The sequence below is a fragment of the Xyrauchen texanus genome, chromosome 5 (assembly GCF_025860055.1).
Source record: "Xyrauchen texanus isolate HMW12.3.18 chromosome 5, RBS_HiC_50CHRs, whole genome shotgun sequence".
Taxonomy (NCBI): Eukaryota; Metazoa; Chordata; class Actinopteri; order Cypriniformes; family Catostomidae; genus Xyrauchen; species Xyrauchen texanus.
The window spans coordinates 25,919,053-25,991,141 of record NC_068280.1 but is presented as its reverse complement, the minus strand read 5'-3'; the positions used below and the strand labels follow the sequence as shown (position 1 = coordinate 25,991,141).

The following is a 72,089-nucleotide window of genomic DNA, read 5'->3' as shown; positions in this document are numbered from 1 at the left end:
CTCCCCTCGGGACTCCCTAGCAGAGGCTCCCCTCAGGACAGATGCGCTGGCACACAGCCGGCCCTGGGGGCTGCCAAATATGCATTTCCCCCAGTGAGCCTACTTGCACGGGAGCTGTGCAAGGTCAGGGAGGATGAGGAACAAGTCACTCTGGGAGCCCCCTAATGGCCCACAGGGTCTTGGTTCTCAGATCTCACACTCCTCGCGACAGTCCTTCCCTGGCTAATTCCCTGGAGAAAGGACCTTCTTTCTCAGGGATAGCACCCTCTGGCATCCATGCCCAGATCTCTGGAACCTCCACGTCTGGCCCCTGGACGGGATGCGGAAGAACTAAGTGACCTACCACCTGCTGTCATAGACACAATCAACCAAGACAGAGCTCCCTCTACCAGGCAACTTTACACCCTAAAGTGGTGCTTGTTTGCAAATTGGTGTTCTTCCCGATCTGAAGACCCGCAGAGATGCACAGTTGGGTCAGTTCTCTCATTTCTGCAGGAGAGGCTGAAAGGGAGGATGTCCCCCTCCACCTTGAAGGTTTATGTAGCCACCATATCGACTCAGCATGATGCAGTGGGTGGTAAGTCCCTAGGGAAGCAAAATCTGATTATCAGGTTCCTTAGAAGTGCCTGGAGGTTGAACCCTCCCAGGCCATGCCTGTTCCCCTCATGGAATCTCTCCATTGTCCATTCAGGCCTTCAGAGACCCCACTTCGAGCCGCTAGAATCTGTCGAGCTCAAAGCCCTCTCCTTGTGCTCACTTCCATCAAGCGGTTTGGGGACCTGGAAGCATCAGCAACACCTGCCTGGAGTTTGGACCTGCAGACACCAAAGTCGTCCTAAAACTGCGACCGGACAACGTGCCCAAGGTTCCTACGACCCCTTCAGGGACCAAGTAGTGAACCTGCAAGTGCTGCCCCGGGAGGAGGCAGACCCAGCCTTTTCGTTGCTGTGCCCGGTACATGCTTTGCGTACCTACGTGGACCACACACAGAGCTTTAGATGTTCTGAGCAGCTCTTTGTCTGCTTTGGTGGACAGCAGAAAGGGAACGGTGTCTCCAAACAGAGGCTAGCCCACTGGGTCGTTGATGCCATTGCATTGGTCTATCACTATCTACACTAACATTTGTGTGTGATTCTGACGTCACTGGACTTCCTGTTGCTGACGGCATGCTGCATGAGTGTTTGTTTGTAGCCTGCTTAGGCTGCTTAGCATTGCTTATTCTTATTCTCAAACGTTCATCGTTATATTCATCTTTCATCGTTATATCCTTTGTCATTTTACCACGTTTCAGGTTTTTCCTCTTTTCTACTGTTTCATCTGTGTGTATTTTACCTGTTGCTGCTGGCATCTAGCTAGAGTCTGTGTTTGTAGCCTTCTAGTTTTTTAGTATTGCTTATATATATCTGTTTTCATCCTTAACATCTGCCATTTTTAAGCGCGCATCGGGTTTTCCCTCGTATTATTCTCTTATCGCGATTCAACTGCGCGCATATTCCACCAGCATCTGCATTGCATTTTTTCAGCATGCACCTGTTTTTTCTCCTCTGCGGTACACAGATTATTGTGATGATCTCAAAGCACCGTTTATCAAGAACAACCAACAACAACAAACAATTGTGTGAGGGATTCACATCAATCTCAAAACCTCGTTGCTCAGGAACAACCAACAACAAACAATTTGCGGTAAGTCATGGCATCCGCTCATGCTATTTCTTCCTGCATTGCATGTCACATGTTTACAATAGCCTCCTCCGTCAGCAGTGAGGGATTCACATGTGATAAATGTAAGGAATTAGTCTGGCTGATGGAGAATGCTAGTGGAGGTCAATGAGAAAGAGAAGCCGGTAGATACTGTTTTGGATGCGAGTAGTACAGAGAGCAACATACACACTTTGGTTCTGGCTGTAGAGCCCCTGCAGCAGGGCATTTGGGTAACGTCTCAGTGGCATACTCGCTCAGCAAAGAGACACCACTATCTCACTCCTGTTAGGGTTTCCAATTGATTCTCCCCACTCAGTGATACACCCACTGAGAATCATGTTGAAAGTGACCTTGTTATTGGCGATTCTATTGTAAGGAATGTGGAAATAAAGACTCCAGCCACTAATGTTAATTGCATATCGGGGGCCAGAGCGTCTGACACCAAATCAAATGTACAAGTGCTGGCTAATGCTAAACATAGATTTTCTAAAATTTTTATCTATGTCGGCACTAACAATGTCCGGCTTCGCCAGTCGGAGATCACTAAAGAGGTGTTCGAATTTGCAAAAATTATGTCAGAAACAGTAATAAGCTCTGGTCCCCTCCCTACTCCACGTGGTGATGAGGTTTATAATATATTAGTGTCACTGAATGGTTGGATGTCTGAGTGGTATCTGAAGAATAAAATAGGAATTATAGACAATTGGAAGAGTTTTTGGGGTAGACCTGACCTGCCAAAGAGAGATGGACTCCAACCCTCCAGGGAAGGTGCTGCTCTCCTCTCTAGTAATTTGGCTTATAATCTTACTAATGATAGTATTTGATTAACTGGGGCCCAGGTCAGGAAGCAGACAAGCTGGTTAATCCGAACTTCTGCTAGCTGCCTTGAGATGTCACACAGGTCACATAAACTACAACACATAGAAACTGTATCACCTAGATATCTCATAGAGACTATGTCTGGTCCCCAAACTACCAAACACATTACCCTCACTAAATCATTTAGAATTTTTTTTATTAAGGTCAAACTTGAACAAAAAAAAAAACAAGTAAAAAATACACATCATATAAAAATAGGGCTACTAAACATTAGATCTCTTTCTACCAAAGCACTAATTGTTAATTAAATGATTACAGATCATAGATTGGATGCACTCTGTTTGACTGAAACCTGGCTTAAACCGGATGAATATATTAGTTTAAATGAATCTTCTCCCCCAGGTTATTGTTATAAACATGAGCCTCGTCTGAAGGGTCGAGGAGGATGTGTTGCTAAAATTTAAAGTGAAGATTTTGGTATTACTCAGAGGACAGGATATAAATGTGTCTTTTGAACTAATAATGCTTAATGTGACACCGTCAGATATAAATAAAAAATATCTGTCATCTTTTGTCCTTGCTACAATGTATAGATCACCCAGGCCTTATTCAGATTTCCTTGGTGAATTTGCAAATTTTGTATAAGATCTTGTAGTTACTGTAGATAGCACTTTAATTGATAATGAAAATGATACATTGAGATTGGCATTTATCGATATTCTCAACTCTCTTGGAGTCAGACAAATTGTAACAGGACCAAATCATCGCCATAATCATACGCTAGATTTAATTCTGTCATATGGATTTGATGTTGATAATATAGAACTTTCTGCAGCAGAGCGATGATAGCTTGGATCATTACCTCGTCTCTTGTATGCTGCAATCAGCTAATGTTACTCAATCTACACCACGCTATCGTTCAGGTAGAACTATTCTTTTGACCACTAAAGATAGCTTCACTAATAATCTTCCAGATCTATTTCATACACTCAATAAACCCCAAAGCCCAGAAGAACATGATGAAATAACAAAAAATATAAATGCAGTCTTCTCTGGCACTCTTGATATTGTCGCCCCACTTCGATTAAAGAAAATTAAAGAAATAAGCCCTGCACCATGGTACAATGATCACACTCATGCTCTCAAGAGAGCAGCTCAGAAAATGGAGTGAATGTGGAAAAATACAAAATTAGAAGTATTTCGTGGTGCATGGAAGGATAGTGTCTGTAGCTACAGACAGGCACTTAAAGCTGCCAGGTCAGCATATTTTAGTAAATTCATAGAAAATAACCACAACAATGCTAGGTGTTTATTCAGTACTATGGCTAAATTGGTTAGGAATAAAGCCTCAACAGAACCAGATATTACGTTGCAGCACAATAGTAATGACTTCATGAATTTCTTTACAGATAAAATTTAAATAATCAGAAATAAAATTGGAATTATGCAATCATCTGTCATAGCACCCCAGAAAACAGTGTCTCATAATTTTCCTCACGTGCAACTTCAGTCCTTCTCTGTCATAGGTCATGAAGAGCTAACAAAACTTATCGAAACATCAAAAGCCACAACATGTTTGTTAAATCCTATAACAACTAAGCTCTTAAAAGAGGTATCTCCTGTAATTTCAGAACCTCTTCATAATATTATTAACTCCTCGCTAGTATTATGATTGCCAGGCATATTATTTTAAGGAGTTGGAAGTCAGTTGTTAGGGTTAAATATTGATTCTGTATATATATCTATTTACATATATAAATATATATATAATGTTTTGTTGTTCCTTTCTAATAGATGAATAAATAAAAATGTTAATCGCAAAAAAAAAAAAGAAGTGGAGATTGACTGAGAAGGGAGGATAATTAATAGTAAATAGGGAATTAAATATTGCTCTGTTTCTCACCACATTTATCATATTATGATTTAAAATGGTGAACATTGTACTAAAAATGACATTTTAATTTCTAAATTTCTTTTATCATGTCTCTCTTTTATTTTTTGGAATCAGATTCATGTAGTGTTTATCATTGATAAGTGATGTATTTTAAAAGTTGGTATACGGTGTTCATTATAATGGGGCATAGGTTTTGCAACTCAGTACTCAATACTCACTACTCACGAGTACTTTTAAATGAGCAACTCATTTGTACGTTTTTAGGACAGCTACTTTTAATCTACTCACACTACATTTTTTGGGAAGTAACAGTACTTTAACATGAGTATGATTTTTCAGTACTCTTTCCACCTCTGGGTATTACACCTAATGTTAAACAGACCCGGGACCTGCAGCAATAGAATGGGACCCGACCCAGAAACGACTGACAGTATAAAACATGGATCCGAACCCGTACGGGTCCCCGTCAGGTGTCGGGTCCTTGGGTTAAGGTGGACCAGTGAAGACCTCTAGGTGGAAGCACGAAAAATGGGCAAGCGTAAGGATCTGTGCAACTTTGATAAGGGCCAAATTGTGTTGCTTAGATAACTTTGTCAGAGCATCTCCAAAACGGCAGGTCTTGTGGGGTGTTCCCGGTATGCAGTGGTTAGTACCTACCAAAAGTGGTCCAAGAAAGGACAACCAGTGATCCGGCGAGAGGGTCATGGGCAACCAAGGCTCGTTGATTCGCCTTGTGAGCGAAGGCTAGACCGTCTCTTACAATAGCACAAAAGAGCACAAATTGCTGAAAAACTTAATGCTGGCTATGATAGAAAGGTGTCAGAATACACAGTGCATCTTAGCTTGCTGCGTATATGGCTGTGTACCAGTCAGACTCCCAGTAAAGACTTTTCAGCCGGGCACCTTTCAATGGCCCAAACAGGGCATTAAGTATCTGGACATTTTATTCCCAGTTAATTTTGTTAATTTTGACCCCTTAATAAAATGGTTTTCGAGCTATGTGGACAGGTGGGCTTCATTACATTTATCTATGATCGGGAAAGTTAATAAAATGTAGTAAATACAATTAATTGTATTAAAAATTGTTATTACTTGCTGCAGTCTCTCCCTATAGATGTCCCCCTCTTTCATTTTAAGCAATTTTATAGCATAGCGAAGTCCTTCATTTGGAGTGGTGTGCATCCCAAATTACATTTCAATAAGTTACATAGGCCGATTGACAAAGGTGGGCTAGGCCTAACCAAGATTTTATTTTATTATTATGCATACGGTCTCAGACATTTCGGTCATTGGTCGCTTCCACCTAAGAGAGCCCCTCCCTGGCTCTGTATAGAACAGGATGTTCTTGCCCCTATTTCACCATTGCAGAGCCTCTCTATCAAAGTAATCGGAGAGGTTAATTTACATCCCATTATCTCGCATTTGAACTCAGTATGGACAAAAGATCCATACTGTTTAATTCTGAAATTTTTTTAAATGTTGCCTCAAGCATATGGCTGAACCCCAAATTATGCATCAACAAGTCCCCTTTTTGCTGGTCATAATGGATTGGGAGGTGGGTTACTACACTCGGTGACCTATATGAGAGTGGAGTGTTGAGATCCTTTCAAAATTTGGTTAAACTTTTTGGGATTCCCAGATCTCAGTTCTATAAGTATTTACAGTTGTGCCACCTGCTCTAAACTGATTTTGGGAGTGATTTACACCCCCCTAAAGTGGCATATACTTAAGGAGTGGTGATTACTGCTTTTGGAAAAGTACATAAGGCATCAATGTATAACTCCCTGCTAATTCAGAGTCTGGGGGATGGAACTTCAGCTTCTTTTAAGAGATTATGGGAGACAGATCTTAACTTGGTATTGGAGGAGGTCTAGGATTCTAAAAAATGTAAAATCTGCATCTATAGATGCAAGGGTTCGCCTTATGCAATTTAAGATTTTTCATAGTCTATTGGACCCCCTCTAGATTGCTTAGGCTTGATATCAAAGACACACCCACCTGCTGGCGATGTCAATCAGAAGATGGAAACACAACCCATGTCTTTTGGGGATGTGTTAAAATTCAAGAGGTCTGGTTGAGGATTCATGTGCGAGGTTTTGGCCTCTCAAATTTTATTCTGCCCAATACTCTGTATCTTAGGAGATGGGGCAGTCATTCATTTGGAGAATAAACATGTGAAAAACTGGGTCCTAACTAGTATTATGATTGCCAGGCATATTATTTTAAGGAGTTGGAAGTCAGTTGTTAGGGTTAAATATTGATTCTGTATATATATCTATTTACATATATAAATATATATATAATGTTTTGTTGTTCCTTTCTAATAGATGAATAAATAAAAATGTTAATCGCAAAAAAAAAAAGAAGTGGAGATTGACTGAGAAGGGAGGATTTCCCTAATATTAATAGTAAATAGGGAATTAAATATTGCTCTGTTTCTCACCACATTTATCATATTATGATTTAAAATGGTGAACATTGTACTAAAAATGACATTTTAATTTCTAAATTTCTTTTATCATGTCTCTCTTTTATTTTTTGGAATCAGATTCATGTAGTGTTTATCATTGATAAGTGATGTATTTTAAAAGTTGGTATACGGTGTTCATTATAATGGGGCATAGGTTTTGCAACTCAGTACTCAATACTCACTACTCACGAGTACTTTTAAATGAGCAACTCATTTGTACGTTTTTAGGACAGCTACTTTTAATCTACTCGCACTACATTTTTTGGGAAGTAACAGTACTTTAACATGAGTATGATTTTTCAGTACTCTTTCCACCCCTGGGTATTACACCTAATGTTAAACAGACCCGGGACCCGCAGCAATAGAATGGGACCCGACCCAGAAACGACTGACAGTATAAAACATGGATCCGAACCCGTACGGGTCCCCGTCAGGTGTCGGGTCCTTGGGTTAAGGTGGACCAGTGAAGACCTCTAGGTGGAAGCACGAAAAATGGGCAAGCGTAAGGATCTGTGCAACTTTGACAAGGGCCAAATTGTGTTGCTTAGATAACTTTGTCAGAGCATCTCCAAAACGGCAGGTCTTGTGAGGTGTTCCCGGTATGCAGTGGTTAGTACCTACCAAAAGTGGTCCAAGAAAGGACAACCAGTGATCCGGCGAGAGGGTCATGGGCAACCAAGGCTCATTGATTCGCCTTGTGAGCGAAGGCTAGACCGTCTCTTACAATAGCACAAAAGAGCACAAATTGCTGAAAAACTTAATGCTGGCTATGATAGAAAGGTGTCAGAATACACAGTGCATCTTAGCTTGCTGCGTATATGGCTGTGTACCAGTCAGACTGCCCATGCTGACCCTTGTCCACCACCAGAAGTGCCTACAATGGGCACGTGAGTATTAGAACTGGACCATGGAGCAATGGAAGAAGGTGGCCTGGTCTGATGAATCACATTTTCTTTTAGATCATGAGGATGGCCGGGTGTGTGTGCATCATTTACCTGGGGAAGAAATGGCAGCAGGATGCACTATGGGAAGAAGTCAGGCCAGCGGAGAATGTGTAATGCTCTGGGCAATGTTCTGCTGGGAAAAATTGGGTCCTGGCATTCATGTGGATGTTACTTTGACACATACCACCAACCTGTTAAAGGTATTCCCTGATGGTAGTGGCCTCTTTCAGCAGGATAATGTGCCCTGCCAAACTGCAAAAAGTGTTCAGGAATGGTTAAGGAACATGACAAAGAGTTCAAGGTGTTGACTTAGCCTCCAAATTCCCCACATCTTAATCCGATTGAGCATCTTCAAGACACCTTCAGAGGTCTTGTGGAGTCCATGCCTCAACAGTTCCGAGCTGTTTTGACAGCACATGGGGGACCTACATGATATTAGGCAGGTTATTTTAATGCTGTGGCTGATCGGTGTATACAGTGTGTGTGTGTGTGTGTGTGTGTGTGTGTGTGTGTGTGTGTGTAGTGCTCAATCGATGAAACATTTTAATCAAATTAATTACATGGTGTCCCGATTAATTAATCGCGATTAATAGCATATACATATATTTGCTGAGAAAGCCCCTCATATAACAATAATGCAATATATAATGATGAAATAATGATACATAGTTATCTTTAAATATTAAAAAATATATATATATATATATATATATATATATATATATATATAAATATTCAGATAATTAAAATGCATTACAGTCTTGTGGCAGAAGAGTTCATTATTAATAAGACAATACAAAAAGCGGCTTTAGAATGCAATGTATTGTTTACTACCGTATTATTGAACATAAGCCAATCATTGGCATACAGTTCACAGCAATCCATTTCACAAGTGAATTTGTCAATCAGTTCGAGATTTATTATGAGGGCTTGTTTAAAGGCCCGTCAATGAACAGCTGCTTCAGACATGCTTGTGTAGCATCTTGGATGCGTTGCATCATAAATATAACATTTTTAGGTCACTGTGTCAAGTTAAATATCGTTTAATACTTAGAACACATCTTGAGATCCCTGAGAAATGCAAGCTTGTAGTACCACCTGTTTACTCCAGAGGGCAGTAAGTGAAATTTCAGCTGTGTGAGCAACACACAGTTTATTACAGTGAACAAAACATTAACAACCCATCAGCGGACACACGACACAAACGTGCATTACATTCTTGCGTTCAAAACACTTGAAGGAGCGCAAATGCGAACTAAGGGATCTCAAGATGTGTTTAAAGATTGAGTATTAAACTATATTTAACTTGACACAGTGACCTAAACATTTTACTTTTATGACGCAACACACCCGAGTCGCGACACAAGCATGTCTGACGCAGGTCGTATGGTCTTTACCTCACAAATATTTAGTTACCAACAAGGTTAAGGAGGTGTCTTTTAAACTGTTACACCGTTTTTACCCAGTCAATCTTTATTTAAGAAACATGCTCCCTGAAATAGATCCACTTTTCTCCTTCTGTAAATCTGTAGATGAATCTGCCCCTCATCTTTTTTGGGAATGTGTCCACGCTGTAGTATTTTGGAGAAAATTTTGTTTGTTTGTACGTACATCTATTTTAACTAGTTTTTCTTTGCTTTATAAAGATGTTTTATTTGGTTTTCACAGTTTTGATAACTTAAGTTAATATTTTCTGATTAATCTGTTTATTTTTCTTGCCAAGTTTTTTTAAACATAAGTGTAAATTTATGTCTATAAAAGCCCCTATTTGCACATTTTTTAAAATACTTTATTTAAATACTCTTTGTACCTCCAACAACTCCAAAGCATTGAAAACCATTGCACTATGTAATGAATATAATATTTTGTCATTATTGTAAAATATATCTGTATTATTGTGTACTATGTATACCTTTGGCTTGTTTCTAAAAAAAAAAAAGTCTGACGCAGGTGTACATTGACGGGTCCTTAAACAAGCCCTCATAATAAATCTCCAACTGATTGACAAATTCACTTGTGAAATGATTGCTGTGAACTGTATGCCAATGATTGACTTATGATCAATAATATGGTAGTAATCAATACATTGTTTTCTAAAGCTGCTTTTTGTATGGTCTTATCAATGATTAACTCTTCTGCCACAGGAATGTATTGCATTTTAATTATCTGAATATTTTTTATTTTTATGTATTAATATTTAAAGATAACTACGTATAATTATTTCATCATTGTATATTGAATTATTGTTATATGAGGGGCTTTCTCAGAAAATATTTGTTTATGCTATTAATCACGATTAATTAATCGGGACACCATGTAGTTAATTTGATTAAAAATTGTAATCGATTGACAGCCCTAATATATGTATGTATATATATATAGATAGATAGATAGAATAATAGATATACCCCACAGCGCTTTGGGGTATGGTGTTCCTAATAATCCTTTAGGTGAGTGTATATATATACATAAATGATGAACTGATGGTGCATGTTTTTAGTTGTTTCCACTTATGACAACTGTAGTTCTAAATCGAACTAGCCGAAAAAGTGCTCGCGGACTCACAAGAAATAGTAGACTAATAGTATCCGGGCAGTTTTGAAACACAAATTTCAACATACTATGATTTGGGACACCCTAATTCTAATCTCGGATACTATTTAGGTCGGTTACTGCAGGTCGTGTAGTAGGCTATGCAAGTGGCTAAAGGGAACCCCATGTGATTGTATGGTTTGAAGATATTTCAGCAGTTATGAGCCTGTTCCTTTCTCTGGTATGTGGAGTAAATGAAGGAATTTTATGTAACCCATTAATAACCAGTAAATGTATTAACATGTTAAACACATATATAATTTGACATTTTTTATATTTAACCAATAACTCTACATTTACAAATATATAAATTATATTTATGAAATGATAACATACATGTATAATTTATCCCTTGTGACAACAAATTGCTGATCGAATATTGCAAGTCCATTACGTCTTAACACGATGATAAAACACATTTACCTTATTTATAACTGCGCCGAACATCCACTATAGACAGCTGTGCAAAAGCATCTCATATGATAGTGAACACAGCACCACCTGTCCCGTCATTTTAAGTGACCTGGCCTGGGAATCGGCCATGTGTGTGTGTGTGTGAAATCTTATTGCCTGGAATGAGGCCGTCTGTCGTTCCCCCGAACATTTCATAATAATAAACACAGCCTGAGTATAACTTTATACATATTACACAACATATGTATTTTCCCTCGTGTGTGTGATCAATAAAAATATAATTCCTCAAGTGACCAAAAAAAAAAATCGAAATTGTCATTTTTAAATCCAAATGAAACAGAAATGCTGCAGCAATCATGTTTACACAATGCCTAGAAATAAACACAAAGCCACAAAATTTACATTTTTGTCAGTAGCTGAGACACTTCCAACTTGTACGGATTACAATCTAATAAAGAGACAGGGGTAACATAGAAGCACAAACATTTCTTTTCTAGATATAATTGTTTGAGACATAGCTGTGAGCTGTGTTCTTTACCAATACCCTAAAGACAAAGGTAATTTGTGGTTTTGATGTTGTACTATTGCAGCAAATCCTTTTAACTTTCTTTGAACGGATATCCCAGTCTATGGGCAAGAACATAACCAATGAAAAATAACATATGTATGACATTCCCCTAGAAAACACCGATTAATAACCTGGCTTTAATAATCACAGCCATGTTAATTAGTTGGCCCATTCATGGCACAGACACAGATCATTTATAAAACTTTTATTAAGAAACAAAAACCTTCTAATTGTGCACATAAAAAAAGTAAAAGGAACACAAGAGGGAAAAACTTTTTTCATCCAGTTATAAGATGGCATCAGATGTTTCACAAAAATGCTATTCAATGGTTGATGATGCCAAACAATAAAACATAAAGGGATCAAAAATGTGTGTTGGCTTAAAATCTTCCAGAACGTTCCCGGTCTCTTGATCTCCTCTTCTCACGATCACGACCTCCACGGTTACGATCCTGTGAACGAGAGCGTCTCTCACGAGACCTTGAACGAGAACGATTTCTGAAGAATAGAAAAAAAAAAAAAAAAAAAAGCCAAAAATCCAATGAAAGATACAGGACTGGCTTGCATTTAGGTTCTTTATAGACATAGGTTTCAGCTGACAGTAAAAAAAGGATTTTAAAGATGACCAAAAAGATACATTTTAAAGCAATAGTTCACCCCAAAATTTAAATTCTCATAATTTACTCACTTTCATGTCATCCCAGATGTGTATAACCATCTTCTGCTGAACACAAAGATTTTTTGAATATTTTAGCTCCGTAGGTGCAAACAATACAAACGTATTGTGGCCAGAACTTTAAAGGTCCAAAAAGCACAAAGGCATAATAAAAGTAATCATATCACTACAGTGGTTAAAGCAATGTCTTCAGAAGTGATATTATAGGTGTGGGTGGGAAACAGATTAATATTGAAGTCCTTTTTACTATCAATTCTCCACCCAGACCAGTAGATGGCGATATGCACAAAGAATGTGAATTGCCAAAAACAAAAGCAGAATGTGAAAGCAAAAAAAAATAGATTTATTTCTCACCCACATTTATCGTAGTTTCTGAAGACATGGATTAAACCACTGGAATCGTACGGATTACCTTTATGCTACCTTTGTGCTTTATGCATTGTAAAGACATACAGAGCTGAAACATTCTTCTAATAATCTTTGTGTTCTGCAGAAGATAGATATACACATCTGGGATGACATGAAATTGAGTAAATGATGAGAGAATTTTTATTTTTGGGTGAACTATTCCTTTAAGGTAGGTTTAATACCTCTTCCTTCGACGGCCATACAGCTCTCTCCTTAATTCTCGAGAAATGGGCTTCAAGTGCATGAAATTACAGAAGCCGCCTCTAGTGCACTCCCTGTGGTGAGACAAGGTACAACACCGCAATTAATCTGTACCCAAGGTGTTGTATTGCATTATTATGTTAAAATGACCTTGTTTCTCAACAATAAATTAAAGAGGCAAGGGAATAAAAAGTGACAGAAAGCATGAGACACTGACCCCATTTCATACTGCCTGCAACAGGCTTCTCTGAAGTCTGTAACAGGGGAGAGCTCTGCATGTATTGCCTGGCCATTAAACCAGCGATTATTCAAATCCAATACAGCCTTCTCAGCATCCTCTTCCCGCCGAAACTTTTACAAATTACATAAATTAAAATATTCAACATTTACAAACTTGACTGATTAATTACAGCATAATCTGAATGCTAGCTGTTAGAGTTCAACTGTCTAAAACACTGGAAATATTTTTTTTCATTAAGTGGTTGTTTTTAAAGGAGTCACGAGTAAGTTTGTTTACATATCGCTGGCTCACCTCTTCGCTGAGGTATTGGACTTATACTGACACCTATTGGCATGCATGCATGAGGTTTATTAACTGCTGCAGAGTAAGCGGCCAGTGTGCCCTAAGCTCTTGTATTATTAGGGATGCACCAACTAAAGGCTGATAATGTTAAGTATATTTTGTCATTAGATCATGGTTTTACTTAGGAATTATGCTTTAAAAATGTACATGTACTTTTTTTACTGTTCTAACAATAAATAGTTTCCATTGAACATGGATTGGATCTGAAGAACATATGAAAGGCCAACATTTTAAAGAGAGCCACAATGAAAGATAAAAATATCTTTTTTTAAATAACTACATATGATAACATGATATCTGATGTCTCTGAAGTCAAAGTCTACTAGTTTCAAAGCTACAATAAAAATAAAGAAAAGCGCAGACGAAAGGCAAGAACAAGTACTGTGAGAACTGGACACATAGACAAACTGCTGTCAACTGTTGGCTTGTTCAATGATATGAGAATAAAACAAACAGTATATTGACTTCTTAAGCCACTTTTTGTCTAATCAATTGGTCACAATAATGAAATTCATTTCAAAATGAATTTCAATTTGTTTTATATATTTTATTTATAAATATTTGAATTATTATGCACTCTCTTTATTTGGGGGCCTTTAAGCAAATAATGATGTATGCCATTAATCTGCTAATTAATTAGCATGTCATGTAATTTATTTGATAAATTGTAATCAGTTGACAGCCCTAATTATTATACATCCTCAAACTCGTCTTCTACCCTTACCTTCACATAAACATTTCCAACTAGATGATCACCAAGGTTATCACACACATTCATCTCTTCGACCTCTCCATATTTCTCCTCCATTTCCGCAAAGACTTCCTGTTGATATCATAAACCGTATATATAAATTGAGTAACAACCACCTTATTTAACAAATTCTCTTTGCACAGTTTGTAAGGAAATATGAATAACCACAACAGTAAGCTGATATTTCTAAAGCAACATGAATAAAAACACCATATAAAACAACATGGCTTTTAGATGCTCTGTGCAAATATTGGCCTTGTCCTTATACGACACATTAAAGAAATGCTGTATGTGTTAATTTGTGCCATTTAGTGCACGAAAGCCATGTAGACATTGTACACACTATATTTGAAGACTTTTTTTTTAACCTTTGGACAGAACGATAGAGGCAAGATGGTCATTCAGCCATGATGAGAACTCACCTCAAAAAACTCGTCATAATGCTCTTGCATTTCCACGTCACTAACAGCACCTAGTAACAATTTGGAAGCACAATTATATCTCAGCAAGGTGTAGTAGAGTGCAGTAAACATATTTTTAAATGGCCACTATGATATGCAAATAAATAAAATAGGAAGGAAAAAAAAAATTCTAGATTAACTGGCTAACGATAAAGCTGTTGGATAATATTAAAACAAAAATAAAATGGGTAATCAAAAAATAAAATATCAACAATTTATAATCGTAAATATATTTACATTTTATAGTATAGAGTACAAACAACTCCACATCAGGACAATCTGGCAGACACACAGTAAACCATACATATACATTGCATCCGGATATTATTCACAGCGCTTCTTTTTCCACATTTTGTTATGTTACAGCCTTATTCCATAATACATTTCCTCAAAATTCAACAAACAATACCCCATAATGACAACTTGAAAGAAGTTTGTTTGAAAACTTTGCAAATTTATAAAAATAAAACTCACATGTGCATAAGTATTCACAGCCTTTGCCATGACACTCAAAATTGAGCTCAGGTGCATCCTGTTTCCACTGATCATCCTTGATGTTTCCACAACTTGATTGGTGTCCACCTGTGGTAAATTCAGTTGATTGGACATGATTTGGAAAGGCACACACCTGTCTATATAAAGGTCCCACAGTTAACAGTGCATGTCAGAGCACAAACCAAGCCATGAAGTCCAAGGAATTGTCTGATCTGGGGAAGGGTACAGGCAAATTCTGCAGCATTGAAGGTCCCAATGAGCACAGTGGCCTCCATCATACGTAAATGGAATATTGGAACCACCGGGACTCTTCCTAGAGCTGGCCACCCGGCCAAACTGAGCAATCAGTGGAGAAGGGCCTTAGTCAGGGAGGTGACCAAGAACCTGACAGAGCTCCAGCATTTCTCTGTGGAGAGAGGAGAACCTTCCAGAAGTACAACCATCTCTGCAGCACTCCACCAATCAGGCCTGTATGGTAGAGTGGCCAGACGGAAGCTACTCAGTAAAAGGCACATGACAGCCCACCTGGAGTATGCCAAAAGGCGCCTGAAGGACTCTGACCATGAGAAACAAAATTCTCTGGTCTGATGTAACAAAGATTGATCTCTTTGGCCTGAAAGGCAAGTGTCATGTCTGGAAGAAACCAGGCACCACTCATCACCTGGCCAATACCATCCCTAAAGTGAAGCATGGTGGTGGCACCATCATGCTGTGGGGATGTTTTTCAGCAGGTACTAGGAGACTAGTCAGGATCGAGGGAATGATGAATGCAGCAATGTACAGAGACCTCCTTGATGAAAACCTGCTCCAGAGCGCTCTGGACCTCAGACTGGGGTGAAGGTTCGTCTTCCAACAGGACAACGACCCCGAGCACACAGCCAAGATAACAAAGGAGTGGCTACGGGACAACTCTGTGAATGTCCTTGAGTGGCCCAGACAGAGCCCAGACTTGAACCCGATTGAACATCTCTGGAGAGATCTGAAAATGGCTGTGCACCGACGCTCCCCATCCAACCTGATGGAGCTTGAGAGGTCCTGCAAAGAAGAATGGGAGAAACTGCCACAAAAAAGGTGTGCCAAGCTTGTAGCATCATACAAAAAGACTTGAGGCTGTAATTGGTGCCAAAGGTGCTTCAACAAAGTATTGAGCAAAGGCTGTGAATACTTATGTACATGTGATTTTTTTTTTTTTTTTTTTCGTTTTTAATAACTTTGCAAAGATTTCCAACAAACTTCCTTCACGTTGTCATTATGGGGTATTGTTTGTAGAATTTTGAGTAAAAAAATTAATGTAATCCATTTTGGAATAAGGCTGTAACATAACAAAATATGGAAAAAGTGAAGCACTGTGAAAACTTTCCGGATGCACTAATAAATATATATATATATATTTAGAGCTGTCAATCTCTAAAACAATTTAAATCTAATTAATTACATGGTGTCCCGATTAATCGCCCCGATTAATCGATTAATTTGCTGATAAAGCCCCTCATATAACCATAATTCAATATATAATGATACATAGTTATCTTTAAAAATTTAAAATGTGTAAATATAAACGTGTAATATATATAGATATTTTACACACATAGTATCTCACAAAAGTGAGTACACCCCTCACATTTTTGTAAATATTTGATTATATCTTTGTGACAACACTGAAGAAATGACACTTTGCTACAATGTAAAGTAGTGAGTGTACAGCTTGTATAAATTTGCTGTCCCCTCAAAATAACTCAACACACAACCATTAATTTCTAAACCTCTAGCAACAAAAGTGAGTACACCCCTAAGTGAAAATGTCCAAATAATGTTTTATAAATTATATATACAGGTCCTTCTCAAAAAAGTCGCATATTGTGATAAAGTTCATTATTTTCCATAATGTAATGATACAAATTTAACTTTCATATATATTAGATTCATGGCACACCAACTGAAATATTTCAGGTCTTTTATTGTTTTAATACTGATGATTTTGGCATACAGCTCATGAAAACCCAAAATTCCTCTCTCAAAAAATTAGCATATTTCATCCGACCAATAAAAGAAGTGTTTTTAATACAAAAAAAAGTCAACCTTCAAATAATTATGTTCAGTTATGCACTCAATACTTGGTCGGGAATCCTGTTGCACAAATGACTGCTTCATTGCGGCGTGGCATGGAGGCAATCAGCCTGTGGCACTGCTGAGGTGTTATGGAGGCCCAGGATGCTTCGATAGCGGCCTTAAGCTCATCCAGAGTGTTGGGTCTTGCGTCTCTCAACTTTCTCTTCACAATATCCCACAGATTCTCTATGGGGTTCAGGTCAGGAGAGTTGGCAGGCCAAGTGAGCACAGTAATACCATGGTCAGTAAACCATTTACCAGTGGTTTTGGCACTGTGAGCAGGTGCCAGGTCGTGCTGAAAAATGAAATCTTCATCTCCATAAAGCTTTTCAGCAGATGGAAGCATGAAGTGCTCCAAAATCTCCTGATAGCTAGCTGCATTGACCCTGCCCTTGATGGCACCCCAGACCATCACTGACTGTGGGTACTTGACACTGGACTTCAGGCATTTTGGCATTTCCTTCTCCCCAGTCTTCCTCCAGACTCTGGCACCTTGATTTCCGAATGACATGCAAAATTTGCTTTCATCCGAAAAAAGTACTTTGGACCACTGAGCAACAGTCCAGTGCTGCTTCTCTGTAGCCCAGGTCAGGCGCTTCTGCCGCTGTTTCTGGTTCAAAAGTGGCTTGACCTGGGGAATGCGGCACCTGTAGCCCATTTCCTGCACACGCCTGTGCACGGTGGCTCTGGATGTTTCTACTCCAGACTCAGTCCACTGCTTCCGCAGGTCCCCCAAGGTCTGGAATCGGTCCTTCTCCACAATCTTCCTCAGGGTCCGGTCACCTCTTCTCGTTGTGCAGCCACACTTTTTCCTTCCCACAGACTTCCCACTGAGGTGCCTTGATACAGCACTCTGGGAACAGCCTATTTGTTCAGAAATTTCTTTCTGTGTCTTACCCTCTTGCTTGAGGGTGTCAATGATGGCCTTCTGGACAGCAGTCAGGTCGGCAGTCTTACCCATGATTGCGGTTTTGAGTAATGAAACAGGCTGGGAGTTTTTAAAAGCCTCAGGAATCTTTTGCAGGTGTTTAGAGTTAATTAGTTGATTCAGATGATTAGGTTAATAGCTCGTTTAGAGACCCTTTTCATGATATGCTAATTTTTTGAGATAGGAATTTTGGGTTTTCATGAGCTGTATGCCAAAATCATCAGTATTAAAACAATAAAAGACCTGAAATATTTCAGTTGGTGTGCAATGAATCTAAAATATATGAAAGTTTAATTTTTATCATTACATTATGGAAAATAATGAACTTTATCACAATATGCTAATTTTTTGAGAAGGACCTGTATACACACACACACACACACACACACACACACACACACACACACACACACACACACACAAAGGGCTGGGCGATATGGCCAAAATTGTTATCATGATAATCTTTTACATATTGTTTGTTATTTATCACGATATACATTTACACATTGCACTTTCTTTTTTTTATTTCACAGTTGATGGAAGAAAATAAATTCTAAACAGTCAAAATAGTCTCTACAAAACTGCACAGGGGGTCCAGAGACGGCCAAAGCAGAGGGGTCTGCGGGATCTTTTACCAATTTTACCGTCTTTTACAGTTTATCAATTGAAAATGAATGTTAAAAGATCATGTGTTTGTTCTGAAGCACAGTGACAGCAGTCCAGTATTTGTTGGAATATTTTTTACATTAAAATTAAATATTTTTTATATTTCTTTAGATTCAGATACCCAAGTATGGGGTATAGAAGCCCTTCTGACTGTGGAATGATGCTGAATGTGGGTTCAGGGATGTCCAGAGAGAAAATTTATAAAACGTTTTTTAAAAAAAAGTGAGAGACTAGTCTACCAACTAGTTTAGTCTTTCCTTATCCATTCCAGACATCGAATTAATTTTCACAAAATTAGAACAGAAATCGATTTGTTTATTATTAAAGGCTTGTAACATGCTGATAAATAAAGATACATTTAGAAGGGAAAAATATTATGGTCTAAAAGGTGCTTTGAAACCACGTTAACTCATGCAGCGCTTCACGTCTACACACATGCAGGGAAAAGAAGCAACACGTGAGGAGCGGGACAAGGCAGAAATTATGCATGTTTGTTGCTAGAGGACAATATTCAAGATTACAGCGCAGAAACATCAGAGCTGTTGTCCACATCACTGTTGTTCTGTCATGCTCTTCACTAGAGACGATGAGAGGGCACAACCGTTGCCATGAAGTCTTGCGGTGCAGATGGATTCAATCTGGTCTCCGACATAACCTAATTGTTAGCAAGGCAGCTAGCATTAGCAAGCTCATCCAGTCTGACACTACATTACCACTGGCGCATTGTGAGCGTTTTCAATTAATTCCTATGAAAGCCGAGCGTCATGCTCACAAGGTGGATCGTAGTATTGGCAGCGGTGCGGAGCAAGCTCTCTCCTAGCCCTGGGAGCAGATTTTGTCCACCCCAGTGGAAACGCAGCCTGAGAAAGCCGAACTGCTTGTGTTTTAGTGACACGCAGTAAATATCGAAAATTCCTCAAAAGCTTATCGTGGATTTTCTTTATCGTGATTATATATATATATATATATATCGATATCGTTTTATCACCCAGCCCTAATACATACAACAGTTAGTTACAGTACCCAATTCTGATTGGACGAGAGACTTTCCATGAGCACTGATGGTCTGACACCATCAGCACTCCGACACTTCACTGTGTGTGCGCATCACTCGACTTGTGTTTGTGCCGTTCTAAACTAAAATGAAAGAGCCGTGCAGATCTCTTAAAAGCTATGGTTTGTCTTTTTTTTTTTTTACATTACATATCAGGGCTCTACAGTGTGATTATTTCACTCGCATTTGCCCCTAAAAATAGATATGTGCGAACTGGAAAAATGATTTAGGAGCACAGTGTGCGATTAAAGATTACAAACGTAAACCCCCCTTTTAAGACATTTGTTTAAAAATGACAAAACCCACATTCCACAAGCGGAGTTTTCTGTGATGACGCAGTCCAGTCAGAGAGAGAAAGGTGAACAATGGAAAAAAGTAGCAGTATAGGCGACATCGCATTTTATTTTAAGCGAAAAAGAGATGAGGAGAAAGAGAAATTTGGTGAGGGGGATTCGCAAGATTCAAATAATGTATTCTCTTCACAAGGTTTACCGGAGACGGCTAACGTTAGGGATGCTGAGAGCAAAGCTACCGTGTCCACAGCTGTCAATTCAACGTCCACTGTAGCCGGTGGAGGGAGAACATATAGATTCAATGCAAAATGGCTCAAAATGTTCCCATGGCTAGAGTTCGAAAACAACGTTAAGTTCTGCAAATATTGTAGAGGGCAGAAACAGGTGGGCAACTCGTCCTTCGTGTCAGGAAACCCACATCTGAAATAGTGATGGTCATTTGCGATCGATTCGGCTCTTGTAGGTGAACGTTGGGAGCTGGCTCGCATATCAGAATCTATTTATACAAATATTTAAAAACAAATTAAGATACGAATAATCAAAATATTTAAAAATAACGAAAAAAAAACTAATGAAATAATATAGGCCTAAATGCTCAAGCGCACACATTAGTTCTGACTGTCCGCTCAGTCTAAAAGCCTCAGCTGTTGTTCCTGTCAATCAGACACGCAGTGTCAACCAATGAACCAAAGATGCGTGAGGGAGGGCGGAGCCAACTTATGTTGTTCAGATTGTATTTGAATTGTAACATTTATATGCACTTTGTTATGTACATTGAAAAGTTATACTTTAAATGCACACGTGAAATAACATCCTTCTTTTTTACATTTATTTCAATTTGTGGGATGCTGCAGTTTTGCAAATTATTTATTTTTCTTTGATATGGTGCATTATTCTATTATCAGTACCGCCGCTACCTACATGCATACTACGCAGTTTGCGTAGGGCATCAATTCCCTAGGGGGGCACCATCTTACCCTAGGATGGCACCAGAAAGTCCACCGGCTGCCCTTCTCGTTTGCTATACGTTATTCAAGGACCCAAAAGCAGTTGCGGAACACTGACGATCGCTTCATGCTCATATCACGCGTAGGGCATCAATTTGGCCAGCAGTGGCCCTGTCTATTATGCTGTTCAGACTGTATTCGTTTTGAATGGTTAGATTTATATGCACTTTGTTTATATACAATAAGTTATACTTTAAATGCAAATGTTTAATAGTATTATTTTTCTTAACAAATCAATGCATTTTTAAATAAATTGTGGTTAAGGTAGAGTATAATTTCATTTAATAACTTAATTAGAATTTATTTAAAACCAATTATGAAAAGAGCCGGAATGCCCATCGCTAATCTGAAAAGAGATAGTGTAGCAAAACATCTCACGGCGGAGAAACCATCAGGCTCGGTGTCAGCAGCCTTGAGGAGGCAAGTGCTGCAGTCTGAAGAGGAAGCAGCTGAAAATAAAGATAAACATTGCATACTTCATTGTGAAAAAGAAGAACTTTTCATCAAATTTGGGCCGCTTATCAGACTCCACCCCAAAAAATGAGTTTACATGAATCCCACATATGACAATGTGCGGAGATGATAGGTCAAATTGCTGACATAATGAGAGATCGCTGGCTGACCTCTAAGTATGCCAGACGGTCAACATACAAAAGCAGCTGGACAACTGATATCCTTTGATTTTAGTAGGCATGGGTTCAATGTCTGATTTGGGTGGTATGTGCTGTTCCACAGATGTGTGTCCCTTAGTACACGCACACACACTCATACACGCAGTATAAATATGTATGTAATAAATTGTTTGTTAATAAACTATTTAATTTTCACTGTGCTCCTAAATTTCTTTGTGCGCTCCTAAATTTTTTCATTTAGGAGCGCATACACTCCCTGGGAAAAAAGTTAGCGTAGAGCCCTGCATATGTCAGCCAGCAGTTGGTGGCAAAAGATAATTTTTGTGTGTAATATGAGTCAGTTAGGTGAAGTGAATCCGTGTCAGCCGTTTACATACAGCTCTTCGTGATAACTTACTACACTACTAAAGCTAGCAAATAGCTTTAAACAGCTTTAAACTAACAACTTCAGCATTACGGCTCATCACAGCCAAGAGACACAACAGACTGATTAATTACACAATGGGTGCGGTATAAAATGGCGGAGGGCATTGCGGTTTCCATAGTGATCGACTATTGCGCACCGGCTACATCATTTGATGGACGCATCATTTGGTTTGAACCAGAAATTGCAGATTCTGATCCATCACATAAGAATGTAGTTCCATGCACAAATGTGTTGATGACTGTATTCTGTAATTTTTTCTAATTTTTAAAAATGTACTTGTTCATTGAACTGTTATACATAAGCAATTTCCCACTCGCAAGCATGCTATACGGCCCTAAATCAGCACTTTTGCGACTGTGAAATTGCTTATATATATATATATATAAAAATATTAAAAGAGCATGTATTTTTAACAGAGTAACTTTTACATCTTAATATTCAAAATACAGCTTATGTTCATTAAATACACAATTTAATGGGCCAAAGTAAATATTTTTTTTTTACAAATTAAAATCCAAAGCAAATGTTTTTTTTATGACTGAAGCGTACTTGTAAACTTACATTGTCTGCTTATTCTAAAGAATCCTGGATTTAGTAGACCTGCACTATTAAAGCACTCTAAACATAATGCCACTGTATTATTACCACAGTATTCTAGAAGTACCATGACAAATGTGTTTTTGAAAAATGTCTGAAAAGGGATTAAATATTTAACACGTTATGGATCCTTTTCACTTGCCAGTCATAAAGAAATGTTCAATGCTGCAGACTCCTGCAAGCAAGTGGGGGGACAACTTACAGTGTAAACCATCAGCAGACTGGGCCGAGTTTTGAGGGTTACGGTATATGTTCATGAGGACAATGGTCTGAAATACAAAATGTGCATTTTTGTAAAAGAAACGCAAAGACTGTTTAGCATGCAGATCTGCAGACCACATGGGATATCAACATTATAATTCAAGCAATTCATTAAAACAGGTGAATTGGGGAGTGTGGGGTAAGGAAGAGAGGTGAGAGATCCATCCAAAAGGACAAGACAACCTGTATGTAAAAGTCTCAGGTCTCTGATTAAGCAGATGTTATGCATAAATGTGCAGCTTATTAAACACATTCCAAGGACTCCAAAGAAAAAAAAAAATGGTCTGCAAAGTTAATGCAGACAATTAAAGCCAAGAAACCACTTAACGTCCATAACATGTTTTCTTGTTTTTTGAAGCAAAACACCACGTCATCTGCTTTTGTCAATGTCCTGAAACCTTTATTGGAGGAAAACAAAAGGGACAATGAGTGACACTGGAGCCGGTGCTCATACTTACCTCGACCATAAACAATAAATTAGCTCTGCTCTGCACTAATCTACATAACACTTAGGACCGCTCACAAAGGGCATTTTTATTTTAACCTCGTTTGACCCCTGGTACACAGTATTTTGGCTTCGCTATATGCAAAGCATAATTTAAACCGACTGATCTCAGTTCAGAAGACTCTGTGCTGTCAGTAAAGGGTTAGACTTTCACCACACAGAGTCATGTGACAAAACAACATGGCAGCGATCACAGTGGAGTTTGTCTTTGGGAGACACGGCAACAAAACTACATTTGGTAAGAAACCTAATTTTTTTTAAAACATTAAAAACAAAAGTCAAAATATTAGAGTCTCCAATTTCATCCAATATGCCATTTTTTAAATTTGAGCATTTAATCTGATAAACACAATGTACACTAATGTGTACTGTGTACAATTTTTTTCACTGAGAAATCCTATATTTACTGTGCATTATCACATTGCGAATCAATAAGGTTTAGCCTATCCAAAAGCTGAACATTTTATTTATACTGAATTAGGATGAAAATAATTTCAAACTGTTCTGAGACCAGAGATCATTTTAACATGGTTGGCAGTGACTGGATGATACTGGCCATTATTTTGAATCAGAATTAATTGTGTAAATTTCTGATGTAATGCCTGTAACGTCTCAAAAACAAGAATAACCAACACTCCTGGAAACTAGGGATTCACCGAATTTTGTTCACCACAAATTTTCGTATATATCTATATATTAGTATACACATACATGCATGATCCATAAACAGATTGTAAATAAATCAATAGATATTCTAAAGACTGAGATATATAGATATATATATATATATATATATATATATATATATATATATATATCATACATACACTATACTATTTGCTTTAGAATTATTTTTTTTGGATGTTTATTAGGTGCTACTAATTACAAATCGAAAAGGGAAACGGAGAATGCACACAGCAGCCATGCTCGGGTCTCAGGAGGTTAAACTGCAACCTCGCAACACTTTTAAAGAGATAGCTAATGGCACACTGTTCAAAAAAGTTTTACTTTGTGTGACGAGCTCCCTGAAGAGCAGTAGTGATCCAGACTATCAGTGTTGAGGCTGCCTCTCCATCAACACTGTTACAGTTTGACCTCAATTAACTTGGATAAAAATTGGGATTTCTTGTTCACCCCACAAGCTAGCATTATCTCATGGAAAAGCGGGACTTACAGCGAGAGGCGTCGGCCGTCTGTGCACTGTTTTGGGGGTTACGGTAGATGTTTTGAATCAAGATGGTCTGCAAAGGGAAAAATTCAAATATGTATATCAAACCCAATTGGCCATTTTAAAAAAGAGCTGCAAATGCAAACGGTCGAGGCAAATAGATTGAAATTTTGAAGGACCACTCTTTATAAAAGAAAATATTCTACTGAAGACAACTTGTCTTTTGGAGAGTTGGGGTGACAGAAAAAGCAGACCACTGAAATTATAGTCATCTTATTAACACGATGCACCTCCTAAATTATGTCCAAGAACCTTCCCACACTCAAAATTCAAGACTTTGTTTAGTTAAGAGAAAGAATACATTTTGCAATAGGGATGAAAACTCATGAGGTGAAAAAGTTAAGTCATAGCAGGTGTTCCTTCCCATGTAGATTTTCTGTATTTAAAGATTTTTTTTTTACATGTTAGGCTTAAAAGTAACACTTTCGAGTCATATTAATAACGAAAATGTAGAAATTTTACAACAATTTGGGCACATTTTATTCAGAAAAGGGGAGTAGTTTGCATCCAACTGAATTTTCACATTTCGACGAGGCTTCCACATCAGAATTCGTATTTGTTCCACTGTTAACATAATAAACCTTATTTTGAACAGTGGCGGAGATACAAACTTACAAGTGTACAGCGGCGTAAACATACCTGGCTAAAAGTTGGTTTGTTGTGCAATCTCGAGCACCGGTCTCCATGACGGCATGCTCCAATTTTGAAATAAAAGGAGCAATTGACCCTAAAGCATAAACATAAAACACTACATGTCATGTACATTCAATTAGTGGTGTGTCGACATTAAAATGTGACACAAGATCAGATTTCCATTCATTGCACCGCTTAAAATATAATACGATAGTAGAGAGAAAGTTTAGACATTTCGATTCAAATCAGTTCACATTGTGTGTGTATAGAAGATATTTGTAATAAAACGCTTTTAATGAAATTGACGCGAGTGTCTGATGTCACAGCCTCAATCTGCAGCATGATAACTGCGAAAGCGTTAAGCCATCGGACACAAAAAGGAACGTATTGTGTTCGGCTCGGATGCTAATAACCAACAGACACTCCAGAAAGGCACTGCCAGCCCATCAAACTAATACGGCACCATTCCAACCAAATACAAACAATATAGCTTACTTGTCTTTCTCGGTCCCAAATATGGACGCAAGATACTCCGCCATCTTGAACGGCAGTGCTCCTCCGTGCTATGTGGTCGTGTCTAGAAGGTATCTCTCTTTCGTCAACTTCTCGCGCATGCGCCGTCTGTTATGTATAGTCTTCAGTAAGCGTAACTATGTTCACTAGTTAAATATGTTTATCAAAAGAACGACATATAAAGTCAAAGATCAGTTCAAAATGCTTGCAAAATAACAACGATATGATCATGAACTAATAATTTTATGAGCTCATAATTTTAAAAACAGCGTAAGTGTTAATTATACAGTATTGAGAAGATAGGAACATAATTGCTGTACTTGAGGAATCGAGAATGAGCGGCGAGCTGTCCTCGTTGCTGCGAGTTCCACAGCTCGCGCTCTTTTCAAGTCGAATCTCCTTCAAACAAATGTGTCTCCACCACTTATCTATATATATATATAACTGGATTGCTCATAGAATTCTAAACTGCCAGCAGTAGGGAGATATATCCAGCTGCAGACCCGCAGCACCACCAGTTTCAGAACCCCAGCGCCAGAACCTGAAGTGAGGGGCGGAGTTATTGACAATGAGACAAGCATGGCGGAGAGCGTGGTGATTTGTGTAACGTTGTCTAACGTTTTTGACATCATGTAGTGAAAAATTATCGCATATATTAAGTTCAGCGTTTATCTGCTAAATATTTAATTTGTGCATAACTTTATCATCTTATTGAAGCTTGAATATGTTGTCATACTTTATTGTATTAAAAAAAAAAATTCTACGGATGGTTCGATACATTTTTGCGTGTTGTAAATGGGCCTTGCGGTGACGTTTTGAAGACATCTTGTGAAGGTGTTAAAGTGTTTGTTCCACGTTCCTCTGTTATATGCATTGTTGTGAGTTAATATTACCGTTACCTGCTCAGAGGTGCAATGGAAGAGCCTCTTTTCATTCGAATGAATGAAGACGACAAGGAAAAGGCCCGCAACAATCTCCTGGAACAGTCAGAAGCTTCCAGAGAGCCCTTTCTATTTAATTTTGTGTTCAGGGATGACATGGAGTTATTTTTGCAAGAATGTAAGGACAAAATGGGCCTGAGAGTGAATTCCTCATTTGATACATTTTAAGTTTAATTTATACAGGATTGTCATGATAAAATGGGCCTAGGGGTGAATTGGTCATTTGTTGTATATATTTTTATTGTTTCTTTTAAAATGATGCTGAATTTTCTCTCTTTTTTAGTTTTTTGACATGTTTTATTTTACATAAAGAAAAATGCATGCTGCACATGTTCTTGTGAAATAAAGTATATTTTATATAATAAGAAGGTACTTGATTCCATTGGCCCAAGTATTCTGTCTATTATGAATACTAGTTTGTCATCTGGTGTTGTTCCGGTTAGTTTTAAGCATGCGGTTATTCAGCCCCTTCTAAAAAGAAACCGCCTTGACCCTTTTGACATGAGTAGTTTTCGGTCCGATTTCAAAATTGCCTTTTATTTCGAAGATACTGGAAAAAATTGTGCATGCACAGCTTAATGACTTTTTAATGAGGAATAACATCGCCGATAGATTCCAGTCAGGTTTTAGAGCTGGTCATAGTACAGAATCTGCTCTTTTGAGGGTCTCTAATGATATCCTACGAGGTGTTGATTCTGGAAACCGTGTTGTTCTGCTTTTGTTAGATCTTACAGCGGCATTTGATACAGTTGATCATAACATTCTCATTGGTCGTCTTAGGAATCAGGTTGGTATTCAGGGCTTAGCCCTGAAATGGTTCTCTTCCTATTTGAAGGATAGGACTTTTTCAGTCAGTTTAGGGGATTATTTTTCTTCTGTTGCCCCTCTTGTGTGTGGGGTTCCACAGGGCTCTATACTGGGACCAACTTTATTTTCCCTTTATGCTCCCTCTAGGCTCGATTTTTGAGAAATTTGGGATTCAGTATCACCTGTCTGCGGATGATTCTCAAATTTACTTACCACTGAAACATGGCCATAGATGTGCCATTCAGTCTCTTCGTGCATGTTTGGCCGAAGTTAAGTGTTGGCTTTCGAATAACTTTCTCCAATTAAATGAGGATAAGACCGAGATGATTTTATTTGGAAATAAGGGCTGTGTGGATGATGACTGCCTGGGGTTGTTTCCTGGGAACAAATTGGCTAGCGTGAGGAACCTTGGTGTCATTTTTGACTCTGAGCTTAAATTTGACCGGCAAATCAATGCTGTCGTTAAGAACAGTTTTTCCATCTTAGATCAGTTTCTAAATTGAAATCTATCCTTTCTTTTGACGATATGGAGAAGGTTGTTCATGCCTTTGTGTCATCCCATTTGGATTATTGTAATGTATTGTATCTGGGTGTGAGTCAGGCTTCTCTCTTTCAGCTTGCAGCTCGTTCAGAATTCAGCTGCCAGACTTTTAACGGGCACTAAGAAGAGAGAGCACATTACTCCGGTTTTAATTAAATTACATTGGTTACCCATACGATACAGAATCCAATACAAAGCTTTGTTGTATGTTTTTAAGTCTCTGCATGGCCTAGCACCTGAGTATGTTACTGATTTAATCAGCCGCTGTCAATCAAGTAGATCTCTGCGCTCTAACGATCAATTGCTTCATGGTTCCGCGATCATGTTTAAGATGTAAAGGTGATCGGGCATTCTCTGTTGCAGCTCCTAGGCTCTGGAATGACCTTCCTCTGTCTGTAAAAACTTGTCCTTCATTGGGTGCTTTTCAGAGTGCGCTTAAAACTTACTTGTTCACTTTAGCTTTTGACAATGCTTTGTAAGTTTTTTTGTCATATGTTTGCATTGTTTTTGTTTTTACTTTTATACCTTCTGTACAGCACTTTGGTTCCACTTGTGGTTTTGAAAGTGCTCTATAAATAAAGTTGAGTTGAGTTATATAAAATGCCCATAAGTTTTAAGCATTATTTTTCACCATCATGATCAGGAAGTAACTCTCATAATACAATGAAACGGATAACTATATACAATTATATTACACAAGATCAATGTTTTGAAATGCTTATTGTACTGTACCTTAATGTATCATTATAACATACGTATGAAGTATGATGTTTCGTTTGTAATAAAAGCAAACTACGCTGCAAAACTTTAGGTGGCGCTACTCGATTTAGAACATAAGCTCCGCCCCTCACTTCAGGTTCTGGCGCTGCGGATCTGCAGCTGGATAAAGCTACCGGAAGTGCTCTGGCGGCCATCTTACTATTCCCTACCGACAGAGGGCATCGCGGCATGTGCGGCGTTTAACCGCGAAACAACACCCACTTAAGGATGCGGCTTAAGTGCCCACAGGTTGTAATTTATGACTATGTACATATTAAGCACACATTAGTCGTTATCCCCATGTAGAGTGGGCATAACGATCATAATCTTTAATAATCAACAGTAAAAATACAACACCAAAGTGTATTAATACCCCTTTTTAAAGCAAAGTTATCCATCTGCAGATTGTTACAGGATGGAATGTTTCTCTGCCTTCATAGTTTAAATCTGTTGATGCTCATTGTTCATAATGTTGACAAATTATACAACTGCATAATTTCCCAACATTATTAACCATTTTTGACTATATTATATAAACGACTAGCTTTGTGTTGATATTGTATTCATATACAGTATGTGTGTACACGCACACACACTAATTTACCTTTACTTAATGGAATTATCCATTTGCATTCATTTCTGGAATATGTACATACCAGCTTGTGAGAATTTAATTATTTCAACAATCCCCTGATCTTTTAAATCATAATTAGAAATAAGTTTATTGACATATGCACACAAGGAAATCATACATATTTATTTGTTCAATAACAAAAGCTTCCAAGTACACACAAAAATGTACTTAAACTGAACAATACAATAAAAATTTGCAGATATGTGGGAACAAATCTGCTAATGGATTTAATAACAATCCCACATTATTCAGCTTTCAAAAGAATGGTAGCAAGACATGCCATCAGAGCTAGTGGCAACGGTTCTCCACCAGATAGCACAGTGACACTGGAGGCAACATCTTCTGATATGCTGGCATTTCAGGCAGTGACGTTCAGCCTGAAACAGAAGACACAGAGAAAAACATCACTGTATTTCTTCCCAGCTTGTCCATGTTCAAATAGGCTGTGGTAGGGCACATAGCAGGCTTTGCAGTTAAAACAACTATGAAGATGATTCTGTGCACTACCTGTTTATCAGCACTCAGTGTCGAGAGCTCTTCCCAAGATGAACACACTGATTGACATGAAGTCCTGAGGTGGATTTATAAGACCGTCAGACAGCGTCCTGAAAGTCTGCAAGACAGCTGAGAGATTTCTTCAACAGCACACACTCACAAGGCCCATCTCTGTCCCCACAAATGTTCTGGATCTCCATGGTGGTTCTGCATTCAAGGAACTTGAGGCAAACATGTTCAACCTAGAACCATACAACAATCACATCTTCATACTCTGTGCATTGCAGAAAGCTGCACAAACATCAGCCTCCACTTCATTGCCAAGGAAACATGCGCTGCATCACACTCCAAACGGCTTAAGAAAACTCTGGGCAAGCTTGTACTGCAAAATAGAACAAAAAAACAAAAGTTTGATATAAAGATCAGGAGCCGGTTGCACCAGCTATACAAATGTTTAAACTTAGCCTAGTTGTGGCGTAAATGGGTACGAAGTCACAATTTACGCACTACTAAATATTTGAGCATTGCACCATTAAACTTCTGTAGAATGTAACCCTAAGTATAAACTAAAATATGTCTCTCAAGAGAGCTGCTCGTGACGTCCGCAGTGACGGTTACGTAAGCAAACAAGGTTTGTACATCAACCGTAACAAAATCAAATTGAAGTTCATGGATTTTTAATACTTCTGTGTACAAATATGAACGCTGCTTAATAGATCAATGCCGGTAAACGTCACAGTATGCAACTACACATCACTTTATGGAGAGATTACGACTTACTAGTTAAGACTTTAAGAACAGGTGGAGCAACCAAATTAAGCACAGACTTAGTTGCAAAATAACTAGTAGTTACGAAGCCTTGAACTTTATACCCCAACTTAAGACCTTACGCACAGCTATTTACTCAACCTCATGTCATTCCAAACCTGTATGACTTTTTCTGTGAAACACAAAAGAGGACATTTAAAAAAAAAATTTGTCCATATAATGAATGCCATTGGTGACCAAAACAAGCTATTTTGCTCACCATTTACTTTCCTTATATGGAATACAAAATAAATTTTTGGGGGAAAGTCACATGGATTTGGAAGGACATGAGGTTGAGTATATGATGACAGAATTTACATATTTGGGTCAACTTTTCTATTAATATTAAATGTTATATATATGTTATACTATCTGAAACACAGTAATTTTATGAGACTTATAATGCATGTTGCAAAAGTATCTTCATTGCAAATAAAAACAGATAATATTTTTTACCCTGTTAAAACAGCTCTTCTGTGAAGCCAGGCTGACTCCTCATACAGCTTTTCCTCCTGTTGCAAACCAATTCCAGTTTTATCTAACATTCAGTGGGATGTTTATTGAAATCCAAACGGCAAACTTACCTTGTTTAACTTCAACAATATCCATGTGCTCCTTGTCAGGGCTGGACTGGGAAGAGAAATCGAAACGGGAATTGACATAACTGGCCCAAAATTTGTTGGGGGGGGTTTGGGGTTCCTTCCCCGCTAACGCGTCGGCTCGTTTTAGTTTATCGCGGCAGGAAAATCTCCCATCTCTGTGTGGAGGAGCTGAAAATGGTGTACAGACGTTGCAGCACCCCAAAGAAGCTCACAGACTCCACTGTTGACTTCGCAGCATCTACAATGACGAGGTTTAGACTGTGGCTGGCACATGGCATGAACAGTGCTTTTTTTGTTGATATCAAGCACCCTTTTCTGCACACCGCTATTTTTCCCCCCGCATGTTGCTACAGTTATCATACGCCTGTCCCCTGCATTTTTCGACATCCAGGCCTAACTTCTCCAAATGCTTCAAGAAGGCATCTGTTAGCCCTGCGCCTGATGTGTCAAGCACTGGTAGGAAACCGACAAAATGCTCTCCAACAGTAGCCCCGGCACCGATTTGGCACTTGACAAAGCGCAGTGACACAGAGAGCTGCTCTATGTGTGCAGCGTCCGGGGTGCAGTCCATTATCACAGAGTAGTAATGGGATTGTTTTACTCTTTGTATTATTGCTTCCACTGTCTTGACTCCAATAAGAGTGATCAACTCATTTTGTATCGTTTTCCCCAGATAATGGTCAGCAATCTCTTTTGTCTCCGCTCGTCTGACATGCTCGCTCATCACTGGGTCAAACTCTGCAAGCAGCTCCACCACACCTAGAAAGTTTCCATTGTTTGTTTCATGTAGGTTGGAATTGTGGCCACGGAAAGCAAGGTTTCTTTCTGCAAGGTGACAGACTATGGCAATTAACCTTTTCATGACGTCGTTCCATTGTCTTTTTTTCAACATTTGCATTTGTTGATCGGTATTGTCAATGGTACTGTGCGTTTTTGCTCGCGCCAGCTGTCCATATTGACACGATGTGTATTAGATTTTTCATGATCATGGAGTGTGAGAGTGAGTCGTTCCCACATCCTGAGAAACCTCTGTGAGTGAGACTACTCGTACGCTTACCAAATAAGGTACAGCAGAAACAGAAGACTGAATCGATGATTTTGAGTACACTAACCATGACCTGCGGATCTTTTCTCCATTATTCATCTTCATGAAATATCTGTCCTTGGTAAAATGGCGGTGTGATTGGCTTTGTGGGAAGTTAAAATCATCTGAACGGGACCGCTCTTAACAATATCAATTCGTTGGTCATCGGTAATTTGCTCTGGCCAGCACCCCGGGTCTGTCTCTGTGAACGGGGCTTTCTCCCTGACATCTCCCTCACCTGTCTCAGTGGTGTGAACTTCATCGTCATGTTCTTTTCCTACAAACAATGTTTGGTCATCATTATTGCCAGCAGTTTGAGTAGAAGACGGATAATCTGAATGTTGGCTAACATCCTGTGATGGGGGTTCGGCCGCTGCTGTCGCCGGTAGGGTTACAGATGCTGGACCAAAGAAAGAGGTCACTTTTGGTAGACTGAATAAATCTTTTCTTTTGTTGTCCGATATCTTACGTTTTTCAGCACCACTGGCATATGTACGTTTCATTTTTTTCCTGCTCAAAATAACATTTGAACTTAACGGTAAAAAGGCAAAAACAAATAAACTACCGGTATTATACCTCAGAATCACTAAGCCGTTCGCGGGGCCGGTAAACGTCACCATAGTAACTGCGAGTTCGACCAATCAGAGACGTCAGTGTTACGCTTAGGATTGTGGGTCTGGGTAGTGTATTTCTCCAGAAGATCACAAATAAAACACGTTTTTCTTAAAACAAGGTTGTTTTCATACTGACTTGTGATTTTTATAGGAGCAGAAACTTTCGTTTCACAACTGAAATGGGGGCCCCCTTGGAGGGCGGGGCCCGTTTCAATTGAAACGGGTGAAACATAGGTAAGGCCACTGCCTGTAGTATTCTTACATTCTGCTAAGAACCAAATCACATACATCGTATCCTGTGTTCTGATTGGCTATAGCACTTGTCAGTAGAATTATGCAAATTAGCTCTAGAAAGTGCTGTGTGTTTTTCTTAAAGAGTCAGTACTCAAGTTTGTGTGCTTGATCAGAGTCAATAAAAAAAACCTCATGGTTAATAGAATTCAATATGCATCCAGAGTCTTTGTGAATACTTCATAACAGCAAAAAGCATAACATGGTGTCAGAGTAAACGGATCATATGAACAAGGATGGATATCGCTGGAGTTTCAATGCCCACAATGAACTGGGAAGCAACTAACCTGCCTGAAGCATGGCGCAAGTTTCAACAGCACGCAGAGCTGATGTTCAGCGGACCACTGAAGACAAAGGGTGAGGATGAGAAATGTAGTTATCTTCTCCTGTGGGTCGGAGAGAAGGGCCGTGATATTTTTAATACATGGTCACTTTCTGCAGACGACGCAAAGATTTTAAAGTCATATTACGACCGCTTCACGGCATACGCTGAGCCCAAAGCGAACGTGATATTTGCACGTTATAAATTCCATGAAAAAATGCAGGGAGACCGTGAGCCCTTTGAGCAGTTTGTGACAGACCTGCGTCTGCTTGTCAAGGACTGTAATTATGCAAACAGTGACGAGATTATCCGCGATCGCATTGTGTTCGGGATACATTCACCGAAAGTGAGAGAGAAACTTTTGAATGTGGGTTCTGAGTTAACGCTCGAAAAAGCGATTGATGTCTCCAGATCTCATGAATTGGCGCAAGCACAGCTAAAAACTATTTCAAGCAGCATGAGTACTTCACGTGAACATGCAGTGCACGCAATCTTCCACCATACATCAAAAGGCGCAGTTTCAAAGCAGCGTAAGCCTAACGATAAATACACAAAGAAATACAGCGAGAGTTTGCAACCTAGAAATACTACCCCAGTGCACCAAAAAAGATGCGGCTACTGTGGAAACAAACTTCATGCTGATCGATCTCACTGTCCTGCAAAAGGAAAGGTGTGCAAAATGTGTGGCAAATTAAACCATTTAGCAAAAGTCTGTCGCTCCAGCTGTGAGAAAACTGTCCATGCAATAAGCAACGAAAACTCAGACCAAGTTGATGAGTATGAAGAGCTGTTTATTGACTCCGTGACACAGGGCAGACAGAGTTCAGACACAGAACAAGCTTTTGTGTAAAAATAGGTCCAAGACAACTTGAAGTCAAGTTCAAGCTAGACACTGGATCATCTGCCAATGTCATTCTCCTGTACGTGTATGACAATCTGAACACTCAGTGCACTCTGCAGCCGACATGTCGGTCTTTGTTTGGCTATGGTGGTGAACGCCTGGCGGTGAAAGGCAAATGTGACCTGAAATGCAAGCACAAAGACATTGAGATGGCTATGACGTTTTATGTGGTCGACACAAATGCACCCCCTGTCATAGGTCTAAAAGATGCATTGATTTTGGGCTCATCAAATTAGTACTATCAGTTACAGAAACACAGATGGAAGTGCCAATCTTGAAGGAGTTTGCAGAGGTTTTCAAAGGAATTGGATTATTTCCTGGTGAGTGTACCATACACTTGGATCCACATGCAACTCCAGTAGTCCCCCCCACCCAGGCGTGTTCCTCTCGCACTACGCAGCCGTCTTAAAGAGGAGCTTGAGAGCATGGAAAGACAGGATGTCATCGTTAAAGTCACTGAGCCTACCGAATGGGTTAACTCTATGGCTGTGGCTGAAAAACCACGCACAGGTCTGCTAAGGGTTTGTCTGGACCCAAGGGACCTTAACAAGGCCATCAAGTGACCTCATTACCCATTACCTACTCTCGAAGATATAACGTCTAGGTTAGTTGGTGCCCGATATTTTAGTGTCCTAGAATTCTAGATCAGGTTATTGGGCTATTAAGCTCACTGAGGAGTCTTCAAGGCTGACCACTTTCAACACCACTTTTGGGCGTTACCGTTTTCGACGCCGCCTCTTCGGACTGATTTCAGCCCAAGACGAGTTCCAGCGGAAAATTTATGAAACGTATGAAGGTTTGAATGGGGTCATGGCCATTGTTGACGACATTCTCATCTATGGGAATACCAAAGCTGAACACGATGAGCATCTGCATGGTATGCTGCAGCGTTCCAGAGAGAGAGGAGTCCGGCTCAATCCAGAAAAGAGTATCATCTGTGCTACAGAGGTGAGCTATTTTGGACATCTCCTCACTGCTGAGGGAGTAAAGCCTGACCCTGTTAAAGTTGCTGCCATGAGAGACATGGAGCCACCTAAAGACAAAGGAGAACTCGAGACAGTGCTAGGTATGATCAATTACCTCTCCAAATTTGCACCTGGCCTTTCTGATGTCAACGCACCGCTGCGACAGCTCCTAAAAGGAGTCAAGTGAATTTGTTTGGGATGCCCAGCATGACAAAGCCTTTGAGAAGATTAAAGGGCTCCTCACATGCGCACCAGGCCTAGTCTTGGCCTATTTCGATCCTCTCAAAGAGATCAGGTTACAGGTCGATGCTTCAAAGTATGGGATCGGGGCAGTGCTGCTGCAGGATGGAAGGCCTATCGCGTACGCATCAAAGTCACTCTCTGAATGCAAAATTAATTACGCGCAAATTGAGAAAGAACTTTTTTGCCATATTATTTGGCTGCAAGCGTTTCCATCAATATATCTATGTCAAATCATTGTTGAAAGTGACCACAAGCACCTTGAGTCAATAATGCAGAAACACCTGGTATCAGTTCCCCCCCAGGCTACAGAGGTTGCTCCTTCAGCTCCAAAAATACAATTTCACCATTGTGCATCGACCAGGCAAGGATATCCCTGTCGCAGACACACTGTCCAGAAAGTCGCTGTCTGACCAGGACACAAGCCTAAGTGAGGGTATTGATATTCAAGGGCACACAGTGTACAGCAGTCTTCCCGTCAGTGACTCAAAATTGGATGAAATTAGAGTTCAAACTGAAAAGGACCCACAGTTCCAGACACTGAAAGGAGTGATACTAAGAGGATGGCCTGAGGAAAAGAGAAAGTGTCCCGTGAGTGCGTCAGAATTCTGGAACCACCGTGATGAGCTTTCGTATCTGCACAGAATAATCTTCAAAGGTGAAAAGATTGTCATTCCCACAAGCCTTCGTTCAGACATGCTGTCACGTGTACATGCCAGTCAGAGGGCCCGTGACATCATGTTCTGGCCTGGGATGGGGAAGGAAATAGAGAACATCGTTAGGAAATGCTCAATCTGCCTCACGTATCGCCCCTCCAACACCAAAGAGCCTATGATCAGTCACATAGTCCCAGATAGGCCATGGCAAGTAGTGGCTACCGACTTGTTCACCTGGAGCAATGAGGATTATCTTGTGACAGTGGACTACTACAGCAGATATTTTGAGCTGGACAAGCTCGACAGCACAACCTCAACTGCTGTGATAGACAAACTAAAATCTGCTTTTGCACGACATGGCATTCCAGAAGCTATCATCTCAGACAACGGCCCCCAGTACAGCTCGGGTGAGTTTGCGACATTTGCAAGAACGTGGGAATTTAAGCATACCACCACTAGTCCATACTACCCGCAAAGTAATGGGCTAGCAGAAAAATCTGTGCAAACTGCAAAGATGTTGCTGGAAAAGGCTAAGGTTGGCAAAAGTGATCCAAACCTCAGTCTCCTGGAGTATCGCAACAGCACTGTTGATGGGTTCAAGTCCCCAGCCCAGCTGTTGATGAGTCGCCGTCTGCGGTCGACCCTACCAAATACCCATCAGCAGCTCCTGCCAAAAGTCGTCAGCAGGAATGTTGTCAGAGCAAAGAGGTTGCATAAACAACCGAATCAAAAAAGCTATTATGACAGATCGGCTAGACCCTTATCTCAGCTCAAGGAAGGACAGGCAGTTAGAGTACAGGAGCAAGGATACTGAAAACCAGCCGTTATCGTCAGAACAGCCGACACCGAGAGATCGTATCACGTGCGTACTCCTGATGGACGGGAATATCGACGAAACAGACGCCACCTCCTGGACACGAAGGAACCCCAGGACAGTTCTGACATATCTTTAGGGTATGATGGTACTGATCTATGTGAAACACCAATCAACAGTGTACCACACAATGATATTATACACACCTGACCCCACTGATGATCTGCCCAAATCCGTCACTTACAGAACCAGATATGGACGCCAGATAAAGCCCAGAGTCATTCTGGATCTGTGATTGCACAAGGGTGTAGGCGGATCGCTGCCCTTTTAAATGAAAATGTTGTTCACAATGTTCAGTGCAGTTGTGTTTTCTATAGGTGACAATCTATTAATATGTGAACACAGAGTATGCCAATACTTCAGTAGAATATTCTAGTTTGTGCATGTTACTGTTAAAAGCTGAATGTTCCTTTCATTTAATGTGATATGCAATATTTTTTCCTTATATTGTTTTATTTCAAAAGAAGGGGGATGTAGTATTCTTACATTCTGCTAAGAACCAATCACATACCATATACATTGTATCCTGTGTTCTGATTGGCTATAGCACTTGTCAGTAGAATTGTGCAAATTAGCTCTAGAAAGTGCTGTGTGTTTTTCTTAATAAGAGAGTCAATAAAAACCTCATGGTTAATAGAATTCAGTATGCATCCAGAGTCTTTGTGAATACTTCATCATAACAGCAAAAAGCATAACATAACCAATGGGGGGAGAATTGTATTCAGTCATGACAGCACTCATTCGGCAGGAGTCGCAATTTTGTTTAATAAAGCTCCTGGGAAAATAATTATTTCTCGAGTTGATCTGAACAGCCATTAGGTGGCACTGGTGTTAAATATTGAAGATGTCTTTTTTATTTTAGTTAACATATATGGTTAATAGTATGAAGCTTAACCAACACCTGTTTTCAGAACTTTCTTCGTTGATTTTAGAATTTATATCCGACCGAAAACGTTATTGTGGGAGGGGATTTCAATGTTGTTCAAGACGAAGCTAATGATCGATAGGCCTATCCATGTAAATTTACCTCTCAACGACCTAATGCACTGATCTCGCAATTTTGTGCGAAATTTAAATTATTAGACATTTAGACAGAGACATTTTAACAACTCTTGTAAACAGTATTCATGGAGGAAATCCAATGGATCCAGCAAATTTAGAATCGACTATTGGCTGGTTTCAGACCACCTGACTGCGTATGTTAGGGACTGTAGTATTTCGGCCTCTCCACTCACGGATCATTGTAGTGTAGCAGTTTCTTAAACTGCTTGTGGAGATGTTAAGAAATAAAAATTATTGGAAAATTGAATGCTGATTTATTGACTGTTTTTGTAACAAAATACAGGAATTAATTGAGAAAACGACAAATGATACAACGCTTGTCTCTCATATAAATAGATAATATCTTACATTTAAAAAAAGTCGGGAACTTTCTATCAGTTAGCAAATTACTAGCAAAGATAACTCAACTCAACTTTATTTATAGAGCACTTTCAAAACCACAAGTGGACCCAAAGTGCTGTACAGAAGGTATAAAAGTAAAAACAAAAACATAAAAACAATGCAAACATATGACAAAAAAAACTTACAAAGCATTGTCAAAAGCTAAAGTGAACAAGTAAGTTTTAAGCGCACTCTGAAAAGCACCCAATGAAGTTTTTACAGACAGAGGAAGGTCATTCCAGAGCCTAGGAGCTGCAACAGAGAATGCCCGATCACCTTTACATCTTAAACATGATCGCGGAACCATGAGAAGCAATTGATCGTTAGAGCGCAGAGATCTACTTGATTGACAGCGGCTGATTAAATCAGTAACATACTCAGGTGCTAGGCCATGCAGAGACTTAAAAACATACAACAAAGCTTTGTATTGGATTCTGTATCGTATGGGTAACCAATGTAATTTAATTAAAACCAGAGTAATGTGCTCTCTCTTCTTAGTGCCCGTTAAAAGTCTGGCAGCTGAATTCTGAACGAGCTGCAAGCGAAAGAGAGAAGCCTGACTCACACCCAGATACAATACATTACAATAATCCAAATGGGATGACACAAAGGCATGAACAACCTTCTCCATATCGTCAAAAGAAAGGATAGATTTCAATTTAGAAACTGATCTAAGATGGAAAAAACTATTCTTAACGACAGCATTGATTTGCCGGTCAAATTTAAGCTCAGAGTCAAAAATGACACCAAGGTTCCTCACGCTAGACAATTTTTTCCAAGGAAACAACCCCAGGCAGTCATCATCCACACAGCCCTTATTTCCAAATAAAATCATCTCGGTCATCTAATTGGAGAAAGTTATTCGCAAGCCAACACTTAACTTCGGCCAAACATGCACGAAGAGACTGAATGGAACATCTATGGCCATGTTTCAGTGGTAAGTACATTTGAGAATCATCCGCATACAGGTGATACCGAATCCCAAATTTCTCAAAAATCGAGCCTAGAGGGAGCATATAAAGGGAAAATAAAGTTGGTCCCAGTATACAGCCCTGTGGAACCCCACACACAAGAGGGGCAACAGAAGAAAAATAATCCCCTAAACTGACTGAAAAAGTCCTATCCTTCAAATAGGAAGAGAACCATTTCAGGGCTAAGCCCTGAATACCAACCTGATTCCTAAGACGACCAATGAGAATGTTATGATCAACTGTATCAAATGCCGCTGTAAGATCTAACAAAAGCAGAACAACACGGTTTCCAGAATCAACACCTCGTAGGATATCATTAGAGACCCTCAAAAGAGCAGATTCTGTACTATGACCAGCTCTAAAACCTGACTGGAATCTATCGGCGATGTTATTCCTCATTAAAAAGTCATTAAGCTGTGCATGCACAATTTTTTCCAGTATCTTCGAAATAAAAGGCAATTTTGAAATCGGACGAAAACTACTCATGTCAAAAGGGTCTAAGCCGTTTCTTTTAGAAGGGGCTGAATAACCGCATGCTTAAAACTAACCGAACAACACCAGATGACAAACTAGTATTCATAATAGACAGAATACTTGGGCCAATGGAATCAAGTACCTTCTTAAACAGAGAAGAAGGGAGCACATCACCAGGGGACCTGGTGGGCTTCATATGAGCAGTTATATCATTAAGCTGCTGCAAAGAAACAGGCATAAAACAGGTTAATTGATTCGTAGGGTCAACACGAGTAAAACAAACATTGACAACAGATGAAATCTGAGATCTAATTCCATCAACTTTACCAATAAAAAAAGTTTAAGAACTCCTCACACATCTTAGCAGAAGGAGTGAATGAAGGAGTAGTAGTCGGATGAAGAACAGCATTTATAGTCGAGAAAAGTACTCTAGAATTATTACAGTTTCTGGAGATGATATCAGAAAAATAATTTGATCTAGCCAATTTAACAGCTCTTTGAAATTCGTTCAAATGGTTCTTAAAAATCTCATAAGAGACTTGTAATTTATCTTTGAGCCATTTGCGTTCAGCCCTCCTACACTCCTGCCTAAGAGCGCAGGTAGAACTGTTCAACCAGGGCTGTGATTTGACTTTTTTTTTCCCTGACTTTAACAGGAGCCACAACATCTAAAATCTCTAAACAAGAAGAATTAAACTGATCGACCAACTCTTCCAAACCCATACAGGGAGAGTGTGACTCGGTCAAGGAAAAAAAAGAAGAGACATAAGCAGCTGAAAAACTACTAGCTGTGCATGGATTGAGTATGCAGGATGGAGCCGAGGCAGAAGCAATATTACTCGGCGCGCCACAAGGAAAGTTAGAACTTAAAATTACAGTCTTATGGTCCGAAAAAACAGTATCGACAATCTTCACGCTATCAACAGAGAATCCCTTAGATAATACAAGGTCAAGCATATGACCACGTTCATGAGTTGGACCTAAAACGCATTGCAAAAAAACAAATGACTATTAAATTTAAAAATTCTTTGACCAGGGGCTTTGAAGGGCAGCACACATGTATATTAAAATCCCCAAAAATTAGAATATTGTCAAAAGAAGAGACAATACCAGATAAAAGTTCAGAGAACTCTTGTATAAAATCCCCATGAAAATTTGGGGGTCTATAAATTAAAACACATAACACAGATTTAAAAGAATTCAGCGTAATTAGCTGAGATTCAAAAGTGCAAAAGGATGCAGAAGGTAAAAGTCTACACCTAAACTTGTCTTTAAAAACAACTGCAAGACCCCCACCGGCCAACAGACCTAGGGGTACTAAAAAAACTGCAACAAGGAGGAGAAAGTTCAGAGAGAGAAGTCATCTCACCAGCCTTAAGCCAAGTCTCAGTGACAAATAAAAAATCAATTTCATGAGAAAGAAAAAGATCGTTCAAAATAAAGGTCTTATTTGCCAGAGATCTCGCGTTAATCAACGCCATTGTCACTGGAGTAGGAGTGGTATCAGAAGAGGATTGCAGAGAGGAATCACAAAACGCCACCGGACTCCTGTCATGTAATAGAGAGATAAGGAAACAGAAAGAATGTTCTCTTATTCAACAGATTAATAAGTATAGTAGCAAAGAGGTATTAATTGAAGATGAGAAAATCACTATCAAAAATCATTATTAGGCCATTTTACAAACAATGTTAGATAACATTTATATTAAGAATGCGGAAGGAGCATATATTAGGTCAAGAGCAAAATGGATTGAAGTGGGAGAACAAAGTACCTCTTTTTTCTATAGACTTGAAAAAACAAGGCAAGCTAAAATTGCTATATTGTCCGTGATGATTGATGTAGAAATTACAGACCCAAAATCCATGCAGAGAAATCTTTACATTTTATAATGATTTATACATATCCAATTTTTCACAAGTAGATTGTAATCTGTTTTTAGAAGGAATACAACAACCACTTATTCCTTGCATTGATGTGTACTTTAGAGATATTTGTGATAAGGTCTTGCGAATATAATAAATGGATATAGGGCTATGCAAAATCTTAAATTAAATCAATCGCTGGGTCCGGAAGGATTAACCACACATTTTTACAGATTTTTTTGGAATTAATTAAAAGATTTATTGTTTAAGGCTTTCGTAGAGTCTATTGAAGAGGGCTCTTTGAGCACTACTCAAAGGGTTAATTATGTTACTACCCAAACCTGGTAAAGATTCCAGGTTTATAGATAATTTGCATCCGATAACTTTGCTAAATACAGATTATAAAATATTTGCACACATATTTGCAGACAGACTTAAAAAAGGTATAAATAATATAATACATGAATCGCAGTTTTTTTAACAGGTCGCTCCATTCATAATAACATTAGACTGATCTTTGATTTGCTGGATTATAGTGATTGGATAGAGGATGAGGGTTTTATTTTATTTTTAGAAAAGCATTTGATATGTTAGAGCACTCCTTTTTTTGTTCCAAAACTTAGTCTTTTGGTTTTGGAGATAGATTTGTGAACATTATAAGGATTATTTATTTGGATATGAATAGTTCAATATCTCTTCCATTTGATATGTCTCAAAGGTTTTCAATTGGACGTGGGTTGCCCCCTTTCTCCCCTTATGTTTATTCTTGCAACAGATGCTTGCCTCTTTAGTTATTCATGACTCGAGTGTTAAAAAATTGAAGGTGTTTGGGGAAATAATTAGAATTAGTCAATTAGCTTATGATACCACTTTATTTTTACAGGACGCTCAAGGGGTTCAGGATTAATGCCGTCAAGATGGTGCACAGTGGTGTGTGTTTCCGGTAAAAGAAACACGAAATGGAATCCCAGTTTAACTTATTTATTCAAAAGGAGTTTTGTATATGTTAATTCACAAATGTATGGTCTGTAACAAACAAAATAGAAACAATGAAAAAACAGTTGTAATTATATCAGTAAATTATATAAACATTCAGTTATTATATAATATATAAATTAACAAATGGGTTAACTGCATGCCAATTATAATAAAATAATAAAGTAAACAATGACACGCAGATTGCACGCTCATTGCGTGTGCTCGATATTACAGCAGCAGTAAACATATAACATGTCATCAAATCAACATGTTCAAACAATATAGAACAAACCGGGTGATCTGTAACTAGAAAGAGAATATAATATCTTATAACATAATACAATGACAATCATTTTCATGCTCAAAGTCCAATATGAAAACTGTTCGGTTTCACTTTGTGACGCAGTTTAAATTGCATTCATTTTACGAGCAAATCTCGACATTCAGAACAATAATATTAACACCAAAGGGGGAATATATATGAAAACTCACCCGTAATCATTTAGGCACGGAGAAAAAACATATACGTCGCTGAATAACAGACCAGCCGGTCTAATTTGTAACTCAGATGCCGATTTTGCATGTCCACACCTAGCTGAGCGCTATATAATACAAATCACTCAGGGGGCGTGGTTAGGGCTTTCTCACAGGACGCAGGTCAGATTCCTCTTTCAATTTCTTTGGTTGAATTTTTTCTAAAGCTTCAGGTCTTCAATTAAATATGTCCAAATGCAAGCTTATGTCCATTCATCACTGTGACCTTACATCAATCAGTGGCATCCCTGTTAAGGATACAATTAAATATTTAGGTATTACAATTACAAGAAACACAGAGAGATGCATGGAAGTTAATTTTATAGATAAGTTAAAAAAGGCCAAAGTAATTTTAAATAATTGGTTACCAAGAGGCTTTTCTATTTTTGGCAGAGTTCTATTATCCCAAATCAGAGTTTTTGTCGAGGGTAATTTTTCCAGCAACTGCATTAGCTCCATCTTCATCAGTCTCCAAATTAATTAATCAAGCTTTATAAAATTTTATTTGGAAGAATAAATCTCATTTTATCAATAAAACTGATATAGTTAAAGGTGGGGTATGTGATTTTCTTTTTTGACCATTTTTTCAAAATAACTTGAAATCCTATTCCTAACCCACTTACTGGCTGTAAATTAGAAACACTGAAATGAAAATTAAGCAATTTAATCATCTGTGGAACGGGCAGGACTCGAAAAACTCCAGCCGATCATTTTTAAGACCATCTAGAATCATTGGACAGAAAATGTGTCAATCAAACGGTCGTACCATGCCCCCCTCCCCCCACCACCCTGGCGCGCGTGTCCCGTTCGTCATCAGCTGCTTTCAGATGGAGCGGCATTTACTACACAGAGCTGTAGTTCATCACTGACAAGCTGGGCAATTTACCCTTCATTATCACGGCCCAGCTTGTTAGTGAACTACGGCTCTGTGTAGTATACGCCGCTCCATCTGAAAGCAGCTGATGGCGATTTACTAATCAATGAATGCACTTTATGTTATGTGCTTTACTGACGAGATGCGCATAACAATCTCATCTGATAACGTTATATCGGTCAGCCCTATATTTAGCCATAAACTTCGGTGACAACCAGGACGTCCAATATATTTTTATATATTTTATATTTATACAATATATATTTACATTTCAAAAACATCAATTTTCTAACAATACTAATGATTTATGTGACTGTTGAATGTTAATAATATCTGGTGCAACTTACCGCTGAATGTTGTGCCATGTTGACGGTCTTAGCAGGTAAATGGTGACGTCATGCAGAAACTCCAACCTATGGTAGCCTGGCTCGCTCTCGCGCATCTGAGTTTTCGCTCGTGCATGATTGCGCGTCCATGTTTTTCGAATGGGTGGAGTCAGGGCCAGCGTTGGAGGAGAGAAGGTAGGACCTTATGAGTTGTGTATTTTCAAAATCTGCCGGCCGTTTTGCAAATCACATACCCCACCTTTAAGTAGAGATGGGCAGATCGAGGCTTCGTGAAGCAATGAAACAGTCGAAGCAAATGTGCCATTTTGTTTCGAGGCTTCGAATCAATCCGAAACCCGTCTCCACGGTGACACCTAGTGGTCACTTGCAGGTGTTGATCTGAAACAACCTTTACAAAGAGCTAATAAAAAATGTGTTTTTTTTTTTTTTATTGTATTTTTGTAATATATGAAGCTTGTAACCTGTAGTCTCTTCACATTGCATAATGTGATTTTGGTCATGAAAAATGAATATTAATAAAAATAAATCAAGCCACAATGTCTCCCTTTCTTATAGATTTTTATTCAAAAATATTAATTTCTCTGCTGTTGAAGGACTCAGCCTACTTCTTTTTTACAGATAATTTCTCCAGCCTTTGAAAAAATTCTCTCACAAGGGACACTTGTTGCTGGCATACAAAGATATTTTTTAGCTAGGACATACAAATGAGGAAAGATTACTGCTCTCTCTTTCCAGTAAGTTAGAGGATCATGAGTTCTGGGCAAAAACGCATCGCTGAGGTATTTTTTCACTTCCACTGTGGCATCAGCTGTAGGATTGTGTATCATCTGGGTCTCACGGATACGATTGTCAAAATGTTCCCATAAACTGTCTTGTGTTTCAACTGGTGTTGATGATGGGCCTGATGTTGACATTTGTGGTTCTGAATTAAAAGAAAACGGCAATTAGTAACGAATCATAAACTGACAACACATATGAAGTATAAATTTCATGAATCACATTACATAAGATAACATAGACTGAAACTCACCAGGAGTTGTGTTTGAACGCATCAGTGAAGCACACTCCAGTGTGATGTGCTTTTCAGCATCCAGGGCTTTGGCAGGATTTCCAAAAGCCACATTTTTAAACCTTGGGTCCAGCAGTGTAGCCAGTGCCAAGGCTCTAAAAGTCTCGTACCATCCACATCTGGAGTGCAGACCTTCTTGTAGATGTGAGCCTATGAGCCAAAACAAGAGAAAACCATATTAATTAAAATAATGACAACAATATGAGAGTTATGGCCAATTACACGTATGGTCATAGTGTCCTACCTAATTGTACAGTTGATTCCTGCGTTGCATTTCATTTTTTCTGTGCAAGCTTGTGCTGCAACATCCTGTACAATGGTATGAGCTTTGAAGCAGACACTCTCTGTTCCTCTGACATCTCTGTTGTTGCTAGTTTGAATGGTTGAAGAAGTGTCAATGACTGTTGAATAATGTCATACTCAAGACTTGTCAGGGGAGCAGTATCACTGTTTAAATTGGCAAGTGCAGCAGCCACTGGCTCACGTTGCTCATACAAGCGTTGTAGCATGTCGAATGTGCTGTTCCATCTCGTTTCAACCTCCTGTATCATTTTCAGACTTGGTCTGCCCATCAAGCTCTGCATCTCCACAAGCTTGTCCTTTGCTTTGCAGCTGGATCTGAACAACCCCACTATCTTTCTGGCTTTCTGGCGAATTTCATTGATGACTGGGGTTTGATCCAGGGCCTTTTTCACTATCAAATTCAAATTATGAGCAAAACATGGGACATATAAAATGTATATTCACAAAGTATAATATTATATTGACAACATTTGTTTTTAAAGTGATTGGCAGTTGTGATTGGGATGTTAGGCATGTCTTAGTCCATGGCCTTTCTAAACAATGGCCCAACACTTAGTTATTATATTTCACTTATAATTAGCCTATATTTCAAACAATGCATACCTTGCTTAGATGGCCCAGCAGTGTCAGTAGCAGGCCTTGGTACAGGGGGAACACTACCATCCTCTGCACCCTGCAGAATGGCAGGATGAATGCTCCTCAAATGGCGCATCATGGATGATGTATTGTTGCAGTAGGCTGAGCTGCCGATCACAATACACACATCTCACTTTATTTGGGGTTTCCAAATGGAAATGCTCCCACACCACAGATGTACGGCATCTCTTCTGTGGAGCCTCCATTTCTATCTATCTATCTATCTATCTATCTATCTATCTATCTATCTATCTATCTATTTTATATGTAGCCTATCTAATAATCTATATGTATCTGTAATATATGTATCTATCTATTAATCTATATATCTATATCTATATCTATATATATATATATATATATCTATATCTATATATATATATATATCTATATATATATATATATATATATATATATATATATATTTCTATCAATGCATCTATTCATGTGTCACTATATGTACTCTGTGTGTCTCTAAGTCAATGTGTAAATGTAAATTAAATCCTAAATATAACTAAACAAATCGCACTATAAATGTCACTATATCACCAAAAATCCACTATCTCAAAACCAAACTCCTCTCACAAAAACCCACGATATGAAAATGCGTTGACAAAACTTTTATACTGTGTGATTGTGTGATTTGTTCCCGAACCGACCAATCAATGAAACCCTGATTCGGCGGAGCACTCCACCTGATGAAACACTTAGACGCTTCATTTAGCCGTTGTCACGTGACGTGGGTGTTTTGAATCACGCTTCGGATCAGTGTTTCGAATCATCTTTGCTTCGGGATCTCGCAAAGCTTCGGAACGTCTGTTTCGCGCCAGCCATCCTTACCTTTAAGTCATATGACAAAGGTGGATTAAATATAATTGATTTTGAACAAATTAATTTGTTAAAATTGAAATGGCTAAAATGTTTTTTATGCAACTCTAATAGTTTTTAGACTATAAAAAAATTGAATTCTGACTTAAATGTGACTTTCAAATATCTAAACTTCCAGTGAAATTATCTGCATCTCATCAACAAGTCTTGTTACAGTGGAAACTAGCGCATACTCATAATTTCAAACCGCACAACGCCATCATCTGGAATAATAAATAAATTCTTCACAGAAACAAATCACTTTTTTATGAAGAATGGTTTTACAGAAATATATGGTCTGTGAGAGATTTATTTGATGATTCTGGCGAGTTAATGGTACTCCTTTTACTCAAACATGGTTTTATATGCCATCCTAAACAATGCTTTACGGTAATATCTGCCATACCTTCTGGAATCAAATTATTAATTAAAGGTTTGTTATGTCATGGAATCACCCCTTTTTTACCATCATTATTCCTTGGGTAAATTGAGCTTACAAGTGAAAAATGCTCTAATAGTTATATTAAACCAACCCTTAATAATATTCTCTACCCTTTTCGATCGGTAAGAAATCATTTGGATCTTTTGACAAGCAAACTCTTAAATATATTAGAACCACCTATTTAAAACTTCCTATTCATCCTAAAGTCAAAGAAACTCATTTTAAAATTTTAGATATTTATCCTTCTAGTGAGTTTCTAAATATTAGATTTAGACTAATATTGAAAAAGCTCTTTGTAGATTTTGTAACTCCTTTACTGAGAATACTGATCACATTTTTTTTCACTTATAAATTCTCGCATGCTTTTTGGGATCGAGTGCAGAACTGGTTGAGTGAGAAAAAGGTTGCTGTATTGAAATTGTCTTTTGTAGATATTAAATATGGGAATTATGAAGAAGGCAAAGTAGGGTTTTTGATTAACAATATTTTGTTGTTGGCCAAACATTTTATACATAAATGTAGATTTTTTAAATCTTCCCCCGTTTGTAGATTTCAATAATTATCTGGTTCAATGCCTAAAAGCCCTGGTCAAAAATAAAAATGCTGTGATTTTGTACTTGAAGAATATAATTTGTTTTAACATTTTTATTTATTTTTAGTACCCTGGTGAATTCATATGATGTTGTAATTTTTATTATTATTATTATTATTATTTTGTCTTTTATATTATTATTTTTGTGTGTCAGCAAATGTTAAAATTAAGTTGACTGTAATGTATATGCCATTTTGTAATATTTTTGATGTTTGCTTAATAATTTTTTTTTTTTTTTTTTTGGAATCTCGCGAAATTGACGAAAGAGGGATCCCTTCTAGACACGGTCGACCGTGCTACGTCATCAAGTACTTACTTCCTGTTGCGATTTTGTTTTTGGTGGCGCCAGATCGATAAAGTCTTTTTTAGCAAGTCAGTCCACTCGGCGGTCATCTTCCTTGGCAGCTATTTTTCCATGTAAACAAGCGCCATATATGTGCAGCTCCTATATACTTGAATGGGGAAACACCGAAATCCCCAAAACGGTTGGCGAAGTTTACGAAAAAAAATAACCTATTTCAAATCAGCAGTAAACTCTGACAACACTGGTATTATAAATTGTGCTTCTTTACCTTAGATTACGCAACAAAAAAAAGAAAAGGAAACGCAATTTCCCATCTTGTATGCGCATGCACGTTCACGAGCTGATTGACAAGTGGTTTTTGTATCTAAAAGGTGATTGGGTATTTTACCTGTAAGGTGGGACTTTCTTCTACGTCTGTTGACCGCTAGAAGTTTGTTGGCTAATGGACAAGATTTTAAAAAGTATATAGAAGAGTTATCTAGTAAACCCGATGTATTTGTGTACAGGAGACATGGTTAAGACCAAATTTAGATTTTAGACTAGTTGGATATGATTGTGTTAGATATGATAGGAGGGAAGGAGTATGGGGTGGATATGTAACATTTATTAGATAAGATGTTGCATTTAGATAGATAGGAATAGGAAATTAGCAAGAATATATAATCGTAGAGATCTGGACAAAGGAAGGAGAGCTCAAAATTATTAATTACTATAATCCTTGTAAGAAATTAGATCTGAGTAGTTTAATGCAAATCGAAGGAATGGATGGAAATAGGAGAGTGATATGTGGGGATTTTAATGCACAAAACACATTATGGGGAGGAATAAAAACAGATGTAAATGGAGAGGTGATTGAAGAACTGTTAGAGGAAAAGGACATGGTTTGTTTAAATGATGGGAGAGGGACGAGACTTGATGTACATACAGGGAATATGTCAGTATTGGATTTAACTTTGGTATCGAATAATTTAGCAGGCAAATGTGAGTGGGATGTATCATATGAAACATCAATCGGGAGTGTTCATTATCCAGTGTTTTGTAGAATATTATTACAGGGAAATAAACAACAAGGAAAAACAATAAGGAAATGGATATCTGACAGTGCGAAATGGGAAGTTTAGTTTTATTTGTGAGAGAGAAATGGACAAAATAGATTTAAATGAAGATATTGATGATACTGATACAAAATTGAAAACCTTGAATTGAAATGAAATTAACAGCTCAATGGATTCTCTGTTAACTATAAGAAATGAAGACAAGAAATGAAGACAAGAAATTTGTAAAAAAGGAAACCAACTGGATGGAAAGAAGCAGTGATTATTTCTATTAAGAAACCAGGAAAGGACTCCTCAATTACAAAGAATTATAGACCAATAGCATTGACAAGATAATGGAAAGACTGATTACGGAAAGAATAGCATTTTATTTGGAAAGTAGAGGAATTCTATCACCTCATCAGAGTGGTTTCAGGAGAGGGAGAGGAACTATGGACCCTATTATATGTCTGGAAACAGACATTAAGAAAGCTCAAGCTAATAAAGAATCAATGATGGCAGTTTTCTTCGATTCGAAAAAGCATATGATATGTTTGGACAGAAGGATTAATGATCAAACTTGATATGATAGGAATAGCAGGTAGAATTTATTATTGGATTAAATACCTTTTATTTGATAGATTTATTCAAGTTAGAGTTGGAAAGCCATATCTGGAAGTTATATGTTGGAAAATGGTACCCCTCAGGGCAGCATCATTAGTCCAATACTCTTTTTCCATTATAATAAATTACGTATTTTCTCAATATTGGGTGACATTGGGTGATCATTGTTTGCTGATGATGGAGCATTGTGGAAAATGGGAAGGAATATTAATCATATTACAGGAAAAATACAAGAGGCAATTGAGGTGGTAGAAAAATTGTCATTTGCATGGGGATTCAGGTTTACAGTAGAGTAAACCAAAACATTAATATTCACTAGGAAAAAAGGCATTGATACACAGATAAAGATGTAGAGACAAAATATTGAATGAGTTAAAGTTTTTAAGTTTCTGGGTGTGTGGTTTAATGCAAAATTAACATGGAATGAAAATATTCACAAGATAGTCACTAAATGCAAAAAATATTTTAAACGTGATGAGATATCTAAGAGGATCAGAATGGGGAGCGAGTAGATCTGCAATGAAAAATATTTATATAGCACTGATTAGATCAGTGTTAGATTATGGAAATATAGCTTATGAATCAGCAGCAAAAACTGAATTAAAGAAGCTGGATGTGATACAAGCTCAAGCTTTGAGACTCTATTGTGTTGCTTCTAAAACAACTCATGTATTTACTGTTCAGGTTGAAGTGGGTGAAATGCCGCTACACATCTGACGCAAGCAGTTAATGATGAACTATTGGGTAAATTTTCAAGGTCATTCAGAAGACCATCATCCAACAGTAAAGGTACTCCTTCCATGCTGGGAAAAGGAAAGGTCTAAACAGAAGTGCTTTGCATGGAATAGTGATAAAGCTAGAGAAATGACTTTAAGTCAAAAAAGATACATTCCTGCAGTGTTGCTGTCAATACCTCCACCTTGGATGTTTCCTGCAGTATTAATGGATTTTTATATTTTACAGTTAATGAAAGTGTATAAAGACTCTGGAAATATTGTAGATGTTGTTGAAGATAGGCTAAACTGTATACCAAGCATATACGGATGGATCTAAAGATCCTAATATTGGGAAAAAAGGTTTTGCCTTCAGTATTCCATCCTTAAAAAATTCTGTTAATAGGAGAACATCAGATCATTTGTCAGTATACACAGTAGAGATGATGGCAATTGCAACAGCATTACAGTGGATAGAAGAGACACAAATTAAAAAGGTTGTTATTTGTACAGATTCTTGTTCGGCATTACAGTCACTGCAATCATTCACATCTCACAGTAGACAGGATATAGTCAACGAGATATATGAAAATCTGTGTAGATTAAAGAATATGCACATCATGACAATATTTATGTGGATACCAGCTCATAGGGGGATAAAGGCAATGAAGTGGTTGATGGGTTAGCAAAACAGGCTTTGGAAAATGAGGAGATCATGAATATCTCACTTAGTAAATATGAAGCAAAAGCAATAATTAAAGCATATACTTTTAAGGAGTGGCAACAAAAATGGGATACAGGAAACACAGGACGTCAACTTTATGAAATACAAAGAGAAGTAGGCCTAGGGTTAGCTAGGATAGCTAAAAGAAGCACCAAAGAGGAAAATATTTTAACAAGATTAAGAGTTGGGCATACCATGCTGAATACAACTTTAAAATGTATTAATAAACATCCAACAGGATTGTGTAAGCACTGTGGAATAAAGAGTCAGTAGAACATGTTATTTGTGTCTGCCAAAAGTATTCTAATGAACGAGAAATAATGGAAAGGGAACTTAGAAAGGAGGGAGTGGAAGAAATAAATCTTAAAAATATACTTATTCATGGATTAGATAGTTTATTTCATTATCTCAAGAAAAAAGAGTTAATTAAGATAATTTAGTTTTTTTTTTTGTTTTGTTTTTTTTTCCACGAAATGGGTAAACTCTGGTCCACACTCCAATACAGTAGGTGGCGATAATGCACCTTAATGTTGGTGCCACCCGCCATAAAACCGAAGTAGTAGTACATCTATTGACCATTGGGTATTCTAATTTCTCCCATTAATTTTAATAGAATTGTCCCGTCTTTGCTAAATATTCTGTCTTTGAACTTCCACAGTCGATACTTTACCAGAGACGGGCCACTTCCATTTAACTGGATGGGAGAAATGGGTCAACGGATGTAGAAAATAAGTCCCGCCTTACAAAGGTAAAAGAGCCAATCGCCTTTTAGATACAGACAGCGATTGTCAATCAACTCTAGAACGCGCATGGGTATTAACTGCTGGGGAAATTGCGTGTTTTAGCATAATATGAGGTCACAAGAACCACAATTTATGATATGAGTATTATCAGATTTTATTGCTGATTTGAAATATGTTCTTTGATCGTAATCATGACCGACCGTTTTTGAGATTTCGTTGTCCCCCATTCAAGTAGATCGGAGCTTCACTTGCATGACTGGAAATACCCTCCCGAGACCGAGAGCATTCCAAAAATGGCCGACAGTGTACTGACTTGCTAGAACTACTTTTATTTTACTTCCACAGTGGAAGTCAAACAGTCGTCAATTTATTAATTATTAACTACAAAAATATATTTTGATTTGTCGGGTGTTTTCCGAAGATACATTGGCTGCATCCGAAAACGTTTCAGTTAATGGCTTAACCGACAACGTTTTGAATGAATGGAACTCTCAAGAAAACTGGTCTTATAACACCTTATTTTTATCCTGCCTCCTTATACAGCCTCCGAAGGCAACATTCTCCAGTTTACTCTTCATACAGGAAGATTCTACTGACTCGCACATTGCAAAGGGAACTGTTGTAGTGGTAAGTACAACCGAGCAATGTTGTTTGATATGTGTAGTGTTTTTGTTATTATCAGTTTCAGCATTGGCATCATTAAAGTTCATCTGTGTAGTTTAAAGGACACAATCGTAGTGCTTTGTACTTTGTAATTAGATACAGTAACTCGCTGTTTTAACGCTACGTTCTTTTTTTGTGTTGAAATAAAGCTATTTTTTTGTCTACCCAGTTACAGAAATTCAAATAACTGGTTGCCCCATCATAATGGTAGGTCTAGTTATGGATTATGTTTTTTCGGTACATTCATTCAAGGCTGTATGATTGATTGTACAAATTAACAAAGCATGACCAACCTTTTCAAGCCATCATTAAAAGTATTTGATTTGTTATTACAGGCCAGTGAATTTGGTGCTGTTGTGTGGTATGCCAATCCAGTTTATTCCCGCTACTGGCAGCACTACCTGCATGCCATGAGCTGGCACCAGAGGCACAAGTGGGCATACAGAAAAGCAATGGAGGCTGGCTATGTCCAGGCACTTTATTCCACGTACTCCTCTACCATGCAGCGGTACTCGGATTGGCATGCAAATGAGACCTGGGGCAACAGTAACAGAGCATCAGGTTCAGACAAAAAAAGGGAGAATGAAACTACTGATTCAGACATTGAGATGGAGGAGGAGAGTTCGGATGAGAGCCAGATTGAGTGTGACGTAAGCAACATGGACATCTCAGAAGAACTGCGGCAATATTTTGCCCAGACTGAGCAACACAAGCAGGAACTCAGTGAGTGTTTAACAGCATATGTGGAAATTGTAAACTTTTAGCAGGAATAGTCTGCTCATTTTGCAGTTTCACTCATTAAGATAATTTAAAGTACACTATATATTAGTGATTTTTATATTGAATTTAACAGACTGTAGGAGTATTTCATTCTTATACTCGAATTCAAATTTTTTTTGGGCCAACTTACAACAGCAATTCATTAAACACGGAACTGATCAGATCTAATATTGAGAGTGCGGATTGGGCTGGCAACAGTAATGTATGGAGACATAAACGATGAGTAATTAATTAGAATGTCTTTACTTGAAGTTTAAAATATGTAACCCCCCCCAGTTTGTCGATGGTCAAACAAAGAGATAGACCTGCCCTCAACTCACGCCAACGTTGTTGGGACAGGTCTAAGCAGGTCACTCAAAACAAACACAAGAATTTTCATTGTGTTACACAGTGTTTATAGTTTTTGAGAAAATAAACCTATGAAGGGCTTACTTATAGTTGTCTCTGCAAATTAAGCTGGGATAGGAGAAAGTATTTTAACATAGAAAAAGTTACATCAGCTTTAAAATGCACTCCGATTTTTTTTTATTTTTTTTTTTTATTGGATTGCACTGACATCTAGCTATTGTAGATTTAGCATCATGAAAAAGCTCTCCGTTACCGATGGTGTTGTAGAAATGCACTATACGCAACCGGCCATAATTAATTTAGTGTGTGAGAGAAAGCTCTCAATTACAGCACAAATTATTATTGAGATAATGTAAGTAATATTTATCCAGTCATATGATCTCAACATGGTTGCATTAATAAACGTGCACTCCAGCACCATGTAAAATAAAGCAACCATATAACTAGAGAATTAATCTCATGTACATCATATTTTTCAAACTAATTTTTAAAAAATGCTATTAATTAGTTTAAAAAATTAAGACGAGTGCATCATAATCTAAATCTACTAAATCCTATCAGTTGGCATGGTTGTAACATTCAAGAGAGCCTCCTTGAAGGTTAACTTATGCTATTCTTCATTAAAGCCCTTTCACAGTATTTAATTTATTTCCATTGGGTTTTCCTAAAATCCTTCATGAAAGACTTCTAAGCCATGAAGGTCCGTGTATCTTTTGGTCATTCGATTTTCCTTTTAGAATCGGGTATTCAAAAACAAAAAAACAAGTGGCTGTTTGATTTTTGTTTTAAAATACAAAAATTTAAATTAAAATACAAAGCGTTTCTCTTTTTCAGTGTCAAAAAGGGATGAGTGATATTTAAAAAATAATTTGAGTTTCATTTTCTATTTCGGATAACAAAAAATAAAATGACTTTAAAACAGAAACGAAAAAAGGACCGTTTGTGCATATTCCGAGACCGGATGTGGTCATTTACGTGACAAGAGCGCCAATGAGGACGGAGCAGTGTCAAGATTATTTTTCATTCACATAATAAGAAAGCAATTAAAACTGTTCCTATATGTGAGTCTTTTGATATATTTACATAATTTTTAGCCTTCCAACCTGGCTGTATTGGTTTTCTCTTTATATATGTATTATTGTAGTTTTGACTGTACATTGACTTTGTTTGTTTGAAGCTTAATAAAATAAAAATATAGCTGCGAGCAGCGATTTCGGGCCCAAGCCCCGGTGGCACCGCCACCCCCGTGCCTTTAGGGTCGCTGTGCACAACGGGCAATAACGTAACCTCGCTTTGACCGTCGAGAAGACGTGCGCTGTAGAGCTCGCATCAGCGCGGGCTCTGCAAAAGTGCGCATCGAGGGACACATCAACAACAAAGTGTGCGCGAGCACCCTTCTGATACCTAAAATGAAAAATGAGACACCCTACGGTCTCATGGAGTTAATGGACACACGAAATAAGTACACAAGACTGAAAATTCATATGAAGTGTGCCATTTGGGACAGGGTCTATGACCGTGAACCACAATAGTCACATCTATGAGGTAATTCAAATGTAGAATAATTTTTAACGTGATAGGATGTCATAGGTCAATATCTTTTGCAGCACTTAAACGTGTTAATCCAGAAGGCCAGTATTTATCCGGAGGTCTTTGTACAGGTTTATGAATGTAATTATAATTTACGCACCGCTGAAGTTTCATCGAGATCAGTTAATGTATGCAGAAGTTATAACACACTTCCTTGCTTTCATGCTCCCTTTATGTGCTTTTTGGAGCTTCAAAGTTCATTTGCAATGTGTTCCACATTCAAACCAAGATATCTGACTTTCTGTTGGTCTGAGCTAATGACTGTAAATTGGAAAGCTGTGCGGCTCCCTCCACACACACACACACACAGAATAGCAGGGGCACTCTGTCTGTCAGAGAGAGAAAAATTCCAAGAAATCCACATTCAAACCACAATATCTGACTTTCTGTTGGTCGGAGCTAATGACTGTAAATTAGAAAGTTGTTCGGCTCGACGAGAACAATATACACGCCAAGTTTTGTAACTGTAGATAGAACTAACTAAGTTATAACACACTTTGTGTCCTTTTTTAGTCCTAAATCAATTTCCTCGCCACGGCCAAACCGTTCGAGATATCAAAAATCCGTCCGGAATGTAGCATCCTCAATGTCTTGACTTCATGCCGATTCATTCTCTAGGAGGAATGTATATAATTCCAGAGCATGTGTTTCCAAACAACCCATAATAGCCGACTTCCTGTTGGGCTGGCGTGAAACTTAGAGCACGAAAGTTGTTCGGCCCGATGAGATCTACAAGTGTACCGAGTTTCATATTATTACATGCAAGCATGTTTGATATATGGACAAGTGTTCGAATCCCATTCCAGGGGGCGCTGTTGAGCCCCCCTGCCACGCCCGGGTACCATCTTCGGCCCGGCCCGCGGGTTCTGACCCGTGTGCAAAGTTTCAAGAGTTTGAGCACGTTAAGGGCCCCAAAACCTTGAAAAACAAAAATAACAGCATTTTCACTCAACAGCCAAATCACCCCCCTCCCCACAGACACAGAGAGACGTAGGGTCAGTGAGAGAGGGAGAGTAAATTCTCCAAAACATCCACATTCAAACCAAAATAAGTTGTCCGGCTCGATGAGAACAATATAATTACTGAGATTTGTGACTGCGGGTCAAAGTGTAAAGCAACCCCCCCACTTTTGTCAAAAGGTGGCGCTACTGAGCCCCTGCACCACGCCCGTTTCTGAAACTTTGCACATGTCTACTGGCTAATAAATGTGATGTGTCTGTCGAGTTTCATGCAATTTCAAGTATGCTAAGAGTCTCAAAAGCATCAAAAAAGAATATTCAAGTTTGAAGCGTTGCCGCGGCAACAGTATCGAAGATATCAATAATCCTTTCACATGTCTACATCTGCCGTGTGTTTACATTATACACCTAAAGTTTTAAGTAAATCGGGACCAAGTTTTCGGACCCTGTTCCAGGGGGCGCTTTCGAGCCCCCCTGCCACGCCAGGGTACCAGCTTCAGCCCGGCCCTAATGGCCGCGGGTTCTGACCCGTGTGCAAAGTTTCAAGAGTTTTCGAGCACGTTAAGAGCCCCAAAAGTGCCCCAATAGTCGTAAAAAAAATAATAATAATAGTAATCCTAACGAAATCAATAGGGCCTTGCCTTTTCAAGGCTTGGGCCCTAATAATCCTAACGAAAACAATAGGGCCTTGCCTTTTCAAGGCTTGGGCCCTAAAAAAGGACTGAGCTGTGTAGAAAAAAAAAAAGAAAAAGTATGTGCTGTGTAATTGAGCGTGATACATGGACCTGGAGCAATACGTTATAACCACCAGCCACAATAGCAGCACGTGGCTATATATATATATATATATATATCTGAATAACAGGAGGAGCTAGAGGTCGACCGATATGGGTTTTTCTGGCCGATGCCGATCTTTTGAAATCCGGGTCGGCCGATAAATGCTGCCGATTTATTTTGGCCAATATGTGCTTGTTTTTAACCTCTTATTTGAACCTTTTATTTGAAAGATAAAATGTAACACAAATAATTACTTAAGATAGACAAAATTTCTCAACAAATACATTTATTGAACACTTGACCAATCTGCACTTAAATTAAAAATGTATAATGTAAAAACATATTGTATAAATAATGTATATTAAATAAAGCAGGTGTTACAAACTGCTCCGAGACACGAAGGTCGAGATCCAAATGCAGCTTTAATTAAGGGGGCAATCCAGACACGTAATCCAATATTCAGAGCATCCAAGAGAAGCACAGGCATAACTAGGGATGGGTATCGTTAAGGTTTTAATTATTTATTATTTAGTTGGTATTACTACTCTTACCGATACTGCTTATCGATCCGGTACTTTAACGGTATTCTTAACGGTTCTTTTTGTTATATTAAACAAAGATAAACAAAAGATTAACAATTACACAAAGATAAACGTTATATAGGCACAGTGATTTAATTTCAGGAAAGTCTACTAACATTACTGTTCAGGTGTGGTCTAAAAAGAAATCTAATAAAGTAATCAATTTTAAAATAACACTGCATAGTTTATCATAGATCGATTAATGCTTATTAATGCAGAAGTTATTCATTCAAGAGCTGTAAGTGATTTTGTCTTTGCCTTTTGTTGTTTGATTCGCAGTAATGGCTCAATCGTCAGCACGTTCATTAGACTGCTTCCCCTTTAAGACCGAGTCTAATAGGCTCCTGATGCCCCATATTTTCTCCCAACTATTTCAATAACTACGTCCATTTAAGACATAAACTGTGTTTAAGTGAATCTCCAAGCTGGTCGTTTTGACATATTTTTGTGTATAGTTGATCGTTTAGACGCGCATATGAAACCCAAAGTAGCCTATACTTTGCTTGTCTCGTTGCGGTCTGTTTCGGAGCGCACGCCGCCTTGGGAATGGTATCTCTTGCGCTCTTTTTATTATTAAATGTGTCCTGCAATTTAGCAACAGTAGCTAGACTGCATTTTACAACAATCACCGATCGTGCTGATTCTGACGATAAGTTTGAGTTTTAGGGAGAAATGTCAGTGCACCGCTGTGAAGGGAAGGAAGTTGTGCTAGACAGAATGCGGCTTATGTATAAATATTCTTTTTATAATCTTTGGAAGGCGAAATCTAGAATAAAATCAGACTAATATCACAGATCTAAAGTGTAACCAGTTCTGTCCTCCGTCATCACTCATTAAACAGGGCTCGTGTTGTGCTCGCTGTGGCACCGCGTGAGGGAGATCTGTCTCTCTCTCTCTCTCTCTCTCTCTCTCTCTGACTGCGAATAGCTAAATTGCATCACAGAAAAATGGTTTCATATTATTATACATAGAAATGGCTGGAGAGATTAAATAACTTTCTCTTTATAGCAATAATAAATGTATTTTCTTAATTTCTCCAGTACCGACAGCAGAACCAATAACGTCCGAGCTTACCAAAGCCAGTCCTTCACTAGCCTATAGTGCGTTGGTATCTTTTTTTTATTACTTATTTCTCTGCATTGAGTGACAACCCTCTCAAATATAAGACACACAAACAGAACAAATAAAAGTCTCAGATTCACTGTCTGTAATTGCAAAATTCTTGCTTACTTACTGTGACATGATAGCAACCCTTCTTCTGTGATAATGCAACTTCAACTACGCTCTCAATATCCAAAGTAGCCGAACGTCATGCCGCCTATTTGTCGCGTTTTTTCTTGAAGTTGGCAGTAACATCAAAAGTTTTTAATTAAATATAAAGGAGTTATACAAATTTAATCCTTACCGTTTTCTCCAAGGAGCTTAGCTCCTTCCTTTGGCACTGGATGAGGTCTGTTCACTCTGCTGGAAAATGACTCTAGGGGCAGCGTGCGTCGAACATGTGTTCCACAACAACACTAGGCTGCCCACAGATGCGCCTGCCTAATAATCGGCTTGATATACTTGGATATTGGCCGATTATGTTAAAAAATGCGATTAATCGGTCGACTTCTAGGAGGAGCCCACCAACTATTAACTTAACGCTGCTATTTATTCTTCGTCTTTCCAGTGGGTTGTCACAAACACTAGAGACAAGAAATATTTTTTTTTATACCTTTTTATATGAATTATGGTTTTGGGTAAATCAGAAGAAATAAACAGAACATGAATTGAAATGAAACCAGTACGGTCAAAACAATATACCAAAAGACAGTCTGTAAAGTAACCAATAGAAAAAAAAATGGCAATGATAATAAACATAAAAAAACTTATCAGATCGTAGATGAATGATTCATTAGGCAAGTATTTAATCACTACCATGACATTTTGAAAATGGTGTATGTTTAGGCAAATGTCCAAATCCCTTCGATGTTGAAGAGAAAATCCACTCATACAAAAAACAGAGTCACCTTTCAAGTGCTCTTCAATTACTCAAAAAAAAAAAAAAACACAAGATCGTTCACAGAGGTAAATCCTTGAACTCTGGATGTTTAATTATGCGCAAGGAAATTGCAGTGAGAACAATCCATTGGGGAGAAACCATTTGATATTCACATATGTATTGCCTTGGTGACTATTTTAAAGATTTAAAGAGTATAAGGACTCCTTTGAGTTTTGCTTGAGGTGTAAGAATAATCTCATGCTTCCCTTTTCCTAAAAAACTGACGACTTCTATCATACATGCCAGATTATATACCAGGGGTTTTAGCACTCAAGCGCCCCCTAGTGATGAGTACTGTGACGGTGGTAATCATGAAATTAATTACTCGTTACAGAACTACACACAGTTACCCAACCATTTTAACATCAAATAAATTATTTATTTAAGTCTTATTGTATAACTCTTTTAGGTTTTTTTTTCTTTCTAAAGCATTTAGTGTACTTCAGTCAAAACAGAAATCATTCTCATACCACAATTTCCAAAACTTAGAGCATGGTGTTCACACACTCATAATAAATATACAGTGGGTACGGAAAGTATTCAGACCCCCTTCAATTTTTCATTCTTTTTTAGATTGTAGCCATTTGCTAAAATCATTTGTTCATTTTTTTTCCTCATTATTGTACACACAGCACCCCATATTGACAGAAAAACACAGAATTGTTGACATTTTTGCACATTTATTAAAAAAGAAAAACTGAAATATCACATGATCCTAAGTATTCAGACCCTTTGTTCAGTATTTAGAAGAAGCACCCTTTTGATCTAATACAGCCATGAGTCTCTTTGGGAAAGATGCAACAAGTTTTTCACATCTGGGTATCCTCTGCCATTCCTCCTTGCAGATCCTCTCCAGTTCTGTCAGGTTGGATGGTAAACGTTGGTGGACAGCCATTTTCAGGTCTCAAGAGATGCTCAATTGGGTTTAAGTCAGGGCTCTGGCTGGGTCATTCAAGAACAGTCACGGAGTTGTTGTGAAGCCACTCCTTCGTTATTTTAGCAGTGTGCTTAGGGTCATTGTCTTGTTGGAAGGTGAACCTTCGGCCCAGTCTGAGGTCCAGAGCACTCTGGAGAAGGTTTTCGTCCAGGATATTCCTGTACTTGGCCGCATTCATCTTTCCCTCGATTGCAACCAGTCGTCCTGTCCCTGCAGCTGAAAAACACCCCCACAGCATGATGCTGCCACCACCATGCTTCACTGTTGAGACTGTATTGGACAGGTTATGAGCAGTGCCTGGTTTTCTCCACACATACCGCTTAGAATTAAGGCCAAAAAGTTCTATCTTGGATATCTCATCAGACCAGAGAATCTTATTTATCACCATCTTGGAGTCCTTCAGGTGTTTTTTAGCAAACTCCATGCGGGCTTTCATGTGTCTTGCACTGAGGAGAGGCTTCCGTCGGGCCACTCTGCCATAAAGCCCCGACTGGTGGATGGCTGCAGTGATGGTTGACTTACTACAACTTTCTCCCATCTCCCGACTGCATCTCTGGAGCTCAGCCACAGTGATCTTTGGTTTCTTCTTTACCTCTCTCACCAAGGCTCTTCTCCCCCGATAGCTCAGTTTGGCCGGACGGCCAGCTCTAGGAAGGGTTCTGGTCATCCCAAACATCTTCCATTTAAGGATTATGGAGGCCACTGTGCTCTTATGAACCTTAAGGGCAGCAGACATTTTTTTTGTAACCTTGGCCAGATCTGTGCCTTGCCACAACTCTGTCTCTGAGCTCTTCAGGCAGTTCCTTTGACCTCATGATTCTCATTTGCTCTGACATGCACTGTGAGCTGTAAGGTCTTATATAGACAGGTGTGTGGCTTTCCTAATCAAGTCCAATCAGTATAATCAAACACAGCTGGACTCAATTGAAGGTGTAGAACCATCTCAAGGATGATCAGAAGAAATGGACAGCACCTGAGTTAAATATGAGTGTCAGAGCAAAGGGTCTGAACACTTAGGACCATGTGATATTTCAGTTTTTCTTTTTTAATAAATGTGCAAAAATGTCAACAATTCTGTGTTTTTCTGTCAATATGGGGTGCTGTGTGTACAATGAGGAAAAAAAATGAACTTAAATGATTTTAGCAAATGGCTGCAATATAACAAAGAGTGAAAAATTTAAGGGGGTCTGAATACTTTCTGTACCCACTGTACATAATCATCTTGAGCAATCAACAAAGCATTTCATCAACCACTGCGATAAATGTATTAACAAAATGTCATCAGTTAACACTTCATGTATTGAAGTCCACAAATAAAAATAATAAAGTGGTAGTTCAACTCACATAACATAAAATAAATAGTTCAATTCATTTACATTTTTTAATAGTTCATAAATGACCACGAGAATTTAGCATGCTTTAGTTGAGGTGTGTGTGTGTGTGTGTGTGTGTGTGTGTGATCTCCGTTTGTAGTGTCTTTTTTGTAGGTTTTAGGGCAAGTGAACAGTTTATTGTTTCAGCAGTCCTACCTGGAGTCAGACGCACAGTATCTTGGCTTTGTGTCTCAGTCCACAACGAAAAGTAGTAACTCACACGCGCTGCCACGATCAGCTCCCGCTCAGCCTAGGCAATTCTGATAACGAGTGTCTTCAAGGAATAGCAATAATGACAATCCAGATCCTCTTTGCAGCTAGCGAAATACTTAAAAACAGCAATCTCCAAGCGAGTTCGTCTTTTTCGGCGGCATTGTAATGGAAACTCATAACAATGTTTATTCAGCTCACGCACAGCCCACAGCAACTCGAATTTATCCAGCTCACATTCACTCTGTTTTTCAACTTCCTCGCCTTAACCTCTCGCACCTGTTGCTTAAATAATCCCGCTACGTCCTTCCATCTCCGAACCTCTCCTAATAACCACATTGCATTTTGGTCAATGTAGTTCCTTCCTTTCGCCACACTCTCCTCCCCTTGAACAAAACATCTCATAGTTCTCTATGAAGATGTACAAACATTAAAATACTAAAAACTCCTCTTTTGAAGATTCATTGAAGAGATCGAGAATCGTTTGATTCTCTTGAGCCTCCTATTAGGTGGCAGTTGGAAAACAGGGTTTTAAGTTGCAGACAGAGGGGTTACCAGGATATCATGTTTGGGGGGGCATTTGGCTTGTTTGGGGGGCAACATAAACAATTGAAAAAATCAGCGCAAAATTAAGCTATACTACACACAATCTGTTTTAGTGCATATCTTTTTCTAAGCCAGGAACCCAGAGATAGGCACAGGGGCCCTATTAGACTATAGGGCTTAAACTGGATTTTTGTTGTGTCAGACCTCACTCATCTGCTAGCGATGGAAAAATATGCTCAAAACAATCCACTTTTAAATTGTAATTTATCATCAGATGCAGAGGCGTTTCCAGCATTGAAGGACATCTGGGGCTTAGCCCAGACAATTTAATTTTCACACTAGCAACCACTTCCCTGTAGTCCAAAGCTGGTGAGAGGGTATTCTTTGAGTTTTGCTCTGGCTGGGCCTGTTTCTACAGTTCCTAAATCTTCCACTCTAATACTATCCTCGACTAACTCATCCTCTCTCCTCCCTGAATCATCTGTGATGCAAAAGAACAGATACAGCACATAACTTATTGCAAATCAGCTTCAAACAACTAATTCATCAAGTGCTACATATGTCATATTGTAGACCAATACTATTGAAGAAAATGTATTGGGAAGAGCAAATCAGTGGGATTGCCCTAATATCTATCATGATTCTTGAATTTTCATGTACATTAACATAAAGTCATCACAAAAGAGTTATATTATAGTGAGTAAAGTGAGGTAAAAAAAAATATTGAATATAAATAATTTATATTTTTTGACATAAATAGTCAAAATTATGTATAAGATCCTAAGTTAAAGCAATACATGAATGACTTTAGTCCAAGTTCATTGACACACTATGGCATCGAACTGTATATAATTCTCATCATCTCTATGAGAATAATTCATCTGTCAAAATCCTTTCATTAGGATCATTGAGATAAACAATGTTTCACTTTTAACTTTCTCTAAAGTAAAGTGACTTATTAATTGTTACCAGTTTCCATGCCTGATTCTGGCACAGCTGCTGCTGCTCCTCAGTCTGTAGCTCATCTTTGCTACACTCTACAAAAACATTTAATCAAATCAAAGTGTATATTTCCTACAAACTAATATCACAAAACAAGTCACACATACATTTTATGTTAATGCTTATTGGTTATCCTTAGCGAAAACAACACCTGATAAACTATAAAAGTACGCCCCGAACGGGGCTCGAACCACGGTCTCCGGCGTGAGAGGCGACTGCTTTAACTCGGAGCTACCAAGCTGCATAAATTTAAACAAGGAGGTTAGAGGCTACAACTCTTGAGGTTTAGCCTACTGTGGGTGAAAGCCAGCTAGATGATGATCTTAAGACTTTAAGGACAAAAACAAATGTGGATTCTTACCCTACTGACTTCTTTCGGAAAAATCTCCAAAGCCTCATTTGCTTAATTTTTGCTGTCTTTCCTGCTAATTGCCGTTAACTCGCCACTAAGTAACGTTAGTTGATGTCAACGACTGTGCAAGCTCCTCTACCTGCTGCATATTCAACAGAGAGGAAGAAACGGAGTCGCCCATAGGCTACCGACAGCAAAGGAAATTATTCTATAGGCTAGATTATGCCTATGTCTATTTTTACAGGCTGTATGCAGTATGTGCAAAGCCAAAGCACAATGAAATAAGGCAACTTATGATTTCAGGGGTTTACATAGGCTTTTGTCCGGTTTCATATTTGTCAGTCAACTATTCAAAATACATTCGGGGCTACACTCAAAACAACAGATGGACCGATTATTTCTCAAATTCTCAGGGGAGGCAGAGCTTATCCTAGGGGAGGCACTGCCTCCCCCTAGACACACCCCTGGTTGCAGACATGAACAATGCGGACATCCTCACCTGTAGATTCCATTGCTATTTGATAATTTACTGGTCCCATTTGTTGTATTACCCGGTAGGTTCCCTTCCATTTCGGTGCAAGTTTGGCAGTAAAGTTTTTCTTTGCACTTGACTGTGGGAACTGTCGGATCCACACTCTGTCTTTTTCTTTGAATAAAGCGTCCCGTCGATTCTTATTATAGTTTCTCAATTGTCTCAGGTGTGCTTTCTTACAGTTCTCTCTTGCCTTTGCTTGTAGTTGACTTAAGTGATACACTACTTCATAGTTGGGTGCATCTGGTGAGAGATCATGACATTTACCTTTTAGAAGCTTGTTCATCGGCCCTTGTAACTTCCTTCCTAACTGAAGTTCCGCAGGAGACATTCCAGTAGTTTCTTGCACCGCCGAGTTGATGGCAAACCTAAATTCAGATAGGTATTGGTCTCATCGTTTATGATTTTCATCTACATATGCAGCAATCATACTTTTAAGCATTCGATTGATTCTCTCTGTCATGTTCGTCTGCGGGTGGTAAGCTGTAGTCAGCTTTGGTGTTACGTCCCAGCTTTCACATAATTCTTTGAATACTGCGGACATGAACTGGGTGCCTCTGTCAGATATAAGAAAATCTGGGACTCCCCATCTGGTAAGAATCTCTTTTCTGAATAGTGTACCAACTGTCTTGGCTGTAGCTATATGCATGGGGAAAAGTTCCACCTAGCGGGTGAAGTAATCAACAAACACTAAAAGGTACTCATTTTGGTTAGTGCTACGGGGTAAGGGTCCCATGCTGTCTACCCCTATCATCTGATTAGGTTGGTTGCTGACAATTTTCTGCATCTTCTCAGCAGGTTTCTGTTGGTCAGCTTTTAAGGTTTGGCATTTTACACATCTTTTTACAAACTGTTTGATGTCGGACCACATCCCAGGCCAAAATGCCACATCCTGAATTCTTTTGTATGTTTTATAGATCCCAACATGACCACTCATAAGGCTACAATGATAGTGTTCCAATATACAAGGTACAAGATCTTTAGGAACAAAGATACGGTAATGGAACCGATTCTCTGACAGCTGAGTTTTGAGGTACAGCTTATCTTCTATGACTTCATATTTGGCTTGCTGGTCGTCATTGTTCTCAGCCAAAATTTGAAAGATTTTTGTTATTTCTGGGTCATTGTGCTGTTTCTCCCAGATTAATTCTGCAGTAACTGGAAGTGGGTTGACATCCTTCTGATTGGAATACAAGTTACAACTTGTATGTGGGGTAATCCGTGAAAGAGCATCTGGAGCTGCGTTTAACTTTCCCTTTCGATACTCAACAATGAAATCGTACTTTTGCAACTGTAGGACCCATCGAATAAGACGGCTGGTGGTTTTGGGTGAATTCATTACCCACTGCAAAGCAGAATGATCGGTAACAACAGTGAACAGTAATGCTGCCACTTGTCTAACGCCCATACTACGGCTAATCATTCCTTCTCTGTTGCAGAGTAGTTTGTCTCGGCAGAATTAAGAGTTCTACTGGCATAAGCTATTATCTCCTCTGTGCCTTGTCTCCGCTTTTGGGTCAGCACTGCACCCAGTCCTGTCTCACTGGCATCAGTGTACACAATGAATGGATGCTCTAAATTAGGATGGCCAAGGATGGGTGGAGTCATCAAGCATGTTTTCAGTTGTTCAAAGGCTTGTTACATTTACATTTATGCATTTGGCAGACGCTTTTATCCAAAGCGACTTACAGTGCACTTATTACAGGGACAATCCCCCTGGAGCAACCTGGAGTTAAGTGCCTTGCTCAAGGGCCCAACAGTGGCATCTTGGTGGTGCTGGGGCTTGAACCCCCAACCTTCTGGTCAGTAACCCTGAGCCTCAACCACTGAGCCACCACTGCCCCTAGTAGGTGCCCCTAGTTGTTGGCACTGCAATGTCCACTGAAAAATTTGGCCCCTTTTTTTAAGGAGTTGAGTGGTTCAGCAAGTCTAGAAAAGTTGGGAACAAATCTGTGGTACCATCCAGCTAGTCCAAGGAAACGTTGGACTTCAGATTTTTTGGCACAGGATAGGTACGAATGGCTTCCACTTTACTAGGGTCAGCTGAAATGCCTTGGATGTTGACTAAATGACCTAGGAATGTCACTTCATGCGAGCAAAACTTACTTTTTCGGAGGTTGATTGTTAAACCAGCCTCTTGTAACTTCTGAAAAACAGCTTGGAGATCCAGGAAATGCTGAGTAACAGATGTAGAGTAAACGATAATATTGTCAATGTACACAAAGCAATTTCTTCCACGTAGCTCTCCCAAGACAGTCTCCATAAGACGTTGGAAAGTGGATGGGGCATTTTTAAGCCCAAACGGCATTACATTAAAGTGAAATAGTCCTGCAGGTGTAATAAAGGCAGTCTTGGCTTTACTGGAAGCATCCATAGTCACTTGCCAATATCCACTGTTAAGATCCAAAGTGGAAAAAATAGCTGACCCCAAAAGGGATTCCAAGATTTCAGTAAGATTTGGAAGAGGATAGGGGTCACTTTCTGTTATGGCGTTCAATTTGCGGAGACGATCGAAGACGTCCATCCTTTTTTGGCACAAGGACTACAGGGAGGCCCATCCTGACTGTGATGGCTCTACAATACCTGCATATAACATTTCTTTGAGTTGATGATTCACAATGGCTTGTTTGGCAGGAGACACCCGGTAAGGTCTTTGCTTTATGGGAATTTGGTGATTGGTGTAAATTTGATGTTGGAGAACAGCGGCCCATCCTAACTGCAAGGTACACACTTGAGCATTTGTTCTTAGGAGGTGACTTAATTGAAGCTTTTGACCAGATGGTAAGTGAGCCGCATCCACTGCTTGATTAAGGAGTGTCGTATTATCCTCACCTTCAACTTTTAAGGGAATGGGTGGCGTTAAGGGTGGAATAGAGCTTAACAGGGAAATACTGGTGTGGAGTTGTGAGATACAAAATACAAATGTAACAGCTAAGACTGTTACAACGTTGTTTTCCGAAACAATGCGGGTCAGGAGCTTCAGTTAATTTTCACATCAATCATCAGAATGGAAAAAAATAAAAATTCTCAGTGATTTGGACCGTGGCATGATTGTTGGTGCCAGATGGGCTGGTTTGAGTATTTCTGTAATTGCTGATCTCCTGGGATTTTCACACACAACAGTCTCAGATGGAAATGCCTTGTTGATGAGAGATGTCAACAGAGAATGGCCAGACTGGTTCGAACTGACAAAGTCTACGGTTACTCGGAAAACCGCTCTGTACAACTGTGATGAGAAGAATAGCATCTCTGAATGCTATTCTGAAATGCGGGTTGGCGCTGTTTTGGCGGCATGAGGGGGACCTAATAGGCAGGTGGTTTTAATGTTGTGGCTGATCGGTGTGCGTAAGCATTCTGTGACATGTGTGAAGCTGTTGCCATACACATATCTGCACACGTGAGGGTGCTATCGCATGAAAAACTGTTTTATCAACTGCCGTTAAACAGATGAAGAATCGGAATTACATTTAAATAAACTTGCAAATATTGGTACTTTTGCCAATTTATCCCCATCAATTTTCTTTTGTTTATATTTACACCTTCATACATCAGTTCGCTCCTTTTAATATTCTTTCACCACATCGCTTAAATTTGCATCTTTCATGAAAATCTAGTATGAAAATTAACATTCTGTCATCATTTGCTCATCCTCATGTTGTTCAAACCTTTATGACTTCTGTGGAACACGGAATGCTAGAGACTGACATCAATTGTATGGTAAATGGATGCATTGAAATTTAGAAAGTCATCAGAGTAATGACATAATTGTCATTTTTGGGCGAACTAAAATTATCCCTTAAGGTATATCATTATCTTCCATACAGCCTTCATTCTTTTTTCTCTCCTATGTAGAAAGGCAACAGCAGATGGAGGCAGAGCAGCAGGACTCTTATGTACTGGCTGACCAAGACTTGCACAGGTTTTCCTGGCGCAGCACCCTGCCACCTTCTGAACGTCCCGGAGAGAGAAGAACAGCAGAAATGAAAAAGCTGTATGGTAAAGAGGCAGCAAAGATTCAGGGGATGGAAACGGCCATGCAGCTCAGCTTTGATCGCAACTGTGACAGGAAACAGCCCAAGTACTGGCCTGTTATACCACTAAACCTATAGAATTATCAGACTCCAAGTCTATGCTGTGATGTTATGCCAGGTGCTTGATTCCCCATACTCATCTTTGTGTGTCTTTCAAAACTGATGAGAGACAGGATAGAGTTGTACAACTCCCCTGTTACATTCAATTGAAGACATATGTGTTTTCAGATATCTATGCTGGTATGGCCATACACAAAACTGTTCTGTCTCGCTAAAGTTTCTCATATCCATAAATGGAAATGCTGCATAGATTTCAGCACTGTTCTTTTTATGTCATCATTTCTCCCTAACTAGGTCATTGCCTCCCAGTTTTTGGTTAATGTGTTTTGTCTCTTTTTGGTTAATTCTTTGGGGCAGCTTTTACATGAATCCCTTTTGTTTTGTTTTTTATGTAAAGATTAACTAATTAATAAATATATTGCATTGAAATATGTGTGGGTGTACTTGATGCTTAATGTGTTTGTTACTGAAATTCATGGACAAACTGGATTGAGGCACAGAAAGGTTCTTGTCCTACATACTATGTTATGCTAGTCATTGTAGTCAAGAACTAGGCTGATGCTGTTTGTTAAAAAGCAGAATGTGATTTGGATGACCAAGATTGACTGCTCATATTAAATCAAAACATTGATATTAAATTCATAAACCAAGCCCCCACTTGTATATTTGTAAAAGTACAGACGTTGAAATCACTAGCATCAGGATATAACAATTTTAAATAGAGCTTTTCTGTTTGCCCAACTTGGAGGGGCCATGCTGGCATAAGGTTAAATGACCAAAACTGATTGGAGTTCCCAGCCACTTATATGTCACTTAATACAATATGCGGTATGACCTACTCTGCCATGAGGGTAACTTAAGTGTTTTTTCATTACCGCTCATATGCAATCACTGATCTGTACCATCGTTTTGGCGGATGAAGGAAAGAGGAGCCCTGAGTTGGTACCCCAAATAGTGACGTCACCGTAACGGTCGTTGCGAACTGCAGGGACACTTGTTTACTTGAGTGAAACTTTCACTGAACATAGCTAACTCTACATGGGTGAGTGGTAGTCAGGGGATCCTTAATACCGCATTTTCTCCATAGTTTATTGTTTTACTTCTCTATAACGATTCTTTCTATTCTGCACATTTTATGACGAGTTTTGTCTTGTAGCTTCAATTGGCGCTTTTCCTGTCTTTCATGAACAATTAGTCCAGTTTGGTGTGATATATGATTTAGATTTGGTCTGCTGTCTCCGTTCTTTTTCATGTAGCCATGTTACGTTTTATGATACAATGGTGGGATCCTGCGCTTGTTTTACACTCCTTTACAGTCTTCTCATTGTATAATTACTGGTACATGCTTGTATTTCTAACAGTGTAAGGGGTCAGTAACCCCATATATTAATTATCATTAAGTGTAAAAACTTATCTTGCTGAGCTTTAGTTGAGGTAGCCTACATAACAATAAATAGAATAATTACCGTATGTTTTATGTATTTTTGCAAGCATCAAGAGTCCTTATGCTTTAGAGTGTGTGTGCGCCTGTTTACCCCGTTCTTAAACTGCATTCAAAATAGTCAATTCATGGGAAAGAATTCTTCTTTCATTTGTCCCAGTTGTGTCCTTGGAATGCTTAGTTTAAGCACATTCTCTGTCAGCTGTCTGTGTCTACCAAGACTGCTGTAAAGTTAGTTTTACGTTTGACATCCGTTGGATATTCGGGTTTATACACATTCAATTTAAAGACCACTTGACAGATGTCAAACCAACTGCAAGTTACTCAGAATAGTACTCTGTTGCACAAGGCTTATTTTTGTCTGTGGTAGTTTTTAAATAAAATATTACATTTTAAATATTACATTTCAAAACTACCCAAACAAAATGACTTGCGCAACTGATGGAATACTATTCTGAGTAACTTACAGTTTATTTGACATCTTTAGGTCAAATGGTATTGGAGTTTAATGGATTTAAAGAGACCAAATATTCTATATAAAAACTTCCAAAGAAAATCTCCCCAAAATAAGCTTTGTGTAATAGAGGGAATATTATTATGTGTAATTTGCAGTTGGTTTGGCATCTTTAGGTCAAGCGCTCTTGAAGTTTAATGTGTATGAACCCGAATATCCAACAAATGTCAAACGTAAAACTAACTTTACAGCAGTCCAAATCTGGTATCTTTTTAGCCAGAACTGAACCAAAACAGTGCCATAACTCCACCAGCAGAGAGCCAAATGTGCAAAGTTACATTATGCAGCACAAACAGTTTGAAGCTCTGAATCCATGCAAAATCTCAGCAGTCACCAGTATTTGGGTCTTTCTTGTAACAACTGTCACAGCAGGCATTCGTTTTCATAAATAATAAACGTCTTCAAAACTTCATCACAAGGCCCATTTACAACAATTGATCTGAAAAGTAACCAA

The 72,089-nt window shown here is 38.6% G+C and overlaps 2 protein-coding genes across 8 annotated transcripts; one reads left to right on the top strand and one right to left on the bottom strand.

Annotated features, from left to right (window-relative positions):
• Positions 1 to 11,593: 11,593 nt before the first annotated feature.
• On the bottom strand, positions 11,594 to 26,377 carry LOC127643749 (splicing factor U2AF 35 kDa subunit-like). 6 transcript variants are annotated; one of them, XM_052126611.1, is made up of 9 exons: positions 26,151 to 26,377; positions 25,813 to 25,976; positions 25,324 to 25,411; positions 24,631 to 24,697; positions 14,444 to 14,493; positions 13,995 to 14,093; positions 12,905 to 13,038; positions 12,669 to 12,761; positions 11,594 to 11,900 (listed from the first exon to the last, which is right to left on the bottom strand). In XM_052126611.1, the coding sequence occupies exons 2-9, from the start codon at positions 25,854 to 25,856 to the stop codon at positions 11,783 to 11,785; spliced, it is 693 nt and encodes a 230-aa protein (XP_051982571.1). In that variant the 5' UTR covers positions 25,857 to 25,976; positions 26,151 to 26,377; the 3' UTR covers positions 11,594 to 11,782. The 6 variants fall into 6 exon arrangements, with proteins under 6 accessions (XP_051982571.1, XP_051982566.1, XP_051982568.1 ...); XM_052126606.1 differs by lacking the exon at positions 24,631 to 24,697 and adding an exon at positions 22,893 to 22,959 and having other exon boundaries at positions 11,603 to 11,900; positions 26,151 to 26,375; XM_052126608.1 differs by lacking the exon at positions 25,813 to 25,976 and adding an exon at positions 22,893 to 22,959 and having other exon boundaries at positions 11,605 to 11,900; positions 26,151 to 26,374.
• gemin8 (gem (nuclear organelle) associated protein 8) lies at positions 23,025 to 70,096 on the top strand. Of its 2 annotated transcripts, XM_052126617.1 has the most exons (5): positions 23,025 to 23,694; positions 53,442 to 53,525; positions 53,731 to 53,768; positions 53,897 to 54,284; positions 69,442 to 70,096. In XM_052126617.1, exons 3-5 carry the CDS (start codon positions 53,766 to 53,768, stop codon positions 69,696 to 69,698), a joined length of 648 nt encoding a protein of 215 aa, XP_051982577.1. In that variant the 5' UTR covers positions 23,025 to 23,694; positions 53,442 to 53,525; positions 53,731 to 53,765; the 3' UTR covers positions 69,699 to 70,096. The 2 variants fall into 2 exon arrangements, with proteins under 2 accessions (XP_051982577.1, XP_051982576.1); XM_052126616.1 differs by lacking the exon at positions 23,025 to 23,694 and having other exon boundaries at positions 52,952 to 53,525.
• Positions 70,097 to 72,089: the final 1,993 nt, after the last annotated feature.

Coding starts and splice junctions, on each gene's coding strand:
- gemin8 (XM_052126617.1), top strand. Junction 54,285..69,441: donor GCAACACAAGCAGGAACTCA/GTGAGTGTTTAA, acceptor TCTCCTATGTAG/AAAGGCAACAGCAGATGGAG.
- LOC127643749 (XM_052126611.1), bottom strand. CDS start 25,856: ATGGCGGAGTATCTTGCGTCCATATTTGGGACCGAGAAAGACAA. Junction 25,412..25,812: donor TTTGGGACCGAGAAAGACAA/GTAAGCTATATT, acceptor TTTATGCTTTAG/GGTCAATTGCTCCTTTTATT. Junction 13,039..13,994: donor TTGGAAATGTTTATGTGAAG/GTAAGGGTAGAA, acceptor AATTTGTAAAAG/TTTCGGCGGGAAGAGGATGC.